Consider the following 72,089-nt stretch of genomic DNA (forward strand, 5'->3'; position numbering starts at 1 on the left):
TTGTTTCTTTGCTAAAGTCTTGTGTGTGTTGTGTTTATCTCCGTGTTGGAAATACTTGAACATTCTAGAGAGTATTATATAATAAATGCATGTTTTTATAAATACTTGGTGTGGTTCTTTTCACTTCATCTATCATAATAATATAATAATAAAGATCTTTATTCGGCTTATTCACAATGGAAAAACCATAAAAGAGACAGATAATATCGTACATTACATAATTGCATGGTAAAAAAAAAAAACAAAAAAAAATACACACATTACATAACATTTCATATAAAATTCATTTTATCAGTTAAAAAGAAGTTCATTGAAATATGTAGGAAACCGCTCAAAGTGGGCTTGATGAGGACTTTTAGAGATTCTTTCTATGTTTCATAATGCATTTTAAAAAATTACTAACAAAATAACAGACATTTCCCGTTTCCAGCATTTGGCGTCTTAAGAGGGCAGGTCTGCATTGTCTCAACCCCCAAGTTCTAAGTATTGGTAGTAGCCAGATCTTTCTATGGGCTTGATGAAATTTACAGAGCATGATCACATGCAAGTTAGACTGTGTTGATAAGCCATCACACGGGCAGGGCGGGAGCGTAGCATTCCAACAGTTTTTTAGCGGAAAAGTGACCATTCTAAAAAAAGTGTTTAGCCTAAATCTTGTTATTAGCATTCTTTCGTAAGTTGATGTTTGCAGTGCCAGATACGGGTGAATGCCATAGGCTATTTGGATCATGTTCGAATGTATAACTGCCGTTTTTGATGAGTTGGATGCAAGTCTTAAAGATTCCAAATGTCTTAATGCTGCCTGTTTAAGGTCTTTTTTAGAAATGTCTGTAATGGATACTGGGTCCAAGTAATAGTTCTCGAATCCTAGGTCATAAAAAAAAATTCTAACGTAAAGGAGCCACTTTATTTTTGATGAATTGTCCAGGTTCATTGAATCAGCAATGATGGATTGAGTCAGTGCGTTTTTATCTGATTTCCAGATGCGACGCCACAACATCACTGGTTCTATTTTGATTAGGTCCTCTATTAGGGTATGCCTAGTTCTAGATGCATTGCATAAGTTGAGGTACCTTTGGGAGTGGCTAATAGGAATCTCAAGAAGGCATTTTCTGCCTTCTGGATAGAGCTGGTGTCAGTGTAGCCCCAGACTCCCACGCCATATGTTGCGATTGCCTGGCATTTAGCATTGTAGATCTTTAGTAGCTCCACTGGAGGCCTTTTTCCTAGTCTCTGAGAAAAGCTCGTTAGAGCAGCGATTGATCTCTTGAATAAATGTGCCCTTGTGTTCACTGCTGGCTTCCAAGTCAGTTGGTCATCTATCATAACCCCCAGATAGGGATATTGAGGGGTAGCTTCAAGCTTTTGGTTGTCAAGCTGAATGGGTTTTATTCTTTTCTGACCCCTACCAGCCGTCATTACGAACGTTTTCTTCACGTTCACCTTTAGATCAAGGTTGCCCATAAAGGTCGTGTACCTATTCAATGATTTCTGGAGCTCGCGGGGAGTTTGTGCAAGGATGATAGCGTCATCCGCATAGAGCAGGGCTGGAATCAGGCGTCGGTTTATGCGTGGGAGGTCCTGAGCCCCCCTCAACATCTCCCCCTCCAGACCATTAGTATAGAGTGAGAAGAGGAAGGGGGCCAGGACGCATCCCTGCCTGACTCCACGCCCTACGCTAAACGGGGACGTCAGCTCTCCGTTTAGGCCAAAACCCACTCTGGCCGATGCCCCGGTATAGAGCTCTCTTAGGAAGTCCAGAAGGGGGAGGTCTACTCCCAGTTGGGCTAGGACCTTCCACAGCTTTGCGTGCGAGACGCAGTCGAAAGCTGCGGATAGGTCGACAAAGACCATATAGATCTTAGTTGGTATGGCCTGGGTATATTTGCCCATTATTAGGGTAAGATTAAGGACCTGCTCTAATGTACCGAAGCCCTCGCGAAAGCCAAATTGAATGTCGGAGATAATACCTTGGTCCTCACTCCACTGCTGGAGACGCTCTAGGATGACTCTCCCCACTACTTTCCCAAGCGAATCCAGCAGTGAAATTGGCCGGTAACATTTTGCATCTTGGCGGTCCCCTTTTTTGAAAATGGGGACCATTATTGATTTAGTCCAAGAGCTTAGGATTCCCTCATTTGCGGCCGCTGTACAGACTCTCGTTAGAATGGGGGCCCAGAGGTCTAGGTTACTTTTAAAGAAGTCCACTGGGACCCCATCGGGACCTGGGGCCTTGCCTAGTTTACTGTTCTGCAAATCCCCCAAGAGGTCGGGGATGTCAAAGGGAAGCAGGATGGGGTACTGGGCTTTTAAGGGCAATGGGTCTGTAGGTGAAGTGTTTTTAAAGATCTCCGCGAAATGTGTAACCCAAGTGTTTTCATCAATGGCGACTTCTATTTTTGGGATGCCAGTTTCTGAGAGATATGGCGTTCTAACTGTGCCCCAAAAAAGCTCACTATTTTTTGAGACGGCGCCCTTATGGAGGTCGTCCCAAAGTTTTTGCTTAAGTTGGGCGGTTCTCAATTTTCGTTCCCCTATATATTGACGCCTTAAGAGTTGAATTTGGGCTGCGTCACGCGGTTTGTTGTGGAGTGCTGATTTTAATTTTGTTAATGCAACTGTGCAATTATGATTAAACCATTTCTGTTTTGCGGTGCGGTTTACTTTAGGTTTTGTGGTAAGTAAGTCCTTTGTGGAATCTAAAATTTGTTTAAAGTTTATTAGGACTTCCTTGTGACTTGATGCAAGGTCTAGACATTTTACAATATTTGGATAGGTCCGAGTTATTACTTTTTTTGTTATTTCAGTAGGATTAATTTTTGCCCATTTAATTGTAAATCCATTGTGTTTACCGACCTCTATTTTGTTCTGTGCAAGGGTGGTTGCTATGTCTGATTTGTGGAAGGTGTTTACTGGCATATATAGCTTGATCGTTAAGGCTGAGTGATCACTAAGAGGATTAACAATGACCCCGAAATCCTTAACTATGTTCATCAGGCCAGGGGAAAAAAATATAAAATCAACTGTTGTTTGATGGCCTCTGTCCACGTAGGTCGGACTGAATTTGTTAGGGTCTGCATCGTGATGATTAACAATATGCAGATCCAAATCCGAAAGGACAGCATTAAGGGTGTTTCCCAATTTGTTATGTACAAAGTGCGCTAACGGGGCACCAAATTCGTCCACCATCCCACAACACAGTGGGTTAGTCATTGAACAGGGATGGAGGTTGAAATCTCCTCCCCAGATTAAGTGGGTTGCCTCTTTGCCAGATCTCCATTGATAAAATTGTTTTAATTTCTCATGTAGGCTTGTGAGGAGAGTTATGAAGTTTTCTTCCGATAAATTATTATATACATTGGTCAAGATGATGGTTTCTTTATTCACAAAGGTTAATGAGAGAATTTGGTGGTTGGAATCCTGAGAAAGTGTGACCACTTTGTTGAGGGTTAGGGTATTTGCTATGTAGATCATTAACCCACCTTTGGATCTTCCCATTAGGCTAGTTAATTCTGGTACAAAATGGGTTTTATAACCTTGTAAATGTAGTTCTTCTGATAACCATGTCTCTTGGAGACAGATTATTTGGTATGGTTTTAGGAAATTTTGCGCAGATCCATCCTCGATTTTACATCGAAGGCCTGCGATGTTCCAATAAAGTATAGTGATTGGGGAGAGCTCGTCATTTGGTTGTTCTATTGAAGTTATGGCTTCAGCATTTCTAGGACCTGAGGGGATATTCGAGGTCTGTGGAGAAGGGGAAACGTGGTGGTTGTTGGGTAGGGTTTCTGTTAGTGGTCAGTCGACCATTTCTAGGCCACTATACCTGTTGTATAACGGGATATTGTGCCAAGGATCCCACCGGGATTGGTCTCTAGTTAACGGCCATTGTGTGTGGGGCCTTCTATCTTCCCATCGTCCACCCTGATGGCGTTGTCTTACTGTGTGCCAGGAGAAATCTAGGTCATAGATCCTGGGGGGGCCATGGTATCTAGGATTTGGTAAATCGTCCTGCCTGGGGAATGGAACGGTCCAGGGTGGCTCTTGCTCCTGGATAAATCCGTCCACTTGCCTAAAGGGATAGAAAAAGGAAAGTGACTTGATCTTAATACCTCCATTTGAGGCAATATCTTCCCATGCGCAGACATAGTCTGCTATGCGTGGGTCCTCAAAAGTAATCGCTATACAGTCCCCGGGGATCGTCTTTCTGGTACTACCCACCCATGGAACTCTAGCAACAGATCTAATCCTTCCACGCCAGGTGGATGGAATCGGGCGATTGGTCTGGAGCCAATGCTGGGCCTTATTTTTTAGAGACCAAACGGGTTCCGAACTAAGATCAGTTAATTCGGGGACGCCAGCCATGACCACCACATACGGTGAAGCCTCAGGAGGGAAATCTGCTGGGAGTCTTGGGGGACCAAAATTCTTTGCAGTATTTCTCTTGGGCCTATCCGAGGGGGTTTTTGGAGCTGGGGCCTGAGGGGCCGGTGTTTTAGTTAATGGTTTATTTGTGTTTTTACCAAGGGTTTTGTTCACAGAACTTTTAGGTGCCACTGGAGTTGGGGCAGATGTAAGTGCCGCACCTGGGGAGGTCAGTATGATTGTCTGTTGTGAATTGTTAGTGATACTCGGGGCAGTGGCAATTTCTGATGTTTTTGCTAAATTTGGTGTATTGTTGTTAATGGGCACGTTGGGCGTTATTATCCGAAGAGTCTTTTGTTGGGGATTGAGCGAGGGTGGATTTGCGTTGGCAGTTTTAGTGATAGCTGGTTTTTTAATATTAGTTCCTCCTACTTTTTGTGGGCCTGGTAAGAGGGTTGAGTGTTGGGTTTTTATAAGTTTAGAGATTTGTGACTCCAAGTGTGCTAATCGCTGTTCTAGGGGTTGTAGTGCTTGTTTAAAAATGCTGGCTATGTTGGTCAGTGTTAGTTCAGGGACCTCCATATCTTCAAGTCCACATGGGCTTGTGTGAAAGAGGGAGGGTCCGGAACTCTCGGGCTCGATGTTTCCTTCTCTGATTGATGAACTGACGCTGAGATCTCTATTTGATTTAGTCTATCCTGTCGATCTTGTGGGACGCTAGGTGGCTGCGTCGGGTTATTTAGTGTATTAAGATTAGTGGACACCCTTTTCTTACTTATAGCTCCCTCCCTCCTACCCCTTTCTATTCTTTTGTCTGTGGAGGAGATTTGTGGGGATGTTTGCGGGAGTAGATCCGGTGTTTTTTCTAAGTCAAAGCTAAGCTGTGAGTCTGCAAGCTGGGATACTGATAAATCTACTGTGTTTGGTAAGCTACGTCTCTCTCGTGTTGGGGCTACCTCAGCATTTGACGCACCTATGGCTGGGGATCTGGCTTCCGCCAGGATACCTAATGAGGATCTTTTGGCGAATGCCAGGTCCAGGGAGACCCTTTCTTCCATCATTGAAATGCTTTGGTCTATGAACGTGTTAGCCTTCGTTAGGAAGTCGTCCATAGGGCCAAGCAGTTTACCCACCGAGCTCGGGGCTTTAGTTTTAGTTTTGGATCCTCTTGTAAGAACCATTATTGTTAGGCTGTGATTCGGATGGTGTTACTAGAAAAAGAATGAGGTGTATCCAGATGGAAATGACAGAGTGGTGGCCCAGTCCAGTCTCTTACGTCCTCGAACGGCCCTCTCTTTGCCCGGTCTTCGCCCCGGGCTCCGACCCGCGCGCGACCCGCGTCGCGTTGGAGGTTATTTGCTTAAATGGGAGAGTTAATAGGCGTGGCCGCCGGGGGAAGAGGCGCCAGCTGCAAGGTGCGGTGGTTTCTGGCCCTCGCAGTCCCCCGGTAGGCTTTTCCAGGAGACAGCCTTTCAAGTGCACTACAACCTGGGCGGGTCGCGCTGAGAGCGGATAGTCTTACCGCCGAATGCGGTAGCGCTCCCACCAGCCGACCTCTGCCTCAGGGAATGCGCTGCAAGTCGAGGGCAAGAAGCAGATCCTCAGGTGATTTGGAAACCGGGTCAGTGAGCGGCACCCGCGCAGCGGGTGTCGCGAAAAGTTATAGCAAAGGGCCAATTAGATGGCCGTGGCCGCCGGGGGAAGAGGCGCCAGCTGCAAGGTGCGGTGGTTTCTGGGCCTCGCAGTCCCCCGGTAGGCTTTTCCAGGAGACAGCCTTTCAAGTGCACTACAACCTGGGCGGGTCGCGCTGAGAGCGGATAGTCTTACCGCCGAATGCGGTAGCGCTCCCACCAGCCGACCTCTGCCTCAGGGAATACGCTGCAAGTCGAAGGCAAGAAGCAGATCCTCAGGTGATTTGGAAACCGGGTCATCTATACTATAAGATTGCTTTCTGGTAAAACAAGCTGCTTAAAACTCCTTATGGACTAAGCCTATAGGCTGCTCCCCACAGCTGCCACTTGGAGAGCATTCTAAGGTTGTCTAAGACCTCTTAAATCACCATAAGGGTTGTCTGGACTGGTGCAAGGTGCTCACTTACATTAGCGGACATCATATACCAGGCCAGCCTCTCACAACCACACACTATGAACGCAAGCAGAATACATCAGACACTATGGGAGAAAACAAAGAACAGCATGCATTACGAGAAAACAGAACACATCAGACACTGTGGGAGAAAACAAAGTACACCATACGCTACGAAAAAAAATAGAAGACACCATACACTGAGAAAATAACTAGGCTTCAGCAAAATTTTAATTACACCAGAGGTAAACGGAGTAATTTCAATAAATAGGCATTACTCTTGTGATGTGAAATTACAGATATTATGTGATTACTCCCGCTTGAGCATTTAAATGTAATTTGTGGCAAATCCTGCAGCAGGAGCACAGGAAGAATAAACCAAGGGGCATATTTACTAGCACATGGTGCAGCGGAGTGCTGCAAGCCATCCTGCTGCGCTGAGCTGCATCCTTAGGAAAGTGCAGGGATGTATCATATTTACAGCAATACGACGCGTCCCTGTGCTTTCCTCTGTGCTGGCGCACAATTGGCTGCCTAGTGCCAACGCAGGTACCCTCGCACCATAGTTCAAGGGGGCCTGTGTTGCGGGGCTGATGGGTTTTGATAGAGGAACAGGTAAAGCCTCTCGGTGTGCCTCACTGTGAGCAAGAGAGCCCTTCCTGCACAAAACAATAATGTATAATAATGTATGGCTTGTTCCTCCTTCTCTGTGTGCTGCAGAATCCAGCACCCATAGAAAGAGCAAAAATCATGGAGGAAGTGATGTATTTCCCCTTGTTGCACCATTTAACGCCTCCCCTGGGGAGAAATTAGAATTTTACGCAATGCCAGGTTTACGAAACCTTGTACATCTGTGAATGCGTCAGAAGCTGTGGGTGTCGCGCCGAAACATCCCCAGCAACACCCACGGAACGCACCTTGCGCTCAGAGTAATGCGTGAAAGGGGACCATATTTACAAGGCCATAAAAGCCAGGCTATGTGGCTTTACATGGCCTTGTAAATATGTGCCGCATACTGCGCCTCCGGAGTGGCCCAAAAGTGACGCTCCAGTGGCGTAAAAGTGCTGCCACGGCATTTTACATATATCCCTAAGAGAGAGAGAGAGCAGCTCCTGGTTACTGCTGTTCATGTCCTGTAGCATTTAGTGCTATATTCTTAGTGCAAAATGCATCCTCGAGCCCATTTTGGACACAAAGGTGCATTTTGCACCAAGAAAATATCACTAAATGCAGGTTTACGCTTGTCATGTATTTACGCATAATTAGGAGTCATTTTGCAGAAGTTACGAGTAATTACGCTAGCGAGAATTACACCAGCTACACCTACTCCTAAAAAAACAAAAGTCAGCATGCTCTATGAAGGAAAACAAATGGTTGGAGGTTGAAAGGAGGGTCTTATTGGTGAAAAGGTGGCGGGCTCTCAAATCTGAGATTGAGATATGAATACAGGAAGGGGCACCATGTTCCCGTCATGATGGCGTAAGGTCTAGTGTCTCTGGCGCCGCTATCCTTACACCCTTCCTTCCATCATTTTACTCTTTTACCCCTCATTCGACCCATAGCGGCCTTTTACATTTTGTACGTCCATGCATCCTTCCACAATTCTTTTCCTCGCTCCGCCCTTCCTTTCATCCCCCCACTTTGCCTTTCATCCTACTACTCTCTGCCTTTCATCCCAAAACACTGCCTTTTGTCCACCAACTCTGCCTTTCATCCACCAGCTCTTCCTTTCATCCTCCCACGCTGCCTTCCTTCTACAACTATTTAACTCTGATCCATCTAAAAAAGCTAGATAACTTTGCAAGTCCATGTCAGATGCACTTTCTGCGTTTCCTGAGATTTTCTCCAATCCGGGTCTTTCGGTGCCTCGAGGACTTTTGTTGTTGTTTGAGGAGCCAAACCCTGGGAGGTGCGCCTGTGTCCAATCACAAATTCACCCTCTTACAGAAAGGAGAGTGAAAGATTTTCAAACGATAATATATCTCGGTGCAGGGTCTGTCACAAACCAAATTTGCCACACTTAAAAGCTGCTTATTATCTTGGTTATGGCACCTCAGAGGCGATCCCAGGGCCTCCTCTCCAGGACAGACACACCTTGTGACCTGTGCAGAAAGAGGGGTCATCCTTGATGCTGAACGCTGATTGGAGGATGCGCAGCCTCTGACAGGTACATAAAGGACAGGTCTGGGGTCAGCAAAGCATCTCCCAGAAGGAAGAAACACTGTCCGGTGGTGACCTGAGCACTGTCCTAGAACCCGAGGATGGATAGCAGAGGATGGGCCCTGGTCGCAGTGTGTCTGCTGAGCACCTGCTGGTGCTTACCTGTACAGGTGAGACCCCCTTTAACAATGATATATATAGATGAGAGCAGGTACAGGTGAGAGCCGCAGTAACCGTGTTATATATGGTTCTGTGTAGGTGTAGACTCTCAGGTATACATCACTGTAAGTACACCTGTGCAGCTGAGAGCCGCAGTAACCGTGTTATATATGGTTCTACGTTGTTGTAGACTTGTCAGGTATACATCACCGTAAGTACACCTGTGCAGGTGAGAGCCGCAGTAACCGTGTTATATATGGTTCTGTGTAGGTGTAGACTCTCAGGTATACATCACCGTAAGTACACCTGTGCAGGTGAGAGCCGCAGTAACCGTGTTATATATGGTTCTGTGTAGGTGTAGACTCTTAGGTATACATCACTGTAAGTACACCTGTGCAGGTGAGAGCCGCAGTAACCCTGTTATATATGGTTCTGTGTAGGTGTAGACTCTCAGGTATACATCACTGTAAGTACACCTGTGCAGGTGAGAGCCGCAGTAACAGTGTTATATATGGTTCTGTGTAGGTGTAGACTCTCAGGTGTGATTCACAGAGCGCACACATGTGTAGGGGAGCATGTCAGTGACAGTATCTCATGGCCCTGTGTGCATGTAATGCTTCTCAGGTGAGCTTCACAGGAGCGCACCTGTACAGCAGAGTGTATGAGTGATAGCATTACATAGGTGAGGCCTTCAGTCTCCTGCAGTGGAGCTGACATGGCGGGCGCCCCTCCTGGCGCAGCTGAAGGAGCCTCTGGGGTGAGAGGCCATCACAACCAATGTTTCAGGGTACAGTTTTACAGCGCTTAGAGTCCACGAGACAGGCACTAGAATGTCAGCGGCATAACAAGAGTGCCACAGCCCTAATGAAAGCAAGAAGAATGGCCCCTCCTGTGCACATGGTCCGCAGTATAAGACAGGCGTAATATACCGCCCCAGTAGGAGTAAAGTAGGGCTGTCACCTGTGGGCCCTGTGGCCGCAGCACCGTTGTAAACCACGCCCCTGCGCAGAGTGTCTAGACACCGAGAGTATCTCTTCGAGGCACATGACAGGCACAGGAGGGTCTTCGAGTAGCATTTGTGAGGCATCGGTCCAGGAGGACGAGGGCACCGTAAGGATCGAGCTGTGATTAGAGCTCAGCTCACCTGGACAGGTGTACGTGTCAATCAAGTTTGAAGTGACTTTGAAAGTATGATTTCCACCGGGGCTTATTTTACAGATCCTATAAGAGGTGAGACTTTGGGAGGGGGGGGGTTGTAGTGAACTTCCCAGGACACTTTCGAGGGCCGAGGCCCTCATTCTGAGCCTGCATCCCACCGAGGTGTTCACGCCTCTGATTGGCCCATGTGATTCCTGCATCAAACTGAGCTCATGGCCAGCAGTGGTCTGTGTGGGAGGGTATTGAGTGCAGTGTTTACACGGTGGGTGTGTGGCTATTGGATAATGTGCTCAGTTTGCTGCATTTGGGGTCTCGGAATGGGGGGCGGTGCGGAGGGGGGAGTGAGGCCTAAGTCACACTCGCCAGTAGGCGTAAATATGTCGGAAACTCAACCATGGGTTTTGTGGAGTGTGCCCGCAGGATTTCATTTTAGCGGGAAACAAATCTTGCCAAAAACGTGTGGGTATTAGCACACAGGTTGGAGTTTATTTAGGCACAAAGGTGAGTTTGCACCCTCATCAGCATTAGTGCGACCATCAGTTGGTTCTATAGAGGTACCTCAGGGACAGGGCACAAGTCCTAAAAAAAGAAGTGGGGGGACTCTCCAAGTTAGGCGTGGTCACAGGAAGTGACATCACGACAGGAAGTGACATCACAGCAGGAAGTGACATCACGAAAGTGACATCACGACAGGAAGTGACATCACGACAGGAAGTGACATCACAACAGGGAGTGACATCATGACAGGTGTGAGCAGGACAAATGCAAGGCAGGGAGATCTGTTGAATAGGATGGCTCCCATCTCTCCCTCTGTCCGCACCATCTCTCCCTCCGCCTGCACCATCTCTCCCTCCGCCTGCACCATCTCTCCCTCTGCCTGCACCATCTCTCCCTCTGCCTGCACCATCTCTCCATCTGCCTGCACCATCTCCCCCTCCCACTCCGCCTGCACCAGCTCTCCCTCTGCCTGCACCAGCTCTCCCTCTGCCTGCACCATCTCTCCCTCTGCCTGCACCATCTCTCCCTCTGCCTGCACCATTTCCACTCTACCTGCACCATTTCCACTCTGCCTGCACCATCTCTCCCTCTGTCTGCACCATCTCTCCCTCTGTCTGCACCATCTCTCCCTCTGCCTGCACCATCTCTCCCTCTGCCTGCACCATCTCTCCCTCTGCCTGCACCATCTCCCCCTCCCACTCCGCCTGCACCAGCTCTCCCTCTGCCTGCACCAGCTCTCCCTCTGCCTGCACCAGCTCTCCCTCTGCCTGCACCAGCTCTTCCTCTGCCTGCACCATCTCTCCCTCTGCCTGCACCATTTCCACTCTGCCTGCACCATCTCTCCCTCTGTCTGCACCATCTCTCCCTCTGTCCACACCATCTCCCCTCTGCCTGCACCATCTCCCCTCTGCCTGCACCATCTCCCCTCTGCCTGCAACATCTGCCCTCTGCCTACAACATCTGCCCTCTGCCTGTTCCGTCTCCCCTCCGCCTGCACCGTCTCACCCCCTGCCTGCACCATCTCATCCCATGCCTGCACCATCTCATCCCATGCCTGCACCATCTCTCCCTCTGCCTGCACCATCTCTCCCTCTGCCCGCACCATTTCCACTCTGCCTGCACCATCTCTCCCTCTGTCTGCACCATCTCTCCCTCTGTCCGCACCATCTCCCCTCTGCCTGCACCATCTCCCCTCTGCCTGCAACATCTCTGCCCTCTGCCTGCTCCGTCTCCCCTCTGCCTGCACTGTCTCACCCCCTGCCTGCACCATCTCATCCCATGCCTGCACCATCTCATCCCCTGCCTGCACCATCTCTCCCTCTGGCTGCACCGTCTCCCTCTCAGCCTGCATCATCTCCTTCTCTGCTTGCACCATCCACCCCCTTCGCCTGCACCTCCCTCCCCTGCCTGCTGCTCTTTTAACCCTTTCTTCGTCACCTTCTCCCCCGCCATGGTTTTTCCCAGTTTTTGGCTCTTCTCAAAGTGACTGAAATAAACTCATGAAATGCGCTTTGAATTTGTGCACGCAAATTTGCGCCTACCCCGCTTCGATGTGCTGAGTATCGGAGCCTTTTTTTAATACTTTTGTATGATTCAACTGAACCTCCATTGTCTAGGGCAGGCGTGGCAAACAGGGTGAGGCCTTTTTTCGTTCCTCCTGCCATCCTGCACACTCTGTGACCTACCTGCGTTTGGCCCATCATAGCGCTGTCCAAAGAAATCAAATGGTCTTTTCAGTGCTTCTCATATTAACATCTGCAATAATGCAGGACAAGCCTCGCAACATATATACACGGATGATTCAAAAGGTTCCAAAAATTAACTGCAAAAGTGACTTTTTACGAAACTCTGAAAGTTCTTACCATTAGAGATTGGGCCAATCTTGACTTTGTGTTCACTGAATGTGGTGTTCCCCAAACGCCCACATGCACTCGGAACATGAACACGACCAAGATCGCATCTCTGAGCAAAAAGAATAGCGAGCAGAAGGCCAAGGGCGGAGCTCATTTTATACTCAAGCCCCTCCCGACAAAGCCGCTGCCCTCGCAGAACTGGGAAAAGGAAGATTCTGGCATCCGTCCATTTCCCTGCACTATAAACAGCATGGGACAATACGGACGGTGTTACATGAACAGTAAATAAATAGCGAGGAGTTCATTTTGGTGTCAGCCCTCTGCAGGTGACACCCGGTGCGGCCCGCACCTCCCGCACCCCCCTTGTGACGCCACTGATCACAACCATCCCCAGAAGAGCTCTCTTGTCCAATGATCTAACCATTCATCCTTCCATCAAACCCCTGATATCCACCATTCCAAATGTACATTGTCATCTATTAATTCTTTTATCCATCATGCAGTCTTTCAACATTCATTCTGTCCTTCCATCTGTGTGCCCATCCATATCCAAACCTTTTCAACTATTTGAAAACCTATCCATCGTCTATCTTTCCATCCATCCTTTCAGTCATCCATCCCTTCATCCATCCATTCACTCACTCATCCATCCAACCGTGTACCATTTCACCCAAGCATCCTTTCACTCATCCATCCACTCTTCCACCCACCCATCCATTCACTCATCCATCCAACCATTTACCCTTTCACCCATCCAGCCTGTAAGACAATAAGAAATGTACATTTGTCAGGTGTCATACCTGATATGTATTGTTAGACAAATTAATTATCATAATGTTATCGATCTAGGGAAGATGGAAGGCTAATACAGCAGCATGAGATTAGGGAACCCAACCCTTTTACACTCGTTCACTGAAAAACGATTGCATCATATTATGGTGAATATTGTGTTGAATATACAGAAGTGCACAAACATGTTTAAAAAAAGAAGTCACAAAAGAAACATTTCCGGGGTGTCTGTGGATTCTTGTGCAAGGGCTATGAATCTCAAAAGTTACAGTGGAGTGGTGCATGCTTCCTCACCTTTCCAGTAATTAAGCGGGTGGTTCTTGCCTTTTATGCACAGCCAGTTGCGGGGAGTTCGCCTCTGATTTGAGCAAGCAGGCTGGAGGGAAGGGACTAACATACCTCTTGGGAACTCGACTCACCGATTAACAGCCCTGCAAGAGCGTTCGCTGCTCAGATTTTTTTTATTTTAGACAATACTGTGTGAAAAAACAGTCTTAAAATAATCGAACTTTTATTTGAAACACATTACACCCTCCGTTCATTTTCAAATGTTGCACATCGTGTTAGCTTTCAACATATGCCAAAAGAAGAGAGAGAGAGACTCCTGACCCTGTGGCAAGCAGCATACTTCTGGTGAGATTTTTGGGAATGCCCTTGACCAGCTGTTAATGTTGCCGGCGGCGCTACCCGCAGGAAGCGGCTCACCACATGCTGTAACACCCCAAACTGGCCCATTGACATTCTGTATGTGGCAATCAGCCCCATACAAAGTGACAATGGGCGGGGTGGGGCTGCTCTTGCGCTTCTAGCAGCATGTGATTGCAGGAAGGCAGGAGGCGGGCAGGCAGCAGGCGAGGCCGGGGACGAAGGAAAGTCTGGAGCGGGACGGCGTTTTGATTGAGCAGGGTGGACGGCGTCCACCCTGGAAAACCCTGGAAAATAAGTGGGGGGATGCCGTCCACCCGCGTGGTACCCCGACTCGTGCCCTGCTCAGGGACCGCTCCATAGAGTCTTCTGTTACATTATACAGAACTCTGTTCATCTTCGGAGCCTCTGTGCTGCTGAAGGCCATCTGTTCTTGTGACACTTTTTCCGAAACGTTTCTTCAGCAGTTGTCAGTATCCAAATAGGTGCAGGAACCACAGACTTCACCCTTGACACCTGGGTAACCCTGAGGGCGTGAAACAAGGGCCCAAACCAGGCCAGGGGCCACAGTGTTTACCACAGTATAGACGCTTGAATATCGATCCGCAGCAATACTGACAGCAAGATATCAGCTGCACAGTATCGACAAGGAAAGTCAACGAGGGGGCATCGGAACAGGAAATCTCCACTCCCCAATATACTCTTACCTTGATGATACTGTGCGAGGGGATGTCCTGCAGCCCACATCGTTTCAGGTCGAGGTTTGTGGTTTCGATATTTTGACATACAGCCCAACCTACATCTTATGTCATCTTTCAAGACATGGCTTTAGGATTCCCTAAAGTTCTAAGATCCTCATACTTACATTAGGTGATTAAAATGTAATTTTTCTCTTTTGCAGATTTTCTATGAACTGGAGAAAAATCGTAAGTACATTTTTTGTCTGGATTTCTTTGAACTTAGCTCCTGCATATAACGCAGCGCTATACTCCTGGGAGGGTGGCGGCTGCATTGTGTACTATGTACTGAATCCCTTTTAATTAGATTTTGTGTATTTACAAAGGGAAAGAGAGTAAGATGGGCCACGGTGAATGTTGTGCGACCTGTGCATGAACAGAATGCTGCCATCAGTCACAACTTAGGCGTGAGGATGAAAGGAGGAGCATTTACACCACTGTCTGCATGCGCAACATGAAGGTGTCAACATCAGGAAGTGAGAACTAGAGAAAAGCCCACAGAGAATCAAAACCCAAAGCACCCTTGACTGGCTCCCGGAAATGGAGAGGTTTATTGACGGCCCAGTGTGGGTTTGGAACGGGTGTTGGGGAAAGGATTTATAAAGTCAGGAATTTTAAGAGCATCCGGCCCATAAGGAAGATGGGCTGCACACGTATCCTTGTTTGCACCTGCAGGGCTCTGCGCAGTCCCCCCTCCCACACCAGCTGCATGAACATCTTTGCCAGTTGGCAGAAATACACATTTGGGGCCCGATTCACAAAGGTAAATAAATTAGACCAAAAATCTAAGTTTACTACTTTCGAGATTGACAAAGGTAAGTTACGAGTAGTATCTTTACATCCGCACTCGGTGCAGAGTTTTGCACTCGAGCTGAACCTTCGCACCCGTGGCCGCATCTCCGGCCCGAGTGCGGAGATTCCACTCCGGGTTCACAGACTCCAGTCCATGTGTGGAGTAACGTCTCTGCATTCGGGGAAGAAATTCCGCCCCCAGTGCAGAGATTGCAGCGCGAATGCAGAAACTCCGCCCTGAGTGCAGACGTGAAGATACTACTCGTAACTTACCTTTGTGAATACCGAAAGTTGTTAGCTTGGATATTTGATCTAAGATTACCTTTGTGACTACTGAAAGTCGTAAACTTGGACCTTTGTGATTCGGGACCATGGTGTATGGACACAGATGTACCTTTGGGCTCAGTGAATAATGCATCTTCTATAATTGATTTCTGAATCCGCCTATTCCTGTGCACGAGCAGCTGATGTAAAGCTGGGAATGTGCCTTCTCTTTCAGACACCCGGCATTCAGAGGAGGCCCTGAGACCAGACGTCTTCGAGATCATCACCAAAGAGAACCAAGGTAAGAGAAAAGCTCGGGGCTTCTAAGCGCTACACTTTGTTACACGAGATTCAACTGTGACTCTGATCCCAGGCGCCTTTGAGATCAAAATGGAACCAAAATAAGATCACACCTCAGGGTCTCTGGGCGCTACACTCTGTCAATCAGGAGTCAACTGAGACCCTGAGCCCAGGTGTCTTCCAGATCATCACCAAAGAGAACCAAGGTGAGAGCAAACCTCAGGGTGTCTGGGCGCTATACTCTGTTACAAGATAGTAAGCTGTGAGCCTAAGGCCTGGTGTCTTCCAGATCATCACCAAAAATAACCAAGGTAAGAGAAATCCTCAGGCCTCTGGGCACTACACTCTGTTAAACTATAGTCCGCAGTGACTTTGGGGCATATTACCAAGAATAAGCGATAATTATCGCTAAGCTTGGTTAGCGGCTATAATTTTATCGCAGTGCTTCGCCTATTTTTATCGCTTAGAAACCTTGCTATTATCAAGGTTTATCTCCTAAGCCATAAAAATCGGCCGAAATGCATGAATATCGCTGAAAAGTCCGCGATATTCATGCATTACCGAGCTAATGCTCTTAGCCATGTTATCCACCTACCATTCGATAACATGGCTAAGAACTGCTCGGGCAGGCGTTAGCTTTTGGAGATATTCTCGCTTAGCGCGAATATTTCCAAAAGTAGGTATTAGGAGATAGCGATGTTAGGGACTGTTTCCAGTCGCTAACATCTTGGCACGCCCACTTTGCATGTCATTAGCGATAATTTTCGCTGAGATGCAAATTGGGCCCCAAGATGATCGCTATCTCCTACTAGCTGTCGCTAACTGGTGTTAGCGACAGCTAGGTAATAGGGCGATATAATTATCGCCTCTTTAGCGGGAAAAATTCCCGCTAAAGCGTCGATAAGGCCCTTGGTAATATGCCCCTCTGTTCCCAGAAATGTTCGAAACGTCACCAAACAGAGCCAAAGTAAGAGAAAACTTCAGGCTTCTGGGCACTAGACCTTGTTATGCGATAGTCAACTGTGACGCTAAAACCAGACATCCTCAAGATCACCAAAGAGAACCAAGGTACAAGCAAGCCTCAGGGCCTCTGGGTACTGGACTCTGTTACACAATAGTCAGCCGTGAGCCTGAGCCAAGGTGTCTTCACAATCATCACCAAAGACTACCAAGGTGCTAGACGTGGCCCTTTCTGCAGGGTCACCCCAGATCTGTGCCATCCTCTGCCGTCCTTTTGTGAACTCGTTCTTGCTGGCTTTTAGGACCCTGTGCACTCTTTCCCTGCTGACCAGTGGTAAAGTGCTGCTACTCGCCACCTTATAGATAATGGGGTAACCCAGTTAAATGTCAAATCGATCAGTAAGGAAAACAGTTGGTCCCTGATATACTAGAACATACTTCTATTAGTGAGTATGTTGTATGGAATTCAGTATAACTTTTTCACATATAAGCACATATAAACACATCAAATAAACCATTCAAAAGTCACCAAAGAAAGATAAGTTAGCAAACATCAATTTATTCTTTTTACCCAAAACATGAATAACGTACATGGGACATGAATTATTGCAGGATTACTTCCAAGGAGAAAGGGCGAAGGGGTGAAAGATAAGTGCTCATGTGTGAGATAGCAAGAGAAACCGACCGTTGCGGTTTCATCCCCAATTCAAGAACCCAGCGCCCAACCCACGTAGGCCTCACTCTGTGTCAGTGCCACTATTCACCGACACCTGTGGCTCGAGTGGCCCAACACCACGCGAAGGTCCCCTTAGCAAATCTGACCTGGTATCTGGTGCTCCCTGACCTACTTCAAGCCTCTTCATGACACCTGCAGCCTCTCCCTCAAGGGTCCCCGGCCGCGACTAGAGCTGGTAAGGAAACCTGAAACCTAAAGACACCCCTGCACTCGACTCCCCATGGCCTTGGGTAGACCAACCAACAGTCTCCAGGCATCTTCCTGCATCCAAATCACCTTTCCAACTGGAAGTCACCTCCAGGAAGCCCCTCTGCCCGAACCTGTAGTCTTTGTTCCGACCGGAAATCTTCAATTGAAAACAACAGGGAACCCGACAGCAACTCAGCACCCAGCAACTGGCTGTCCCTGTGCCCTTGTGGGTGCACCTTCTATACTAACTCGGATCGCCCTTTGGCCTGAACTTAACCCTTGGAACTTTGCTCCTTCAACCCTGTGGCTTGCCCGAGAGCAGCCACCAACCGATGGCCCCCTAACGCCATACGCTAACATTGGGCCTCAGCACTCTGCACCCGGCTGCCCTAGTGCCACTGATATTCCTGCACTCAGGTAGAAATTGTAGCCGAGCTGCATCTAGCGCTCGCCAACATACCGTTGGCGTGCACGACCGGAGATAAAACTCCACTCCGAGATTTAAGCACTTTGCAAGCTCCGCGGAGCACGGAGTGCAGAAAACTCAGAAAACGCACCAAACGGAGCGGAGTTCACTGCCCAGGACTATTGCTTACCTGTACACCGATAATCAGATTTTCTTCCAAAGGCTTGCATTGACTGCTTTTCATCAGAAAAAGTGTGGTGCTGTGTTTGTATGAAAACCCAAGCAACTATGTTTTAAAGCAAAAGTGTTTTACTTACCGTTGTCTAGGAAATGTCCCAGTGTGATATCTAGGCATACCACACTTTGCAAAAAAAGTAATCTCAAATGTACTCTAAAAAAGTAATCACAAATATCACCTGTCTTTAACTCTTTTCCAAACCGGTAACAAAGTCAATTTCCTCCAGTTTGCATACTCTTATCTACCTGTTTTAAAAAGTACCATTTTACTTATCTGTACCAGGTCCTGCTTGGTTCTAAAAATAAAATACAACTAAAGAAATATTTTTTTATACAAACAATTGGTCTGAGTTCAGTCTTTGAGTGGGTGACATCATTTCTTACCTAAGGGTGTACAATAAAAGCTTAACACTAACCTACAATAAAGCATTACTGCTCGCCCACACTACCACACATAGAGAGTAAGGTGGCATCTACTATGACCTCTGTAAGCCTTTGGGGATCCCCTGGACTCTGTGCACACTATCCCTTACTTTGGTATAGTATATATAGAGCTAGATTCCGACATAATGACATCACCACAGATCTATTATTATTAATCAAAGCTTGTGATTGGCCCACACTAGTATATATTTTGAAGGATTGTGTTAATACAATCATATCAGTGGAAATTAGAACTAACCTTTGTATGCTACAAATTGTGTCAATCGAACCTGCTGGTTGGTCTAGTTCAGTTAGTGAATATTAAAAGAAATCTGCATAGTAGTTCTTACTTGTGTGTAACACAGATAATGACAGGTACAATCCTAACTTAGATTTAAAGACTTAAACAATACAAAAGTGTGGACAAAGAATTACACGGAATCTAGGGTGGTGACAGGGTGAAATGGCTGCCTCTGACAACACGTGTGATGTTACTGCTGGTGTTTGCTGCTCGAAGACATAAAGCACTTAGAAGGTATATAGCGAATGCAGTTGTTAATCTGATTTTTCTGTCTTCATATGCTTGATGTTATGGCAAGCCAGTAAAATGTTTTTAGTGGTGCCATAATTAACTCCTGATATGACAAGATGACAACACAATAGGAATATAAGACACTGGAAACCATTCTCAGTAAACATTACCAGCTGTAATCACTCACTGTCCATGCCTGTGTGCTGAGGCCTTTTTTCAGTCATTAGGGTAATTTGTTTTCTTAAGTAGATGCTTAGGCCGAGGTTTCTGAATACTAACACTGTGCTTTACTGTTGTAGGCAGCTCACAGCTGGTCCACGAGGGAGACATTGCCATCCTACCAGGCCGCAGTGCCAGGATATGTCCAAACAACAGCTGCTTCTGGCCTAAATCCAGCGATGGGACCGTCTATGTGCCCTATACCCTCAGTACCACTTACAGTGAGTTCACCTTTACACCAAGGATCAAGATTTCCTTTCATAGATACCTTTCCAGGTTGCTACACCTTACAGCATCCTCTCCTTTCCTCTGTTGTCCCTCAGGTGCCCAAGATCTGTCTGCCATTGTAAATGCAATGAGTGAGTTTGCAACATTGACCTGCATCCGCTTTGTGACCCGCACGGCAGAACCAAATTACCTCCAGATCCTTCCTACAAGTGGGTAAGAGCACAGGACACCCAAGGACTGACCCTACATTCAGCATCATACCAGATAGGGCTCCATTAGATAGACTCATTACCTCCAGATCCACCATTGCGATGGGTAAGAGCACAAGGTACCCTCAATCAATCAATCAATCATGGGCATTTGTTTAGCGTGCTACTCACCCAGGAGGGTCTCAAGGCGCTGGGGGGGGAGGGGTCCATTACTGCTCGAAGAGCCAAGTCTTGAGGAGCTTCCTGAAGGAGAGATGATCCTGGGTCAGCCGGAGGTGGATCGGGAGGGAGTTCCATGTCTTGGCTGCCAGGTAGGAGAAGGATCTTCCCCCGGCGGTGGCTTTGCGGATGCTTGGTATGGCGGCGAGGGCGAGGCTGGACGATCGTAGCTGGCGGGTGGGTGCGTAGAAGGTCAGGCGGTTGTTGAGGTTCTTGGGGCCCAGGTCATGGAGGGCCTTGTGTGCGTGGGTGAGGAGTCTGAACATGATCCTCTTGCTGACGGGGAGCCAGTGCAGGTCTCTCAGGTGGCCGGAGATGTGGCTGTGTCGGAGGATGTCCAGGACGAGTCGTGCAGAGGCGTTCTGGATGCGCTGGAGTCTTTTCTTTTCTTTCTTTTCTTTTCTGAAGTTTGGCTGTGGTTCCGGCGTAGAGGGTGTTTCAGTCCAGCCGACTGGTGACGAGTGCCTGGGTGATTGTCTTCCTGGTTTCGGTGGGGATCCAACGAAAGATCTTGCGGAGTATGCACAGAGTGTTGAAGCATGATGATGAGACGGTGTTGACTTGTCTGGTTATCGAGAGGAAGGAGTCCAGATGAAGCCCAGGTTGCGTGCGTGGTCCGTTGCTTTGGGAGTGGTGCCCAGGGCAGGGGGCCACCAGGAGTCGTCCCAGGCGAAGGGCGATGGTCCCTGGATGAGGATTTCCGTCTTGTCTGAGTTCAGTTTCAAGCGCCTGTTCTTCATCCATTCGGCGACGTCTTTCATCCCTTCGTGTAGGCTGGTTCTGGCAGTGACGGGGTCGTTGGTGAGGGAGAGGATCAGCTGGGTGTCATCGGCGTTGACGGACTTCTCGATTACTTTGGCAGGAAAAGGGAGGAGCGAGATGGGGCGGTAGTTCTCGAAGTCGGTGGGGTCCGCTGTTGGTTTCTTCAGGAGGGCGCTGAGCTCGGCATGCTTTCAGATCTCCGAGAAGGTGGCGGTGTTGAAGGAGGTGTTGATGATGTCCCGGAGATGGGGTGCGATGATGGAGTCGGCCTTGTTGAAGACGTGGTGGGGGCAGGGGTCGGTTGGTGATCCGGAGTGGATGGTGTTCATCATGCGGGTGGTGTCTTCAGTGCTGACCGGGGTCCAGGCACAGATGGTGGTGGTGGAGGGCGTTGGTTCAGTGGTTGGGTGCGTGGTTGGTGCGCCGAAGCTGTTGTGTATATCGGCGATCTTGCGGTGAAAGAATGAGGTGAGTGAGTCACAGAGGTCTTGCGAGGGAGTGATGTCGCTGGGGTTGGAGAACTCTTTGACGATGCTGAAGAGTTCCTTGCTGTTGTGGGCGTTGTTGTACAGTTGTTCTTGGTGGTGCCGATCAGTTGGTGGTGTTTGCGGGTTGCGTGCTTGAGGGCCGTCATGTTGTCTGTGGTCTGGTCGTGGCGCCAGGCTTTCTCAAGGGTGCAGCAGTTCTTCTTGGAGATCTTGAGTTTGTCGGTGAACCAGGGGGCTTTCTTGCTGCCGGGTCTGCTGGGAGGGTTCTTCAGTGGTGCGAGGTCATCTGCGCAGTTGGTGAGCCACTGTGTGAGGTTTTTGGCTGCTTCGTTGGGGTCCTTTGTGCTGGTGGGAGGGTTCTGGCGGAGGGAGGTGGCGAGCTGCTCGGTGGTGATCTTGCTCCAGCTCCTGCGAGGAATCTGTTGCGGGTGGTGGTGGGTTGTGGTTTTTCTGAAGCTGAAGTGGATGCAGCTGTGGTCAGTCCAATGGAGTCCGGTGGAGTGACTGAAGGAGATGTGTTTGCTGGAGGAGAAGATGGGGTCAGGCGTGTGGCCGGCGTAGTGGGTGGGGGTGTTCACCAGTTGCTTGAGTCCGAGGTTAGCGAGGTTGTCCAGCAGAAGTGATCCTAAATTGAGTCTCACACCAGACTGGACTCAATCACTTAAACTTACTGTTAACTGCCATGTTCCCCAATTGAAACAGATCAAGCTGAATTATCATTCATAATCTCCAGCTCGTTTAGGACGCAAGTTAGAACAATATATCCGCACACCGCATTGTTAAGATGCATAGAATGGGGCAAAAGGTAGTGCAGTGAAAATATTTACATTCACCAGTGTGTTTGTTGACACTAGAAAAAATTGTCCTCTTGATATGAAATATGGTTGTTCAGCTTCATGTCCCATTGTGCTTACGCTAAACTTTGGGGCAGATTCACAACCCCTTGCACCTCTTTTACGCCGCCGTTACGTCACTTTTGTGATGCAGCGGCAGCGCAAAGCCAGCACCATGCTGCTGGGTATTTACAACGTGACGCATCTGGGAGATGTGTCATGTTGTAAAGCCCTGCTCCACATGTGGGCGTTCTGGTGCAGGGGGAGGGCGTTCCGGCACAGGAACGCCTCCTAAAAGTATCTGAGTGAAATCTACAAGATTTCACTCAGTCACTTTAAGGGCCATGCTGCATCAAAACCCTGCGCCTGCTTGAAGCAGGCGTAAGGATTGACGCAGCATGTTAGAGATAGTTCACCCACCGAGCCTTGCTGGAGCTCCGTCCCGCTTGCGACGCAACTCCAGCAATGTGACGCATTTCCGATGGGGATGCGTCACGCATCTGCCCATCCGAGCGCCGGTGCGCCGCGTTGTAAATGCGGTGCATCAATGGATGTGCATGGGTGGGCAGATGTGTTGCAACTCTTCTGGCGCATCTCTGCTGATTAGCAGAGATGCACCAGAAGTCGTAAATCTGCCCCTAAATGTGCCGTGGAACAGATCGCTTCAGGGAATCTCTTTATTACTTGATTCCTTGGGGCTGCTGTTCCTGAATGAGAACTACCACTAAAACTGAGACCTTCAGATTGGTAAACCAGATGTGTGACCCTCTCCCTGGTGGCCTAGCCCTTTTGATCCCACTTAAAATTTAACTGAATCAGATCGCAATCTGGGAGTGATTTTTGATTTAAATTTTTCTTTTTGTTTTCAAATTTCCAAACTCATATGCACTTGCTATTTTATGTTGAAAGTACTCCGGAAACATTGCCCCTTTCTGCCTTTTGACTCCCAGAAGATCTTGGCCCAGTCCTTGACATTAAGTAGACTGGATTGTTGTAACTCGGTCTGTACTGGTCTTCCTGCGCTTCTGATCTACAAATTACAACATGTACAAAATGCAGCACCACGATTGATTCACACTGCACTCAAATGGGACTATATATTGGCATGCATATCTTTAAGGGATATAGAGGTTTTGTTTACAATATTAAATCTATACAGTATATCATTTTAGGTTAATCTAAAAAAAACTTGATAATTAGTTACATGGGCTGAAAGCCCCCAGTATGTGATTGCCACTGGGCTGCTCTGCTGACCACCACTTAGAGTCCCTGCATGTTTTTTTGTGCCTCAGTGAATGGTCATTCATGTACTGTGAGCTCTCACTGGTGTAGCCACAGGGGCTGTGCCCTCTAATTTACAGGCACACCATGGGTTCAACTGTCCATGATGACCCTCTATGGGTTGTGGATTCACAGTGAAAGACCTTACATGCGCTGTGGATTTTAAATTATATACTTTCCATTGACTGTGGGTTCTCAGTGGGCTGCGAGCATCCATTAAAGAGGTGTCACTGGTTTGCGGAGACTTAGTGACATAGCCTATTACGAGTTGTGACCCTCAATGTCTGGAAAGTATGTGCAGAACATTCCCTTCCCTGGGCAGAGAACACTCAGTGAAAGACTTTCCATTGGCAGAGGGCTCTCAGTGAAACACTCTCCATTGGCAGAGGGCTCTCAGTGAAAGACTGTCCATTGGCAGAGGGCTCTCAGTGAAAGACTGTACATTGGCAGAGGGCTGTCAGTGAAAAGCTTTCCATGGGCAGAGGACTCTCAGTGAAAGACTTTCCATGGGCAGAGGGCTCTCAGTGAAAGACTTTCCATGGGCAGAGGGCTCTCAGTGAAAGACTCTCCATTGGCAGAGGGCTCTCAGTGAAAGACTTTCCATTGGCAGAGGGCTCTCAGTGAAAGACGACTTTCCATTGGCAGAGGGCTCTCAGTGAAAGACTTTCCATTGGCAGAGGGCTCTCAGTGAAACACTCTCCATTGGCAGAGGGCTCTCAGTGAAAGACTTTCCATTGGCAGAGGGCTCTCAGTGAAAAGCTTTCCATTGGCAGAGGGCTCTCAGTGAAACACTCTCCATTGGCAGAGGGCTCTCAGTGAAAGATCCTCCATTGGCAGAGGGCTCTCAGTGAAAGACTCTCCATTGGTAGAGGGCTCTCAGTGAAAGACTCTCCATTGGCAGAGGGCTCTCAGTGAAAGACTTTCCATTGGCAGAGGGCTCTCAGTGAAAGACTCTCCATTGGCAGAGGGCTCTCAGTGAAAGACTTTCCATGGGCAGGGGGCTCTCAGTGAAAGACTTTCCATGGGCAGAGGGCTCTTGGTGAAAGACTATCAATGTGATGTGGATTTAGAGGTGTACCTTCCATGGAGAATCACCCCTTTGAGTGAAATAATACCAAATGTCCTTTGACCTCTTGGTGACAGTATACCATAAGGGTCTGTCGACTCTGTATAACAGATCTGCAGTTCCATACAATCCCACCGAATGTTTTAGGCCCTCAATGTCGGGACCTCTGGACTATAAATAGCTAAGACGTTCTGACGGTTGGATCCTGTATGATTTGTTCAGTCCTTAGTGTTGTGTTGGATGGATCCTGCATACTTTGTTTATTCCCTAGAGGTTCTGATGGCTGAATCCTGCATGCTTTGTACTTTCTCTTGTGTTCTGATAGTTGGACCCTGTATTCTTTTTTCATTCGTTAATGTTGTGATTGCTGGATCCCGTATGCTTTGTTCATTCCCTAGTGTTGTGATTGCTGGATCCCGTATGCTTTGTTCATTCCCTAGTGTTGTGATTGCTGGATTCTGCAGCTTTATTTATTCCCTAGTGTTGTGGATGCTGGATCTTGTGTACTTTGTTCATTCCCTTGTGTTCTAATGGCTGGATCCTGTATGCTTTGTTCATTTCTCAGTATTGTGGTGGCTGGATTCTGTATGCTTTGTTCATTTCTCAGTATTGTGGTGGCTGGATTCTGTATGCTTTGTTCATTCCCTAGTGTGAATGACAGTGCAATACCACATCATGCTTTAGTAATATATTAATGAAAAGTGAGTTTTTAAACATGAACTGGGAAATATTCATGCCCAGATAGCAATGCTATTAGTGAAATAGGAGGCAAACCTGGGATCATGTGTACCCTATATGTGGGCTTGATTCTTATTATACACGGAGCAAATGGTTAGTCTTTTGTACAGCAGCAGTAGAGAACTTGAAGATGTGATAATGAAGAAAAAGGTGGCTCATTAAAACAAAATATTTTACTATGATCACACAATTTAAGACCAGCAAGTATGGGTCAAGTATATTACAGTTAGGTTGAGTAGATTATTCTACCTACTAGACCAGCAGGTCTACTTACTTTTTTATGATTTTTAGAGCTTATGCTTTGTTTATTCCCTTGTGTTGTGATGGCAGATCCTGTCTGCTTTGTTTATTCCCTTGTGTTGTGATGGCTGGATACTGTATGCTTTGTTTATTCCCTAGTGGTGTGGGTGTCGGATCGTGTATGCTTTGTTTATTCCCTAGTGGTGTGGGTGTTCGATCGTGTATGCTTTGTTTATTCCCTAGTGGAGAGGTGGTGAGGTGGCTTGTTCCTGTAGGCCTGTTAATTTCCTAATGTTCTGATCGCTGGATCCTGTATGCTTTGTTCAATCCCGTGTGTTGTGTAGAGACCCCCATCACTGGGTCCTCTTTATGTCTGTCTACCCTTTCTCTCAATCTTGTAGCATGGGGTGTATTTCTGTCTGAGAATCACATGTCCCTCAAATTTAATCAGTAGTGGATGTGTTCCATTTGCTGAAGCTTGCATTCCCTAGCTGAAAGAAGCCACCCCTGCAGTGCTGAGGGTGGCCACTGAGGTCTGGATATGAAACTCTTCTTACAGTTGTTCTCAATAAACTGTTAAGAGTTTATTAAGGTTTCTGGGGCTGTCAGTGGTTACTGAGCGGTATCAGTGGGTGGTGCGTACTGTGCCACATCGTTTCCCACTTGTATCCCAGGGACACAGGTTCCATTGAACCACAACTGAATTACTTCTGTTGTGCTTGTGACTTCTTAAGAGCAGCAAGGCTGAGTAGCCAAGGCTTGCTCCAGGAGGTGGTTGAGGGTTTGGAACTCACAGTACAATAACAATGATTGCACACAATTAACAACAAAAAAATCCAGTAGAAAGGATCTTTTGTTATTTTTTTATGTGAATTGCACCAACACAGAGGAAAGCAGAGGAGTTAATATAGAGAACACCTAAAACACAGAAGGTCTAAGGTGCTCATGTGGCCTCAATACAACCTCAGGCAATACCCTAGCAGGCCAGAAATGAATCACACTAGTTCAGGATGGCACAGCTTTCCTTTGCATGCAAGGTCTTTTATCACAACCTAGACTGCACATTGTCACTGTCCTAGAATCCGTACTCCCTTGCAGATCACTACAATTAGAGAGGAGATGCACAGGCCGATGCCTTGAATGGACTAAAATTGTGATATTCGTACTCCGAGAATGCTATTGCAGTGATTTATGGATCTCTCTGGTTCATCTTCTCCCCTAGGTGCTGGTCTTACGTTGGGAAGACAGGGGGAGGACAGCAGGTATCTCTCTCCGGGGGATGTATGTCCAGAGGAACCATCCAGCATGAGTTGAACCACGCCCTGGGCTTCTACCACGAGCAGAGCCGCAGCGACCGCGACAATTATGTGACCATCATGACGGAGAACATCGCGCCTGGTCAGTGACACCCCTGGGCTCCACTTAACCCCGAGAGGGAAAACTGAGTACAACTCAGATTCCTGATGGGCTCACCAGGGCATTGATTTGGATATCTGATTTGCTCAGCTTATGTTTGATCAAAGGTACCCACCAACACATCCTTTCTACAAGCAGTGTGGTGTCCTTTTTGCAAAAGTTACCACTGCTGAGGTCATTAACTAAAGCAAACCATTTGCTGTTAGCCTACATAAAAATGTTTGGCACAGGCTAAATTTAGACCCATGTTTAAAATGCATTTTCTTGAAATTGATCATGAAGATCAGTGACTGCTAACTGCAGTGCCGCGCTACAGAGACACGGGGTACAGAGAGACACAGAAGTCATGCATTGTCCTCACAGCACATCATGTTAAGTTGCTGCGCTGCAGTGTGTGAATGCAACACTAAGATGTGCTCTTCTGCTCTCTCCCAGTGCTGTTGGCAGTCTTTAGGCAGACATTCACCACCACAGAGACCTTTGCGCCATGGTGCTAGAGTGTCTGCGTTGTCTGAACCATCGTTTTTGTGCTGGGACTGGTCCCTTTGAATATAAAAGCTATGCTTTAAGACTTTTCACACATTATATGTGTGCTGTGCAATGCAGCTCACATGCAAAGTGGGAAGAAAGAGAAATACAAGATTTTCACCCTGTTGCACTTTCCTTGACGAGGCGCAGAATTTTGGCCCAAATTCCTGTCGACAGTTTTTTGTAGATAGGGATTTATGTCAAAACCCATGGGTTGTTGCATATTAAGACCTGTGCACCACTCCTGAAAATCTCCCCTCTCCTTTCCTTCGAATGCACGTCTCCTCTCTCTGCGCACAACCTACTTTTAGTCGCAGGCATGTTTTCCCTAATCTTTATAATTGCATTTTTGCTAATGTCCTCATTTTATTCCAAATTATCAGAAAAATCACCTCTGCTTGGAAAGTCATTCCTGCAAACTAACAATACCTAATCTCCTCTTTCATGATTTAATCCCACAAGGCATCAATTACAACTCACATACCCCCTCCACTTCCGAAATGAGCACCACTAACTCCTAATAGTTTTCAGTTCCTCAACGAAGCTGGAGTAAATGCATTGTACAGTTTTCTTGAGAGCACAAGACTACTCCCAGTAACCAACAACCACTGGATGAACCACTGAACCGTGGGTGACTAGAGCAGTGCGCTCCCTGGCATAAAGTGCTTCAGTGCGTTGTCAAGGATAGTAAAATCCAAACAAAAGCAACTATGATACAATACCGTACAATGTAAGGCGCAGGGTGCACCCTGGAGATTATCAAAGGGGTTGGATCACTCATTGAGGCAAAAAAGTTTCATAAGGAAAACAAATGATGATTTTCCCTTCAAAAAGACATTGGGAGTTATCTTTAAGATTGGTCGAAACTCCAGTGCATCACTCCAGGAGGTATGTAGGCACTGGCTTTTATTTTGTGTGAACCTCACTTGAGGCAATATGGTGATCTTCATCAAATAGGATTTATATTTTGAGTTTTACAGCTGCAGGTCACGTGCTAAAGCGATGAAGTGATTTACCTCATATCTCATGCCTTTCGATCTGGTGCTGAGGCTCAGATATGAACCACCCCCACATGCTCCCAGTTTCACAGCTCTGCCATTGGACCACTTCTAACCCTAGCAAGGGCACAAGGGAGCACCACCCCCAGTGAGCTGGGACCTTCTCATCATTGAAATGTGCCCTGTCAGGCTCAGTCGTCACTAACTCATTTTTACTCTTTGCTCTTCTTAACAGAAAACATCGGCAACTTTAACAAAGAGAACACCAACAACCTTGGCCTGGAGTACGACTACTCCTCCGTGATGCATTATGGGATGTAAGTATCCAATGCTCAGCTAAGAAGAGATCTTCTATTTAAACCACTCATTAAAGGCTTTCACATATAGAAAATGAACAAGATTAAGATTTTGGTGGACAGGGTACTCCTTTGCAAACATGACAGATTTCCCTCCCGCCAAACCCTAGGAACACCCGCTTCATTTAACCCTTTCCCTGCTGCCGTCGGCCAATGGCCGACGGCCGCACTACCTCCCCAGTGCTGCCGTTGGCCATTGGCCGACGGCGCCCCACCCGCGCACGAAAACGCCCGCACCGTGGCGGAATTACCGCCGCGGTTAAAAGGTTAAAGATGGGCGAACACTAAGTACCTCGTCTACAGAGCCCCTGTTTGTTCTGTTGATGAAATACTTCCTCTGACAGCCCGATGGAGTAGCGGCAATGTGAGGAATGGCATGACAATGCCTGCCCTATTTAGGGTGGACGGTGTAATATCTTTTTTCCCTGTCCATCACCAAACCTAGCATTGAGGGACAGGGAGAAAACAATAACGACCCCCGCAACCTGGGTTAAATCTTTTAGTAATTGGAAGGAACCGCAGTGATGGTGGTTTGTTTTATTGTGTAGAGATGACAGATGAGCTGGCGGTCCTGTCTAAATTTGGCAGATGGAGTACAGTTAGAGTGGCATAGCTAATGTCCACTGACACCCCCCCTAACCCTCCATCCATCAAACTCTAACTCACACCCAGTGATTTTGATCACATATTAATTGAATCTTTTTAATCATTACTGAGATTGCTGAACCTGGGAAGTGGAGGGCAGTGTGTATTTCACCTTTGATGGTGGGAGAGGGGACAAGGAAGCAGAGCCTGGTGCATATTGGAAGTTCTATATGTAAAGAAAACCACCAGAGTTTTGACTCTGTCTATTAGAAGGGAAGACGAGCAACGGAAAGATGGCTGCGTTGGTGTTCGTGAGCACCCAGAATGTAGATGCGTCTTAGGAGGATGAAAGTGAAACAGGGCAGTATATTCACGGCTTTGTCAGTGAACGAGTTCCAACTGAGTGGAATGTCCATGGAGGAGGAAGATTAGTGCCAGCATGGCTGCGTTGGTGAACATGATTGGTCAGGATTAACACTCTGTATGTGAAGCAGGGTATGGAACGATGGCTGGGTTGGTGAACATGGGTGCTACAGTATGGAACTGCCGTAGATGAGGAGGGTAAGAACGTGAAGGCGAGTCATGGCTGTGTCAGCACATGTTACCATAGAGTGGAAAGTCCATGGGTAAAGAAGGGCAGGTAAATGCTGTCTCAGTTGGTGAACATGCTCGGTTTAGAGTGGTAGTGCCTTTATTTATGAATGACAGGAGGATGATACCTAAATGCTAAAGTCATCCTCTGTTGAAAGCAGAAATGTTGTGAGACTTGACAGGAGGAATTGTTCAAATCAGTGCTTTTGAAGATCTGAGGCTCTGAGTGAGGGTGAAGGTGCTAAGGTGGATGTATTCTGTCCTCCATGCCTTGGAGGCTCAATAAATGGAAAGCTCTGAAGTTCTAGACAGGATAGGGAAGGATCTGCAGGGGTTAGTTCAGGAAATTCTTTGAGACTAAATTTAGACATTCAACGTTTTAAGTAATCTCCAAATATTTGACCCACAGCTAGACTTTCTGTAGATTTCTATGGGTGAATAATGAACTATAATGGCACAAACATGATAGGCTTTAACTGTAAGGTCTTCCTTACCCCAGGTATTCTTTCAGTAACAAATTTGGACAGCCGAGCATCATCCCCAAGCCAAATCCTGACAGACCCATTGGACAGAGAAATGGGCTTAGCAACCTGGATGTTTCCAAACTCAACACCCTGTATCAGTGCGGTAAGGAGTGCATGTATGCATGAATAGTCTGAAATTCCACAGCAGTCTCAGCATATTTTAATTCTAGCTGGTTCTATTATGTTTTTTTATTATTGTAGTTCAACTTCAACTAAAATGGGACTTTTATTTTTAGTTTATTTTTAGAGCTCACTCTATGGAATAAATTATTGTGTTTAGGCGCCAGGCTCCGTAAATAATAGCATAAAATACTATATACATGTAAGTGCTCCAGAAAAGAACACACATGAATGTTTCAAGGCTTTCCTAAAGGTAAGCAGAGTATGTCTATTCTTAATATCCAGTGGCACTACATTCTAAAGCTATGGGCCAACTTGCAAGAATCTGCCGTCTCTCTTCCACTGAATATCAGTACTTGCATTGTGAAGAAGATATAAGCCACAAGATCCTGAGTTGCAGGAGGGAAGATGTCTAGTGGTTTTACCCCATAAACAGTCTTGGGCCGTTTCCTTGATGCACTTAAAAACAAGGAATGCTGTGTTGAAGATGATGACTTTTTGGATAGGGCTTTTGGATGGGTACCAATGAAGTCTAGCCTGCTGATCAAATGACAATGTATCTCTTGTTTTAAAACATGTGATGTGACCATGTCCTGTACATGTTGCTTCTTAGTAATTAGATTTTTGGAATCCCACTCATAAAGGAATTGGTTTAATCCATATGTGAAACAGTCAGTGAACCCGACATGATTTTGTGATGTTTGTTTTGGATGTAGGGCAATGTCTGTTGCAGTTGTCTTAAGCTGAATAAACCTAAATCACTACAGAGCTGATGTGAGCCTCAACGTTCAATTCTGTTTCTCAGATGACCCCCATCCTTTTAGATGTCTTAGTGAAGGTGCGTAGGATCTCAAATAAAGTCCGGGGGAAAAGTGAGGTTATTCAGGAGCCTGTGACATGATCCTATGCAGAGCATCTCAGATTTTGCTCCACTTAACTTGGGCCCACTTTTGTTTATTCACCTGGCCACATTATTTAGGCCTTGTTTAAGGACAATGACCCTGTCCTTCAGGCCCCACACATATGCTGATAGATTAGTATGTCATCATCAAACAAACAATATTCAGATCTCCGGTCCTAATGATAGATAAAGTGCCTTGAAGGACAGGGGAGGGAAATAGTGAGAGAGAAGGGTGAACCCTGGGGCACCCCACCTTCAAACCTCTACTCTGATGACTTGAACGGCCCACTCCTGACACTTAGTGTCTGACCTGTCAGGAAATTATCAAAACCATTCTAGAGCTGCATCCAACACAGTGGGCGCCGTTGTTTAGCTGGTCAAGCAGTAGGTCGTACTCCACTGTGTAGAATGAGGGTGATAAATCTGTCAGTCTCAGCCAAAATAAAGAACTTTCACCATCATCATCTAAGGCAGGCAACTAAAACTGTCCTATTGTCTTGCTGAGAGGTTAAAATCTGCTCCAATCGCCACTCTCTGTTCTTCCTGCTGATAGGATGAAATCTCAGCATTTATCCGGCTGCATTCCAGGCTTTGTTCCCTCCTCCAGCAATTCTAGCATTTCTCCTCTGATCAGATCTCAGCATTTGTCCTCAAATGGGACACCAGCACATATTCCCAGAGTGTATCCCAGCACTTACCCCTTGATAGGATTCCAGGATTTATTCCCTGATGGGATCCCAATATTTATTCCCTGATAGGATCCCAGAATGTATCACTTGATTTGATCTCATCAAATAGTGCCCATTGGGATCCCAAATTGTATTGTCTGATTGAGTTCCCACATGTATCCCAAGATTGGATCACAGCATTTACCCCTTGGTTGGATCCCAGCATTTATCCACTGGTTGGATCCCAGCATTTATCCTTTGATTGGATCCCAGCATTTATCCCCTGATTGGATCCCAGCATTTATCCTTTGATTGGATCCCAGCATTTACCCTTTGATTGGATCCCAGCATTTATCCTTTGATTGGATCCCAGAATTTAACCCCTGGTTGGATCCCAGCATTTATCCCCTGGTTGGATCCCAGCATTTATCCTGTGATTGGATCCCAGCATTTATCCCCTGGTTGGATCCCAGCATTTATCCTTTGATTGGATCCCAGCATTTATCCCCTGGTTGGATCCCAGCATTTATCCCCTGGTTGGATCCCAGAATTTATCCTCTGGTTGGATCCCAGTATTTATCCTTTGATTGGATCCCAGCATTTATCCTTTGATTGGATCCCAGCATTTATCCTTTGATTGGATCCCAGCATTTATCCCCTAGTTGGATCCCAGCATTTATCCCCTGGTTGGATCCCAGCATTTATCCTTTGATTGGATCCCAGCATTTATCTCCTGATTGGATCCCAGCATTTATCCCCTTGTTGGATTTCAGCATTTATTGCTTGATTGGATCCCAACACTTATCCCCTGATTGGATCCCATCATTTATCCCCTGATTGTTTCTCAGCATTTATCCTTTGATTGAATTCCAGCACTTATCCATTGACTGGGTTCCAGCAATTATTCCTTGAAAAGATCTCAGCATTTACTCCTTGGTTGGATCCCAGCATTTATCCCCTGATGGGATCCCAATATTTATTCCCTGATAGGATCCCAGAATGTATCACTTGATTTGATCTCATCAAATAGTGCCCATTGGGATCCCAAATTGTATTGTCTGATTGAGTTCCCACATGTATCCCAAGATTGGATCACAGCATTTACCCCTTGGTTGGATCCCAGCATTTATCCACTGGTTGGATCCCAGCATTTATCCTTTGATTGGATCCCAGCATTTATCCCCTGATTGGATCCCAGCATTTATCCTTTGATTGGATCCCAGCATTTACCCTTTGATTGGATCCCAGCATTTATCCTTTGATTGGATCCCAGAATTTAACCCCTGGTTGGATCCCAGCATTTATCCCCTGGTTGGATCCCAGCATTTATCCTGTGATTGGATCCCAGCATTTATCCCCTGGTTGGATCCCAGCATTTATCCTTTGATTGGATCCCAGCATTTATCCCCTGGTTGGATCCCAGCATTTATCCCCTGGTTGGATCCCAGAATTTATCCTCTGGTTGGATCCCAGTATTTATCCTTTGATTGGATCCCAGCATTTATCCTTTGATTGGATCCCAGCATTTATCCTTTGATTGGATCCCAGCATTTATCCCCTAGTTGGATCCCAGCATTTATCCCCTGGTTGGATCCCAGCATTTATCCTTTGATTGGATCCCAGCATTTATCTCCTGATTGGATCCCAGCATTTATCCCCTTGTTGGATTTCAGCATTTATTGCTTGATTGGATCCCAACACTTATCCCCTGATTGGATCCCATCATTTATCCCCTGATTGTTTCTCAGCATTTATCCTTTGATTGAATTCCAGCACTTATCCATTGACTGGGTTCCAGCAATTATTCCTTGAAAAGATCTCAGCATTTACTCCTTGGTTGGATCCCAGCATTTATCCCCTGGTTGGTTTCAATCATTTAATCCTCAATTGGATCCCAGCATTTATCCTTTGAGTGGATCCCAGCATGTATTACTTGTTTGGATCCCAGCATTTATCCCCTGATTGGATCCCAGCATTTATCACTGGTGAGCTGTCTGCATTCAATTCATGATTGCCTCCCAGCATTTATTTTGTAAGGTTATCTCAGCATTTAACTCCCAGCATACATTCAGTGGACCCTGGAATTCGCAAGCACAAATTACTTCTTTATGGAACCATCTTCCTCTTATAAGGGAGTTCCAGGCTTAATGTTAGAGTTCTGCTATGGCCCTGTTTGTTCCCTTTATGGTGTTTGACATTTGGATTCCTAGGTTTGAAAATGTCCCTGCCGTTGAGTGTTATGTCTTTTTATCATTAGAAGTTAAGTGGCTTTATAGCTTTACACCATGTATATTTCTTTGACCTGGATACATGTCACTGAAGACCAGAAAAGGGAAAGTGGAGAGATAGAAATATTCTATTTTTGATCCTATCTCCACTGCAAATGTATCTGCACCAGGGCAGTTGGTGTCAACACTGAATGTAGTTTTCGGTGCCTACCTATGTTCTTGTGTGAGTACAGATCATTGCTAATACTTGCTAAAACTTGCACTGAGTGCTGATTGTCCACAGAGATCATTGTATCGGTCAAGGGGCTTCTTCTTGGAGGAGGTATAAGATACCTGCTTAAATACTGGTGAGCCCAACTGAGAAATTCCATGTAGGAGCTGGTAGATTGTGGAACCTGTCACAGTCATTGTAAAGTTTCAAAACATCACTTTTTAAAGAATTTTCATTTTCATATTTGGTTTCAGATAAGTGCAGCACTCTTCTCTCTGACCCGACCGGCACTGTGAAGTCATCAAATAACCCCTCCTCGTACCCAAACAACATTAACTGTGTCTACCTGATCCGAGTGCCTTCTGATAAGGTAATGTAGCCAGTCACGCTTTCCTCCTGCCAGAGTCCTAGCTGACTGGGGGGGTCAAGCTTAGAGTAGTGCACTGGGTTAGGACCTGCCTGATTGACAGGTGGCAGAGGAAGCTGCTGAGGCAGGTCACTATGGTTAGAGTGGTAATTCAGCAAGGAGCAGGATCTGTCCTAGAAATGTTCTGTCTAATGATGACAGCACCATTGCCACAGAACTTCTGAGACAACCGATTAGTGGTTGTTATTTAAACCTATAGTAGTACTGTCACAGCAGAGAAGACGGAATAAGGGTTAAAGCGTGGGTCTGCATGGTGCAAGTAAGCTAGACCCTGAGCAAGTTCAAATTTCACTTCAAAGAAATGCCACAAGGGGGCAGTAAACAAAGGTGAGAGAGAATGCCATTGTAGTTCCCCAGAGGATATGGATATGTAAGGGTAAATCTATTGATGAACAGTGTAGCAGGAGAGAATACTGGGTTGCGGTATTATCCTCTGAGTGTATGGGACAAGAATATTGGGTTTGGAATATAGTGCTACAAAAAAATCATAGCCAAAATATCAGCAACTAAAATATGGTTATGGTCAATATATGTATAGATAAGTATAGACTTACTAATCTAAATTTCACATTTTTCTTGACAGTATATAGATATATGGCTTCAAGTTAAGGTGATGCGGAGAGTAGTTAATCTTTACTTAGCTATACATACTGTGGATGCTGTATTGTTGATATTCTGGCTACACTGTTTTTGTGTGTGATATTTCTCTGCTCGATATTCTAATGTATAACCCTTGCATTAAGCTTAAGCTTCTCTTCCCAATGTGGAAACCCAACATGAGATTTCATCTGTAGGGTGGCAGCCATCTTCGTTTAATTGGTCTTCTGTTGGGCATCACTCACACTCAAAGGTAGGACAGAGGGTATTGATAATCCAGAGGCAGTGCCACAGAGGTATAGGACCTTCACTATGAGCCCAGTGAGGAACCATCTGTGCCAGGCGTCTTGAAGCTTACACCAGCCTAGCTATCTCTGTTACTCCTTTAACTTGACTGACAGCCTCAGCTTAGCACAAGCAATCAAGTATCCAGTGTATACCTTCTTCACAAGAGGTACCTGAGCATCATCAGAGGTTTGGTTCCAAGTAGAGGCACCAAGAGAGAAAACACGAAGATCAAGGACAGCATAAGGGTGTCCTGTCTCTTTGAACACACAGTTAAAGTGGAGGGATTGTGGTGAAGGATGCCAAAGATGGAAGCAGTCACTGAATTAAAGAGTCGAGGTACAGGGATGCATGCATTGGCCGATAGTCAATGCAAAATTACCAACTGAGTCTAGTCTGGGATAACTTTAAAAAACTGAAAAACATCCCTTTTTAAACAAATGGAGGCTAGAAAGTTCAAGGAACTCTAGAAATTGTGTGTCTAATTCACTGCTCTTTCTTCTAGATTCTTCTGCAGTTTGATGCCTTCGATCTCCAGTCATCCCCAAACTGCGCCTCTGACTACCTCACAATTTACGATGGCAACAACAAGGCAGCCCCAGTCTTACTCAGCAAAGCATGTGGGACCGGAGAGCTCCAGCCATTCACCTCTTCCGGAAATGAGATGTTGCTGGAGTTTGTGACGGACGGCTCCATCACGGCCAGTGGGTTCAAGGCCTCCTACAGCAATGGTACGATCCTTGGTGTCCGGCCACTCTTAAACATGGAGAAGAAATGCTATTCTGGATTTCTTTCTGTGATCTCGATGTCATTGCGATGTGTTTTTCCCCTATCCTGCTAATGTACTACGTAGCTCTGAATGGTGCTGTGTGTTGTCAAATTCAAATTCAAAACTCAAAAAAATTGATTGTCAAAAAAAAAAACAGGGAGAAGGACTCGGAGGCCTCCTATGGCAATGGCACAGTCCTTGGTGTCGGGCGCTGTCAGACAGGGGAGGGAGGACTCCGTTGCCTTCTACAGCAATGGTACGGTCCTTGGCGTCAAGCCGCTCTCAGACAGGGAGAAGGACCCAGAGGCCTCCTACAGCAATGGTACAGTCCTTGGTGTCAAGGGGCTCTCAGACAGGGAGAAGGATCTAGAGGCCTCCTACAGCAATGGTACAGTCCTTGGTGTCAAGGGGCTCTCAGACAGGGAGAAGGATCTAGAGGCCTCCTACAGCAATGGTACGGTCCTTGGTGTCAGGCCACTTTTAAACAGGGAGAAGGACTCGAAGGCCTCCTATGGCATTGGCACTGTCCTTGGTGTCGGGCGCTGTCAGACAGGGGAGGGAGGACTCCGTTGCCTTCCACAGCAATGGTACGGTCCTTTGCGCAAAGCCGCTCTAAGACAGTGAAGGGAGGACTCAGAGGCCTCCTACAGCAATGGAATGGTCCTTGATTTTAGGGTGCTCTCAGTAAAGGAAATGGGTTCTAAAAACCTCCTACAACAATGGTATGGCCCTAGTTGTCAGCGCGCTATTACCCAGGGGACGGAGGAGGACAAAAAGACCTCCTAGAGCATAGAGGGCGAGGGGACGCAAAGGCCTTTTGTTTGGACCCTTGTGGCGTGTTGGCATTCGGTTTACTTCAGGACATACGTGTTTCTCAGAGTCAATAGATGTCTCACTATGGAATACAAGATGACATGGGCTAGCACACTGACATAATCCCCTTGAGTCTGGGGGAGGGGTGGTGGTCGGTGAGTTGAAATGGATTACTGGTGTTTTGTTTCTGATTTCTCTGCCTGTAGAATCTTGCCCACTGATGATTGTGGGTTGGCAAAGATCACACTTGGTGCAAAATATATGGCGACAGCTATGATTAGTGATGTGGGAGAGTACTGGCTAGGATCTCTGATAGTGGGTCCTCTATTGGCAGAACATCTCCCTTGACATGAGCTGTTTTATTTACCACCCTGACAGTAAAGTTGTACTGACTGAGACCCCATGCCATGTTTTAAATGTATTGCAATGGACCACTATATTTGGGGACATGTGAGCTGAGGCACAAGCAGCATGCAGGGGGCATCAGGCAGAACCGTACTCCTGGCTCCGGTTTGGCACATAGTTGTTGAAGGGCTGAAGCTGAGCTGTTCTGTGCATGTGGACATTGTGCACTGATGACCATTACTCTCTGCTGCAGAGTAATTAACATGATTTTTAATTCTGTCTGACAGTAAAATGTGGCGGCACATTCACCAGCTCTCCTGGCACCATCTCATCCCCCTACTTCCCCAACATTTACTATTCCAACTTGGACTGCAGCTACTACATCATCGCTCCAGCTGGACACAAGGTAAGTGCCGGAGCTCCCCAATGTCACTCTAGTACTGGGAATAAGAGTGGAAGCCTTGTAGGCCCTGGAATCAGGAAGAACTGTCTAGACTGTCTGCCAGAGAGGGCGGTATGGCATCATGACTTTCCAGAACAGGGCAAGCATTGCTAATTTTATTTCATTTATTTATTTAGTGTGTTATAGAGCACAAACATGACCAGTTAGGGTATCAGAGCGCTTTAGAGAGTTAAACAAGATGTTTACAAGATAATTCAAGACAGCCGAAATCATGAGAGCGTTTTGCCATCAGAAGCGGGGTAATGCACTGAGAGGGAACAAGCAACATGGGTACAATGTAACAGGGAAAAACAAACATTAGCGTGAGCAGAGACGGATTGTACAGCACTAGACTCTGCCCCATAAAGTGAACAGTGAGGTACGAATGAGGTCGAAGGAAATAGTAACAGCCATGGTACAAGATATTGCACAGGTACATCAAGGAAGTCCAGATTGGCATACATATGTAGAGGTCAAGAAGAGATGCATGTCGGCAGGCAACAAGCTGTATAAGCGCTGAGAATGTCAAGGTAGGAATTTGCCCATTAGGAAGGTCTTTGATTCCTGTTTTTAATCTATATTTCAAAATAAAGACCCAGTCCAATCGCGTGCTGCTATAACAGTGACAAACAGGGGAGTATTTTTGGAAACCTTCTCCCCACTATACTCTTTTAAACATTATAAGGAGGTAATGCACTGTGCTCCGCTCATATTAAAACACCTGTTCTCTCTGGTAACACCACAGAACACCCACTCACAATGAGCCAACCCAGAATTGGTCACACACGTCCACCACAGACATTAGACGTTCCTCATAATAGAGAGGAAATATGTGCGAGAAGCAAATGACCCCTCACGGAAACACCACCATTGGGGTAACTGGTATGAAATTTCCAGACAGGCCCCTGTCTCATCATCGGTGGTCACTTGCTTCTCAAAGAAAAGGGAGAGGAAAGAAAAGATGTGTCCAAAACAAACAACATTTAAGGTGACAAATAGTGAAGTGCAGAAACATCTGCTGGTGACAAACAAACACAAATATAACAGAGTGCTTAAAAACACACACAGCACACCAGTCCCTTAACCAATTTTATTCATAGGGCGGTGATCGTGGTATGCATGATTAGCTACCAGCCTTTTTAGCATTCAATAGCACACGATCACCGCCCTATGAATAAAATTGGTTAAGGGACTGGTGTGCTGTGTGTGTTTTTAAGCACTCTGTTATATTTATGTTTGTTTGTCACCAGCAGATTTTTCTGCACTTCACTATTTGTCACTTTAAATGTTGTTTGTTTTGGACACATCTTTTCTTTCCTCTCACTTTTCTTTGAGAAGCAAGTGACCACCGATGATGAGACAGGGGCCTGTCTGGAAATTTCATACCAGTTACCCCGATGGTGGTGTTTCCGTGAGGGGTCATTTGCTTCTCGCACATATTTCCTCTCTATTATGAGGAACGTCTAATGTCTGTGGTGGACGTGTGTGACCAATTCTGGGTTGGCTCATTGTGAGTGGGTGTTCTGTGGTGTTACCAGAGAGAACAGGTGTTTTTATATGAGCGAAGCACAGTGCATTACCTCCTTATAATGTTTATAAGAGTATAGCGGGGAGAAGGTTTCCAAAAATACTCCCCTTTTTGTCACTGTTATAGTTGCACGCGATTGGACTGGGTCTTTATTTTGAAACTAGCAGCCCGCCCCAGCGTTGCCTGGGGCAGAAGGGGGCTGGGGGCTGCATTTTTACCCCGGGGCAGAAGGTGGCTGGGGCAGCATGTTCTCGAGCGGTGCACCCGCCGACTCCCTCCCGCTCCCCCCCCCCCAAGAGGAGGATGCTTTGGTGTGGAGTGGAATGCAACAGAGTTAGTGGGAAGGCCGCTATAGATGCAATTGCTGCCTTCAAGACAGATGATTATACAGCAATGATAATGCAAATGTCTGAGTCAAGAAGAGGATAGAAAAAATTTACCAGGGCAGAAAAATGTGTTGAAAGGCAGATTTAGTGATGGTAATTATCTATTGAACAGATATTACTATGAACCAAAACTCCGAAGCTGCAGCCTTTGGGCACAGGTTGTAGAGGGAGTCCAAGGAACTCTGTCCAAGTGAAGGGAAATTGTTTAAGATTGACAACGCAAATTAGGAGGATTTCAGTTTCCCCGTTCAAACAAACCCAATTTTCTTCTATTCAAAGATGAAATTGGGAGAGGCAATATAGTTTGAGGATTCGTTGCGAGAGTTGCCATCAATTTTAAGATACTGTTACCTGTCATACATGTACATATGATAGATATAATAACTAAGGCTCTTTGAAAAAGGAAACCTGTAAATATTGAAAAGTGTTAGCGATGACACAGAGCTGTAAGGGACACTGCACGTGATGCCAATTGACCTGGATACGAAAGGGGGCCACTTGGACTTAGTAGTAGTGAATAGATAGGAAAGAGGTGAAACGGGCGCGTGCAGATCCACTGTTGACTGCACAAAGTTGAAGTTGTTTTAGAAAGATAGATTGTTGGATGGTGCTGAATGCTGTTGAGAAGTTAGAGTATTAGGCATAAAGATAGCGACAGTCCACAGAACTGAGCATCTCTTTTCAGATATTTTGGAACATGGTTTCAATACACGGTTGTGAACGTTAACGAAAGGTAAATGTTTCCAGCACCTTGGCAACGCTGGGTAGTCCCGAGGTGGATTATAGTTTGCAAAATTCTGTGGGTCAGTAGTAAGGTTATAAAGGATGGGTGTGATGATAGCATATTATGAGACTGAGGAATTATGAGTCTGCTGGTGAGCAATAAATTAATTACCTGTGTGATGAGTGGCAGCAATACTTGGATGCCCTATTTTAATCACTTTAGTGATGTAGGTTACCAAGTGGAGAAGGATTTATTAAAGGACTGCGGTATATTACTCATTTCCACCTCCAATTCTGGAGTGAACAATGACACTCTGAGTGGGTAGCAGAAAGTTTTCGGCCAATCTGTTGCTATCTCTAAAGCAGAGATTTAATTGGTGAAATAGGAAATTAAACTATTGCAACTTTTTTTTTAAAAAGGCACTAAGGGGTTTAGCAAAATGCTGGGAGTCTGCCTCCTTTTGAAGATGCAAAATAACTCTTTGGTTGAAAGGTCACTCAAGCAAGATTGAAACTGTGCCATTTTGGTTAAATGCAGGCTAACTTGTACCTCCTTGATTTGACTCTGCATCCGTCCAATCTGCAGGGAAGTTTTAATGTATCCCATCATCTTCCTAGAGGCCTCCCTCTACTACGTTTCCATGTAAGAGACTGTCACGAAATTCGGACTTCATGTAGGCCCCTTCCGTGTGGAGACTGTGGCGTGACCTACAGTGCAAGGTTTACTCTCAGTGAGATCGCATAACAGTGTCTTGTAAATGCAGTTTTGGAGCCTGTATCCGTTTGTTGCAAAGAGCATGCATTTTCCCCGAGAGCTGTGATTGTTTTCAGGATAGCATCAGCCCGCGTGGAAAACTCTGAAGTTAAACGAGGCCCAGATTACTGGAACGGTATTAACGAGGCCAGGGGATGGCTCTCCAGGAAGCGCCGAGTTCTGCTGAAAAGCAAAAATCTGAAACGGGGCCAGCAGAAAGAAATTCCCATCAAATAAGAAGCATGACGTGCTCTTCCAGGGCTTGTTTTTTTAGGCACCAGCTCTTGGCGCTCTCTTATTCTAGAGCCCGCACTTGCAGGATTTAACGTGAAACATCAAGTCCCACAATGCACTGGGCTGGTGGCATACAGGCGGAAGGCAATGCTCAACACTTCAGACACTTTGGCGGCTGTGCTGGCTCAATGTCGAAAAACAGTCACGGCCACGTTTTTCCGGCATCACCCTTTAGAGCACACATCGAGGTGAATATACCCTCAGCGTAATTTCATATTCAAAATTGGAACAGGGCGGTCGCCTTCCGTGGTCATGTTTTCCTTTCTTTTTGTGGACACAGATCAGCTTCCTTGTGTGCAGTAGGCAGGGACTGGGTGCAAGAAGTAACAGATGAGATACTGCTATATAGGCTCTGTGTGCAGCCCGAGGATAATGCAGCGTCGTAGGGACGTAGTGCTACAGGTTAAATCAATAATTAGGATGGGCATGCGCGTTACGACAATTATGTGCCTGCCTGGCACAAGACCATGCTAGGGGCATGTATTTGCATTTGTGTAAGGTACGGGAGGCTAAACATTGCCTTTCTTGTCCACGAACGGAGCGTGGTGCTGTGCGCTGTTGTCCTCCGCTCTTCCTGGTTCTGGTGAACGCGGCTCCTCCCCTCACGCAGACGTCGCGGCCGGCGCTAGTTGCAAGGGACTACTTTTTTTAATTTATTAATATTTTAAACAACGTTTTATTTTTATTTTTATGAAGCCTATGTCCTTCTGCTTGCCCTGAGGTTTTCTAAGATGTCTTGGGTGTTCAGATTGGTGGTGTAGTTTTCGAGTTTACCTTGCCAAAAGGTGCAAGTTCTCTCTTTATAATAGTAGTATAGATATAGTTTATGAGTGGAGGGCGATCCTTTCCATTTTCCCTCTTAGCTCCTGTGTGGTTTGAATCCTTTTTTAATCTAGCCAAGCACGGTATTCTTCAGATGAGCATTATGTTTAGGTTTCGCCAATGAGATTATTAATAAGTTAAAAGGTGTGGGAGCAGTGGGTGAGTGCAGGGATAATGGTGTGAGTGCTCTGTGTGCAGGGTGAGTGGTGCATGAATGAAGGTTGATAAGTGTCTGAGTGCAGCGTGAAAGTGCCTCAATTTATTTATTTATTTTTGAGATATATAAAGCGCGTACGTATGCCCAGGGCGTCTTGGCGCTGAAAACTCAACTCATGCCTCAAACAATGTAATTCCAGACTGATTTACTGAGTGAATAACCAAGTCTTTAGACCTTTACGAAAAGAATATAGGGAGTGATTTAATCTGATTGAGAGCGGAAGAGAATTCCACAATCTGGCAGCTGTAACTGAAAAACGTCTGTCACCCCAGGAAACAGTCTTAGTTCGGGGCACAATTAATTGGTGCAAAGTCAACGATCTTAGTTGCCTGGCTGGGAAATATGGTTTAAGCTGGTTTCTCAGGAACTGGGGGCCAAGATGATGCAGTGCTTTAAACACCAGGCAGAGTGTTTTGAATTGTATACGCTTTTTTATGGGTAACTAATGGTACTTCCGGATAGCGTGACCAATGGGCTTGAATTTATTGATGACCCGAACTTGAGCATTTGCCAGAATGCCATTGCAATAGTCGAGAAAAGATAAAACAAGTGTACTAACCAAGGTTTTGCCTGCACTGTCAGGCAAAAACTGAAGGATTTTTTTGATGAGTTTTAGCTTATGAAAAGCTGATGCTGCTGTCTGATTAGCATGCGCAGAGAAGTTGAGATGGTCATCAAACACTACTCCAAGATTCTTGACCTTTAAAACAGGCTTGCGCAAGGTTCCAAATGAAGATGGCCACCAAATAGATGACCAAAGTGGTGAGATCTTGCCGAAAATGACCACCTCGGTCTTCTCGGAATGCATAGAGATAGTATGTGTTTAGTGCAGAATGCGAATTGTGTGAGTGTACAGGGTGAGTCATGTTTTCCTGTACAAGGTAAGAGGTGTGCGAGTGTAGGATTAGAGGTGTGCCAATAGTATAAGTGCAGGATGAGTGATTTGAGTTCAGGGTGAGAGGTGTGGGTGGAAGGTGAGAGGTGTGGGTGGAGGGTGAGAGGTGTGGGTGGAGGGTGAGAGGGGTGGGTGGAGGGTGAGAGGTGTGGGTGGAGGGTGAGAGGTGAGAGGTGTGGGTGGAGGGTGAGAGGTGTGGGTGGAGGGTGAGAGGTGTGGGTGGAGGGTGAGAAGGGTGGGTGGAGGATGCGAGGTGTGGGTGGAGGGTGAGAGGGGTGGGTGGAGGGTGAGAGGTGTGGGTGGAGGGTGAGAGGGGTGGGTGGAGGGTGAGAGGTGTGGGTGGAGGGTGAGAGGTATGCCCATGGTGTGTGAGTGCATCTTGCCTGCTCAGACTACTTGACCGTGAAAAGTCTGTTAATAACTTCCTCAGGGGAGGTTATACTTGGTTCGGAAGACTTTGAACAATACTTGTATTCTACAGGTTTTTGGTTGATTGTCTTGATCTTATTCTCTCCATTTTACCCACTTGGACACTGCCTTGCATATCTATACATGTGTGCATTATCCTGGGCTCCCCATTTCAAAGTGTTTTCTTTGCTAACTACCTGAAATGTCTTGTGAGCTAGAGGTACACTCTTCTTCATTTCTTAGTTTTGTCAACCATGCTAGCTTAAAATGCCAGATCCCTCTGTTTTCATTCAAAAAATGCAGTCACTCTCGAATCCTTGGAATTAAATCTACACCAACCACTGGTATACTTCCAATCAATGTCAATTTTTAAACCAGGTTTGCAAACCACTTCAAGGTATATAAAAATAGATTTTCATTATTGCCCTGGAATGGCTGAGAAATTCCTCTGGACTGAATGGATGAATCGGGGTTCGATTTTAATGAAGCAGCTCCTGGGGGGAGGGGCGGTTAGTAGGGTGTTGACAGGGTAGAGGGCAGAGGAAGAGGTGGAAACTTCGAATTCCAGACTCCAGCCCCCATTCCACCGCACAAGTGTCTGTATCAGGACAGCTCCATACTTGTACACCAGAATATGGCAAGCATAGGCGGACTCTATGCCTGACCTATGCCTGACCTCTCAGAATTAATTTGACTCAAAGTTTTAAAATATGCTGACTCAGGAGTCAAAATGTCTACAGCACAAGCAGCATCTACAGTATCAACAAAGTAATTCTGTCAAATGAAAAAACACAAAACATACTTCAATGAAGCATCTCAACACAGAACGAACAACATTAAACCAAGCAATTGTTATATTCAATTAAAAAATAAACAGTACATGGCAGTGCTGTCCAGTTCTTCCAATATGGAGAGAGCAACAGGGATGAAACAACAGTGACACTTCCATCGCACAGCTGGGGGCATCATTTATGGGTTTTTGGTCATTGGGAAGCGAAGCCAGCCGGGCTGAAGACGGCTGGAGGGCCAGAAACCGGTCCTCGGAAGCTTGTTTCCGGTCCAGGGAAGACATGGCTTGGCAGTTCGGGCTGGACTGTTCCCATGAGGCACAGGGTCAGACTGATTTGCATATAGCCATGTCTCAACTGGGGTGGCAGAGTGGGCTAAAGAACAGTGATGGATTAAACCCAGATCTTTTGACTGGGGGTGAGTGTTTGATTGATTCAGATGCTCCGTCCATCACCACCCCCTTTTGTACCGCAGCGCTGCCCAACGGCACAAGAAAAGGGCAGGAATGCCCTGTATCTTTGAGATAAGGCACATTCCTGTCCTTTTCCCCTGCACCGGCACACAATGGGCTGCCTGCGCCAACGCAGGCACCTTTGCACAATGGTGCACGGGTGCCTGCGTTGTCTGGATGATTACCTTCCTGCACAAAAACAATTACAAGAGGCTTTTTCCTCTACATATGCTGCAGAATGCAGCACACATAGAAAGAGTTAAAACAAAGGAGCAAAAAAGAGATTTTTCCTCGGGGCAGTGTCAAAAAGTCATGGGAACCCCCCCAGCACCATCCATGAAACGTCCTTTTCACGCAGTACTCTGCGTGAAAGGGGCACATATTTATAAGGCAATGAAAAGCCATGTAACATTGCGTTACGTGGCCTTATAAATATGCCAGTGGCACATTGCACCACAAAAATGTAAGATTAGTGATGTTCTGACGGCACAATAGTGTCAGTAGGGCCTGAATTCTTAAAGTCATTAACCCCTTCCACGTTCATGACGAGCTGGGCTCGTCATGGCGTAGCCTCCTCGCACGCTGATGCCAAGCCCAGCTCGTCATGAAGCATGGGATTTTGAAAATCTGAGCGTGCGAGCAGAATTCTCTGAGCGCGGATGCGGTTAAATTGAGTTTAAGATCTTGAGCCCACATAAAATATACAGTGAGCTTAAATGAGTACTCCTCGGTGGCGTCACGGTTAAGAGATCAGGAATGTAACACTGCTGCTTTAATGCGTGCAGCCAGGGAAAGGAAAAAACAAAAAGTCCCACACAAATGCATGTTAACACAGTACTTCAGCAATGGGAAATGAAAAGAGCCTACTTTTAAGATATATTTAAATACAAGCACAGTTCAAGCGCTGTGCGTGTGAAACCTAGGAATGGTCTTGCCTGACAATCCACTCAGAGGATCATATGTCACTTCTGGGTGGCAAAGGTGTCTAGGCACTGCACAGTAGATATAAAAGCTCAAGAGACCCCCTGGTCACACTGCCTCCTGCTGGCAGGACAATGATGGTAAATAAGGGACAATGCGTATTTCTCCTTCCTTATCTCACACTGCCACCTACTGGCAGGAAAGTGACGGTAAATAAGGGACAACACATCTTTCTCCTTCCTTATCTCATACTGCCCCCTGCTCGCAGGACGGTGATGGTAAATAAGACCCAACGCATACATCTCCTTCCTTATCTCACACTGCCCCCTACTGGCATGAAAGTGACGGTAAATAAGGGACAACACATATTTCTCCTTCCTTATCTCATACTGCCCCCTGCTGGCAGGACGGTGATGGTAAATAAGACCCAACGCATACATCTCCTTCCTTATCTCACACTGCCCCCTACTGGCATGTTAGTGGTGGTTAGGACCGGCTGTCACATTGTTTTCTTCCTTATATCACACTGCTTTCCGCTGGAAGGACAGAGGTCCTCTTTAAGGACTAACACATACTTCTTTTACACCCTGCAGGTCTCAATGACAATCACATCTTTTTCCATCGAACCTGATTCAAAGTGCGCTGCTGACTCCTTGTCTATTTTCGATGGTGCCAAGACCACCTCCCCGCTTATTGGCAAATACTGCGGATCCAAGCTCGTCCCACCAGTGACCTCCACCGGGAGCTCCCTCCTGCTCCATTTCCACAGTGATGAGATATTGAACATGAAGGGATTCCAGGGCTCCTACACTTTCGGTAAGTTTATCTGCGGTAAAGTGACCCACTGGCTCTTCATGACTGAGGTTCTTATCTGAGAAGAAGTGTCAGAAGGCCTGTGAGGCACCAAGGCATGTGCTCTAATCTACTCTGCTTGGGGTTAACCTGTACCCTCTGGAGCCTCATCTCCCACCATCTAACTCTGGTAGTAGTGACATGTGTCATTGCCCTTCCAGTGGAAGACAAAGGGGGACATTTAGCTGTTGGTGGGGTGGCAGTACTGCTGATAGTTGGCAATTCAGGGCCTGCCACGTCTTTTGTAGTTGGCCTATAAAGACGGGCTCTCGTGCCAGTTGATAAATAGCCTCCTCTCCCATTTAACTTTGGTAGTAGTGACGTGTCATGGGGCACTAGTGTCAGTTAATACATTTCATCCTCTCCCAAAAATTGGTAATATGGAAGTCAAAGGCCATAAGCGTTTTACTGGGGGGGGGGGGGGGGGGGTCCTATTGTAAAGTAGAGGGAAACTGTTCTAAGAAACTCTCAGTCCCCCCCCCCCCCCCTTATTTGGAGGTGGAAACTGCTGATTGACTGCAGGTGCAGCCTCCACTGGCAGTAAGCCATCTGCCACAGGGCTCTGATGCATCACTAAACCCACTCTCTTTTGGGAGGGGCTCCGAAAGCACACCTGCCTTGCCTGTGTCTACCTTGGGAAACATGGGGAAACCGGGCAGGGACAAACAACTGTGTCTCCATGGGCTGGGGAAACTCCCTGCAAGTCAGTGACATTGGTTTTGTTTGTTTGTATTGGAAATAAATCTCCGTTTGGGATGTTTGTTTGTGTGAAGCAAAAAATTATTCTGCTACAACTAATTAGGATGGGTGGTCTGCAAAGACATAGTTGGAGATAGCACCTCTGCAGCCCCAGCAGCCCCCATGCACTGACTGCTGGGGTCTGAATGACCCCAAAGTGCTGCTGACTATCTCTATGATGAGGCTGGGCTCGACTGTTCACCAAAACGGCAAAACCAACTCATATTTTAGAATGATCAAATAATATGCAAATAATCGCCACAGTAAAATTGATTGTACATATTCCTTGGGTATTATGAAAACTTAAGTGAATGTTCCTATATTTACTTGCAGTGAATGCCTAATCCAGGAGAAGCTGACAAGCCACAGATTCACAAAGGTCATGATTCCGGAAGTACAACTGTCCCACATGAAGAATAGGTGGACTTCATAAGTGCTGCATTTGTATCTCTCCGAGTCTCAGTTTGTGGTCGTCATTCGTTCCGTTGTGTGACCTCTGGCTCCGAGCTCGCCATTGATGCATCTGATGATGAATTACACTGAGTGTGAAATGTTCTGCTGATGTGAAGTAAAGTAAAGATATAAAATAAAGTGTTGACTCTTTTGCAGATCATGTAGCAGTTTTATATTGGTACAGTGGGCCCTGCCCTTCTGATTGCTAGGAGGTGTGTGTGTGTGCGGGCACATGTATGTGTGAACGTGCACATGTGTATGTGCTCGCCGTCTCTGTCGGTTGGAAGTGGTACAGAAGATGAATGGATGCTGTCAATCAGGGCTTGGCCACCAACTATAGAACTTAGGTGGGGTTTCTTTGATAATATCATTCATTTTTTTACAGAGGTCGTTGCGGGGATTCCGCTCAAAAACATAACTATGCCTGGGATCATAGAACATCGGCATGCAGGGACTGAGTCACCATACCACATCAGTACCTATGAGCCCAAATCCGACTCGCTTATAGGGCCGCCCCTGCATTCCTAACGTTTCTAAGGAGACAAGTGATTTAGCATCCCAGAACACAACACCCGAGGCCCTCTCAGGGATCGCAGTAGCAGTGATTTAGCACCCCAGAACACAACACTCTAGGCCCTCTCAGGGATCGCAGTAGCAGTGATTTAGCACCCCAGAACACAACACTTGAGGCCCTCTCAGGGATCGCAGTGGCAGTGATTTAGCACCCCAGAACACAACACTCTAGGCCCTCTCAGGGATCGCAGTGGCAGTGATTTAGCACCCCAGAACACAACACTCGAGGCCCTCTCAGGGATCGCAGTGGCAGTGATTTAGCACCCCAGAACACAACACTCGAGGCCCTCTCAGGGATCGCAGTAGCAGTGATTTAGCACCCCAGAACACAACACTCTAGGCCCTCTCAGGGATCGCAGTAGCAGTGATTTAGCACCCCAGAACACAACACTCGAGGCCCTCTCAGGGATCGCAGTGGCAGTGATTTAGCACCCCAGAACACAACACTCTAGGCCCTCTCAGGGATCGCAGTGGCAGTGATTTAGCACCCCAGAACACAACACTCGAGGCCCTCTCAGGGATCGCAGTAGCAGTGATTTAGCACCCCAGAACACAACACTCTAGACCCTCTCAGGGATCGCAGTAGCAGTGATTTAGCACCCCAGAACACAACACTCTAGACCCTCTCAGGGATCGCCGTAGCAGTGATTTAGCACCCCAGAACACAACACTCGAGGCCCTCTCAGGGATCGCCGTAGCAGTGATTTAGCACCCCAGAACACAACACTCGAGGCCCTCTCAGGGATCGCCGTAGCAGTGATTTAGCACCCCAGAACACAACACTCTAGGCCCTCTCAGGGATCGCCGTAGCAGTGATTTAGCACCCCAGAACACAACACTCGAGGCCCTCTCAGGGATCGCAGTAGCAGTGATTTAGCACCCCAGAACACAACACTCGAGGCCCTCTCAGGGATCGCAGTAGCAGTGATTTAGCACCCCAGAACACAACACTCGAGGCCCTCTCAGGGATCGCCGTAGCAGTGATTTAGCACCCCAGAACACAACACTCTAGGCCCTCTCAGGGATCGCAGTAGCAGTGATTTAGCACCCCAGAACACAACACTCGAGGCCCTCTCAGGGATCGCCGTAGCAGTGATTTAGCACCCCAGAACACAACACTCTAGGCCCTCTCAGGGATCGCAGTAGCAGTGATTTAGCACCCCAGAACACAACACTCTAGGCCCTCTCAGGGATCGCAGTAGCAGTGATTTAGCACCCCAGAACACAACACTCTAGGCCCTCTCAGGGATCGCCGTAGCAGTGATTTAGCACCCCAGAACACAACACTCTAGGCCCTCTCAGGGATCGCCGTAGCAGCGATTTAGCACCCCAGAACACAACACTCTAGGCCCTCTCAGGGATCGCCGTAGCAGCGATTTAGCACCCCAGAACACAACACTCTAGACCCTCTCAGGGATCGCAGTAGCAGTGATTTAGCACCCCAGAACACAACACTCTAGGCCCTCTCAGGGATCGCAGTAGCAGCGATTTAGCACCCCAGAACACAACACTCGAGGCCCTCTCAGGGATCGCCGTAGCAGTGATTTAGCACCCCAGAACACAACACTCGAGGCCCTCTCAGGGATCGCAGTAGCAGCGATTTAGCACCCCAGAACACAACACTCGAGGCCCTCTCAGGGATCGCAGTGGCAGTGATTTAGCACCCCAGAACACAACACTCGAGTCCCTCTCAGAGATCGCAGTAGCAGTGATTTAGCACCCCAGAACACAACACTCGAGGCCCTCTCAGGGATCGCAGTAGCAGTGATTTAGCACCCCAGAACACAACACTAGAGGCCCTCTCAGGGATCGCAGTAGCAGTGATTTAGCACCCCAGAACACAACACTCTAGACCCTCCCAGGGATCGCCGTAGCAGTGATTTAGCACCCCAGAACACAACACTCTAGGCCCTCTCAGGGATCGCCGTAGCAGTGATTTAGCACCCCAGAACACAACACTCGAGGACCTCTCAGGGATCGCAGTAGCAGTGATTTAGCACCCCATAACACAACACTCGAGGCCCTCTCAGGGATCGCCGTAGCAGTGATTTAGCACCTCAGAACACAACACTCGAGGCCCTCTCAGGGATCGCAGTAGCAGCGATTTAGCACCCCAGAACACAACACTCGAGGCCCTCTCAGGGATCGCAGTGGCAGTGATTTAGCACCCCAGAACACAACACTCGAGTCCCTCTCAGAGATCGCAGTAGCAGTGATTTAGCACCCCAGAACACAACACTCGAGGCCCTCTCAGGGATCGCAGTAGCAGTGATTTAGCACCCCAGAACACAACACTAGAGGCCCTCTCAGGGATCGCAGTAGCAGTGATTTAGCACCCCAGAACACAACACTCTAGACCCTCCCAGGGATCGCCGTAGCAGTGATTTAGCACCCCAGAACACAACACTCTAGGCCCTCTCAGGGATCGCCGTGGCAGTGATTTAGCACCCCAGAACACAACACTCGAGGACCTCTCAGGGATCGCCGTAGCAGTGATTTAGCACCCCAGAACACAACACTCGAGGCCCTCTCAGGGATCGCCGTAGCAGTGATTTAGCACCCCAGAACACAACACTCTAGACCCTCTCAGGGATCGCAGTAGCAGTGATTTAGCACCCCAGAACACAACACTATAGGCCCTCTCAGGGATCGCAGTAGCAGTGATTTAGCACCCCAGAACACAACACTCGAGGCCCTCTCAGGGATCGCAGTAGCAGTGATTTAGCACCCCAGAACACAACACTCTAGACCCTCTCAGGGATCGCAGTGGCAGTGATTTAGCACCCCAGAACACAACACTCCAGACCCTCTCAGGGATCGCAGTGGCAGTGATTTAGCACCCCAGAACACAACACTCTAGACCCTCTCAGGGATCACAGTAGCAGTGATTTAGCACCCCAGAACACAACACTATAGGCCCTCTCAGGGATCGCAGTAGCAGTGATTTAGCACCCCAGAACACAACACTCGAGGCCCTCTCAGGGATCGCAGTAGCAGCGATTTAGCACCCCAGAACACAACACTCTAGGCCCTCTCAGGGATCGCCGTAGCAGCGATTTAGCACCCCAGAACACAACACTCTAGACCCTCTCAGGGATCGCAGTAGCAGTGATTTAGCACCCCAGAACACAACACTCTAGGCCCTCTCAGGGATCGCAGTAGCAGCGATTTAGCATCCCAGAACACAACACTCGAGGCCCTCTCAGGGATCGCCGTAGCAGTGATTTAGCACCCCAGAACACAACACTCGAGGCCCTCTCAGGGATCGCAGTAGCAGCGATTTAGCACCCCAGAACACAACACTCGAGGCCCTCTCAGGGATCGCAGTGGCAGTGATTTAGCACCCCAGAACACAACACTCGAGTCCCTCTCAGAGATCGCAGTAGCAGTGATTTAGCACCCCAGAACACAACACTCGAGGCCCTCTCAGGGATCGCAGTAGCAGTGATTTAGCACCCCAGAACACAACACTAGAGGCCCTCTCAGGGATCGCAGTAGCAGTGATTTAGCACCCCAGAACACAACACTCTAGACCCTCCCAGGGATCGCCGTAGCAGTGATTTAGCACCCCAGAACACAACACTCTAGGCCCTCTCAGGGATCGCCGTAGCAGTGATTTAGCACCCCAGAACACAACACTCGAGGACCTCTCAGGGATCGCAGTAGCAGTGATTTAGCACCCCATAACACAACACTCGAGGCCCTCTCAGGGATCGCCGTAGCAGTGATTTAGCACCCCAGAACACAACACTCGAGGCCCTCTCAGGGATCGCAGTAGCAGCGATTTAGCACCCCAGAACACAACACTCGAGGCCCTCTCAGAGATCGCAGTAGCAGTGATTTAGCACCCCAGAACACAACACTCGAGGCCCTCTCAGGGATCGCAGTAGCAGTGATTTAGCACCCCAGAACACAACACTAGAGGCCCTCTCAGGGATCGCAGTAGCAGTGATTTAGCACCCCAGAACACAACACTCTAGACCCTCCCAGGGATCGCCGTAGCAGTGATTTAGCACCCCAGAACACAACACTCTAGGCCCTCTCAGGGATCGCCGTGGCAGTGATTTAGCACCCCAGAACACAACACTCGAGGACCTCTCAGGGATCGCCGTAGCAGTGATTTAGCACCCCAGAACACAACACTCGAGGCCCTCTCAGGGATCGCCGTAGCAGTGATTTAGCACCCCAGAACACAACACTCTAGACCCTCTCAGGGATCACAGTAGCAGTGATTTAGCACCCCAGAACACAACACTATAGGCCCTCTCAGGGATCGCAGTAGCAGTGATTTAGCACCCCAGAACACAACACTCGAGGCCCTCTCAGGGATCGCAGTAGCAGTGATTTAGCACCCCAGAACACAACACTCTAGACCCTCTCAGGGATCGCAGTAGCAGTGATTTAGCACCCCAGAACACAACACTCCAGACCCTCTCAGGGATCGCAGTGGCAGTGATTTAGCACCCCAGAACACAACACTCTAGGCCCTCTCAGGGATCGCAGTAGCAGTGATTTAGCACCCCAGAACACAACACTCTAGACCCTCTCAGGGATCGCCGTAGCGGGTCATCACCTTTCCTTCCTTCACTCATACATGTCCACAATAAATGGAAAAGAGACACGAAGAAAGCTTATCATATGTATTGAAACTATTCTGCATTTATATTATGAAGCAACTGTGCTGCTATCAGAAATCCTATGCAGGTCAACAATGTGAACAGCATGACTAGAAAACCATACACAATAAAAAGCTCTGTCATGCTAGCTGAGGAATTTGCCGAAGCCGACCCTCACCAGGGGAAGCAATGATTATTATAGATCTCTGGGATTAGAGGTGAACCCCGTACCTGGCAGATATGGGCACCTGTTCTACATCTCAGCTCGAGCTGCCCTCTCGTCCCTGGGCCTTTGCTTTGCAATAATGTCTTCACTTTGTATGTTTTCAAAGAAAAAACACCTGGGTTATATGATAAAAATTGTGTGTTCAAAATCAGCAGCAGTATTTCTCTAATATGTCTGGTACTTCTGTCCGACCACAGAGAATAACAGGGAACAGTGTTGTTTGACCTTGCATGAGATGTTTCCGACTGAATCCCAGCAAAAAAGAGCAAGTACGAAATTATGTGCAGCCCATTAGCAAAATAACAATGTTGCACAAAAACAAGCGTGATATTTTGCGACATGTGCAACGCAAAAGTGCTAAACAATGTGCACAGTTAGGATAAACGACAATGTGCTCCATAGAGAACACACGACAAAGTGATCTGAAGATATCTGCAAGATCAGGAGAATGGGTGCTCACTCACAGCCCTCCTAAAGCGTGGAGCAGTCTCCCTCTCCACATTAAAGCCTATTCCTGTCTTCTAGAATTCCACAAGAAGCTAAAGCCCTGGCCTTGCAAGAAACCAACCTACAATAGGCAGGGCTAGACACAAACAACTACTCAACGTCAGGAGATCCTCGCAGGTGACAGTGTGCTTTACAAATGCACATCAATCAATCAAGTTGTATCTCTAAAGCGCTACTTGTCACCCAGGAGGATATCAGGGCACTAGTTTCTGGTCTTAGTTGAAAAGCGAGGCCTTGAGTCTTCTTCTTGAATTCGGTCAGCGATGGTGCAGTGAGGATGTGGAGGGGTACGGTGTTCCAGACTTTGGTGGCTCGGTGGGAGAAGGAGCGTCCTCCGGTGCACCTACGGCACATGCATGATATCTCAGTGAGAGTGAGTTGTGCTGAGCAGAGGTTCCTGTGTGTCTGGTGGAATTGAAGACGGTGGTTCATGCAGGCAGGTCATTGGTCATGGAGGGCTTTATAGGCGTGGGACTGGATCTTGAAGTGGCATCTCTTCTGAACAGGGAGCCATTGAAGGTCCTGCAGGTGATGTGGAATCTCCTGGGTAGGTTGAGGATTAGTATAGCTGCTGCATTCTGGATCGACTGTAGTCTTTGCATGAGTTTGGTGGTGGTGCCTGCATAGAGTACATTGCTATAGCCCAGTTCGCTGGTGATGAGAGCCTACATTACCAATATAATGGAATTGATGTGGAGCCACTTCAAGATCTTGCAGAGAATGCGTAGCATGTGCAAGAAGGCTGAGGGGAGATGGTGTTGACTTGGAAATTCATGGATAGTTCACTGTCGAGGATGCTAAAGTGATTTTGGGCATGGTTCTTTGGTGTGGGGCGGATCCGAGTTCTGATAGCCACCAGGAATCATTCCATAATGTGGAACTCCGTCTTGTCCATGTTGAGCTTAAGGCAGTTGTCCCTCATCCATGATGAGATAATCCTCATACATTTGTGGAAGTTGGACTTTGACGAGGTGGGGTTGGCTGCGGAGGCTAGGTTAGATATATCCTTCTGAGGATGCAGTATCAGTGGCTGGCTATATGGAAAGCTGGACCTACTACTGCTCCTTTCTAGTATGTGTAACTTACTCTACTAACTTTACAGCCAAATGTAGGAAAGTTACTCAAAAGTTGGTGAATCAGGAGTAGGGAATTATCAGTCACGTGTCAGGCAGTTACATGTCAGGCTGGAGACTCGGAGGGAGGATTTACTTACCATGTGCCCTGAAAACATGGAGGTCTGGCTTTTAAAGCCAGCAGCATAGACTAAAAAGGCCCAATGGGGGGTGGGGGAGAGGGTGACAGCAGAGGGCAGGACATGCACCAGGAATGAGATAAACCCCAAAACCCAGGTATAATCTTACTGCTCTTACCATGACTAATGCTACCAGCTACCCATATTACCCCTGTGCTCCAACTGATGGCTCTCACTAGTCTGCCAGGTGAGCGTTCTGCCTGTGCTCGGCACGGAACCTGCCTGCACTCTGGATTGATTTATCTTGTCAAAGGCTCTCTTCGTGTCAAAGATGGTACTTGCAAAGGTACATCGCGAGTGTCATGGTCATGCTCCTCAGAAGCACAGATGCAGCTGTTGGATAGGCCTTGTTGATGGTGTGAAGGACCTTGAAGGTGAGTCTCTTCTTTACAGGGAAAGAGATGTTCATACCAGGTTCCATTGTATCAATATATTATATCCTCAGTAAAGCCTAGCACTCCCCAATGTGACTAGATTTAGGAGTAGCTCAGGACCTGATTTAAGGTTTGGCGGGAAGACCACTGTAGGTCAGAATTGCAGAGGTCATCTCTTTATCCTTCCTGGCTGAACTGCCACCCACCAAAATATTAGATCACCACTGGAATTTTATCCTACAAATGAGGGGGGTTATGTAAGGACAAGGAGAATCAGCAGGTAAGTGGATTTAAGGAATTTGTTAAGTAGCAGTACAGAACGTCTGAACAGCTCAGCCGGTAGTTGATGATTGCTACAAATAGAACATAGAACATGGAACAGCAGAGAGAGCAGGGACACTCCATACATTCCATGTAGAACATATGAAAGCAGTGCACTGATGAAATCAGAATGTAACACATTTCACCCCATAACACAAATGGAAACAACAACAAAATAAAATAAACCAAAACAAGAAAACAAAAATAAAAAATATAACAGAAGAAAATGATAACATTAGGTACTGTACCTCTTTGGCACCTAAATGGTTCTATGTTAATTTAACCATTGAAGCAACAGACAAGCCTTCATCAGGAACAGGACGATTTCCCAAAGAAGTTTTAAAAACGGAGAACTTGGAGTCTTCACAAGACCTGCATTCGACAACACTTCTTACATTCTAGAACTTACCATCCTGAGTAACCACACTGTTTTTACACACCTTCACAACTTTAACAGGAGGAGCAAATCTGGAACGACCTTTGGCTAAAAAAACAGGTTTCTTGGTCCTGACAAAATCTCCAACAACAAAATCAGGAACTCTAACAGTCCATTTCTCATGAAAAGCTTCCTTCATTTTATCCTGCTTCCTCCTTACCTTACCAGCAATGACATCCAAATCAATATCATCCATCTACTTACATCATTTCTTTATCCACCAAGGGAAAATATCAGAGACAGGATCTCTCGCCTTAAGAAGCCTAACCAAACTCCCACCTGTAACAGAATGGGGAGTAATTTGGTACATCCATAAAATCCTCCTCAAAACATCTCCCAAGGCTCATGAGACACACACCCACAGACTCAATACTAACTTTAAGAACATGATTGAATTCGGACCATTTTCCCGAGGTTCATACAGGGAAGTGGTGATGTGCCTGATCCCATATTTGGTGAAAAACTCCTCCATTTCTTGAGAGACAAGTTGAACTCCATTGTCAGAAACTAGGACTTCTGAACAACCTTCCCTGGCAACATGAAATGAATGACAACCAGAGGAGTAGCACTAGCAACAAAATTTACCTCAGGCCATTTAGAATGGTAATACACCATAATTAGAGCAAAGAGAGCATCAGAAGGTAAACATTTGAAAGGATCTGAAATATCAAAAGCAAATTTTTGCTTAGGGGATTCGGGCCAAGTCACAGGTTTGAGAGGAGCAGAAAAAAACCCTAATCATCTTGTCACCATTATAATACAGAACGAACAGTCTCTGATAGTTCTAACCACCATCCTGTCGAGACCAGGCCACGAAAAATTGGCTCTAATAAGAGGCTTGATGGAAGACATTCTAAAATGTCCCTCATGGGCAAGCTGTAAACATTTATTCAGTAAAACAACGGGGGGATAATCTTGCCACTCTTAAAGAGTAAGCAACCCTCTTCCACAATTTCTTCAGCAACTTCACAGAAAGGACTTAACACCTTGTGACACACTTTTAAGCTTTCTCCAAATAGACCTTAAATAATTCAAAATGGAGAGATATATAAGATCATTATCCATTTCCTTTCTCCATTCAACTTCAGAAGCACCATACAATTCTGTAGAAACACAATCCTTAAGAAAAGCAGCCATATCCAAATAGTGATCAGCATGAAGACTGGTATCATCAGAGCAAGGCAACCCTGATAAGTAATCCGCTGTGACATTACTCTTACCAGGAACAAACTCAACCTCAACATTATATTCCTAAAGTCTAGAAGTAAGGCAAGCAATAGGTGCAGTGGAATCCCACCCACCACCTGGGGACAAAATCCCAACAAGAGGTTTAAGATCAGTTCTAAGTAAGAACCTGCTGCCCCACGTATAATTTCTGAAATGCTCAATAGCCCAAATGCACACTAAATGTTCTCTCTCAATAACGGCATAACTCCTTTCAGTTTCAGAGAGAGTTCTGGAAGCAAATGCTACAGACCGGGAAACATCACTTACAACGCATTTATTACAACGCACTACCATTACAACGCAACCATTACAACGCACACCATTACAACGCATTGCGCTGGGGGGCGCTCTAGGATAGGGAATATATTTAATTTACTATCCAACACCTTCCCTACTATCCACGGGGACTGGAGTTGGAATAGTAAATTAAATAAATCACTATCCAGCGCTTAAAAGCACTATGCGTTGTAGTGGTATGCGATGTAAAAACCACGTTGTAACAGCAGGCGTTGTAATAGCCTGCGTTGTAACGACACCAATCCTACAGACCACTCCTCTTTAGCACACCTTTGACTCAAGACAGCACCCAAGCCGTATAAACTCACATCAACTGTAATCACACACAATTTGTTAAGGCAAAATTATCTAAGAGTAGGAGCCTCCACAATCTCCCCCTTTATCAGTTGGAAAGCAGACTCTTGTCTTTCAGACCAGCAAAAATCAAAAATTTTCCTCTTCAATTCCCTGAGGGGTTACATCTTAGTAGCAAAATCTATACTACTATTATAAAGAGAGAACTTGCACCTTTTGGCAAGGTAAACTCGAAAACTACACCACCAATCTGAACACCCAAGACATCTTAGAAAACCTCAGGGCAAGCAGAAGGACATAGGCTTCATAAAAATAAAAATAAAACGTTGTTTAAAATATTAATAAATTAAAAAAAGTAGTCCCTTGCAACTAGCGCCGGCCGCGACGTCTGCGTGAGGGGAGGAGCCGCGTTCACCAGAACCAGGAAGAGCGGAGGACAACAGCGCACAGCACCACGCTCCGTTCGTGGACAAGAAAGGCAATGTTTAGCCTCCCGTACCTTACACAAATGCAAATACATGCCCCTAGCATGGTCTCGTGCCAGGCAGGCACATAATTGTCGTAACGCGCATGCCCATCCTAATTATTGATTTAACCTGTAGCACTACGTCCCTACGACGCTGCATTATCCTCGGGCTGCACACAGAGCCTATATAGCAGTATCTCATCTGTTACTTCTTGCACCCAGTCCCTGCCTACTGCACACAAGGAAGCTGATCTGTGTCCACAAAAAGAAAGGAAAACATGACCACGGAAGGCGACCGCCCTGTTCCAATTTTGAATATGAAATTACGCTGAGGGTATATTCACCTCGATGTGTGCTCTAAAGGGTGATGCCGGAAAAACGTGGCCGTGACTGTTTTTCGACATTGAGCCAGCACAGCCGCCAAAGTGTCTGAAGTGTTGAGCATTGCCTTCCGCCTGTATGCCACCAGCCCAGTGCATTGTGGGACTTGATGTTTCACGTTAAATCCTGCAAGTGCGGGCTCTAGAATAAGAGAGCGCCAAGAGCTGGTGCCTAAAAAAGCAAGCCCTGGAAGAGCACGTCATGCTTCTTATTTGATGGGAATTTCTTTCTGCTGGCCCCGTTTCAGATTTTTGCTTTTCAGCAGAACTCGGCGCTTCCTGGAGAGCCATCCCCTGGCCTCGTTAATACCGTTCCAGTAATCTGGGCCTCGTTTAACTTCAGAGTTTTCCACGCGGGCTGATGCTATCCTGAAAACAATCACAGCTCTCGGGGAAAATGCATGCTCTTTGCAACAAACGGATACAGGCTCCAAAACTGCATTTACAAGACACTGTTATGCGATCTCACTGAGAGTAAACCTTGCACTGTAGGTCACGCCACAGTCTCCACACGGAAGGGGCCTACATGAAGTCCGAATTTCGTGACAGTCTCTTACATGGAAACGTAGTAGAGGGAGGCCTCTAGGAAGATGATGGGATACATTAAAACTTCCCTGCAGATTGGACGGATGCAGAGTCAAATCAAGGAGGTACAAGTTAGCCTGCATTTAACCAAAATGGCACAGTTTCAATCTTGCTTGAGTGACCTTTCAACCAAAGAGTTATTTTGCATCTTCAAAAGGAGGCAGACTCCCAGCATTTTGCTAAACCCCTTAGTGCCTTTTTAAAAAAAAAGTTGCAATAGTTTAATTTCCTATTTCACCAATTAAATCTCTGCTTTAGAGATAGCAACAGATTGGCCGAAAACTTTCTGCTACCCACTCAGAGTGTCATTGTTCACTCCAGAATTGGAGGTGGAAATGAGTAATATACCGCAGTCCTTTAATAAATCCTTCTCCACTTGGTAACCTACATCACTAAAGTGATTAAAATAGGGCATCCAAGTATTGCTGCCACTCATCACACAGGTAATTAATTTATTGCTCACCAGCAGACTCATAATTCCTCAGTCTCATAATATGCTATCATCACACCCATCCTTTATAACCTTACTACTGACCCACAGAATTTTGCAAACTATAATCCACCTCGGGACTACCCAGCGTTGCCAAGGTGCTGGAAACATTTACCTTTCGTTAACGTTCACAACCGTGTATTGAAACCATGTTCCAAAATATCTGAAAAGAGATGCTCAGTTCTGTGGACTGTCGCTATCTTTATGCCTAATACTCTAACTTCTCAACAGCATTCAGCACCATCCAACAATCTATCTTTCTAAAACAACTTCAACTTTGTGCAGTCAACAGTGGATCTGCACGCGCCCGTTTCACCTCTTTCCTATCTATTCACTACTACTAAGTCCAAGTGGCCCCCTTTCGTATCCAGGTCAATTGGCATCACGTGCAGTGTCCCTTACAGCTCTGTGTTATCGCTAACACTTTTCAATATTTACAGGTTTCCTTTTTCAAAGAGCCTTAGTTATTATATCTATCATATGTACGTGTATGACAGGTAACAGTATCTTAAAATTGATGGCAACTCTCGCAACGAATCCTCAAACTATATTGCCTCTCCCAATTTCATCTTTGAATAGAAGAAAATTGGGTTTGTTTGAACGGGGAAACTGAAATCCTCCTAATTTGCGTTGTCAATCTTAAACAATTTCCCTTCACTTGGACAGAGTTCCTTGGACTCCCTCTACAACCTGTGTCCAAAGGCTGCAGCTTCGGAGTTTTGGTTCATAGTAATATCTGTTCAATAGATAATTACCATCACTAAATCTGCCTTTCAACACATTTTTCTGCCCTGGTAAATTTTTTCTATCCTCTTCTTGACTCAGACATTTGCATTATCATTGCTGTATAATCATCTGTCTTGAAGGCAGCAATTGCATCTATAGCGGCCTTCCCACTAACTCTGTTGCATTCCACTCCACACCAAAGCATCCTCCTCTTGGGGGGGGGGAGCGGGAGGGAGTCGGCGGGTGCACCGCTCGAGAACATGCTGCCCCAGCCACCTTCTGCCCCGGGGTAAAAATGCAGCCCCCAGCCCCCTTCTGCCCCAGGCAACGCTGGGGCGGGCTGCTAGTTAGGTATAAAGTTGCTGTAGTATTCACAAAGACCTGCAAAAGACAACAGCTTTTCTTTATTGTGAGGTGATGGAGCTTTGATAATAGTGTCAACCAGGGATTTTTTACACATAACTCCATTACCTGACAGAGAATGACCAAGATAAACAGCAGATTCACAAAAATATTTCCATTTTCCAGCCTTGAATCTCAAACCAAGATTTCTTAGTCTATCACATACCAGCTTGATATGACACAAATGATTTTCATTGTTCTTGGAAAAAAAGAGAATGTCAATTCAAAAGCATTTGACAAAGACACTAAGATCTTTGAGTACATGGCACATAGCTCTCCGAAACAGTGAGGCCACAGAGGCCAAACCAAAAGGCATCCATTTGAACTGGAAAAAACATGTGGTGTTATAAAGGCAGTTAATCTTCTGGAATCTTCCATAAGCTCAATCTGATGATACACCGAACGGAGATCCAACGTGGAAAAATGTGAGCCCCTTCTAGCATGCATACCATTTCATTGATGTTAGGAAGAGGATCACAATCAATGATCAAGTTAGAATTGAGAGCTCTTAAGCCCACACAAAGTCTCAAACTTTTGTCAGGTTTACAGGCTAAAACAATGAGAGAATCCCATTCTTAACACTCAACTCCTTCAATGATACCTACTTGAACCATCTCATCTAAAATGTTCTTCAATTCTTCTCTTACAATAATGGGCACACCTCTAAGTTTTTTTTTAACAGGTAAAGATCCCTCTTTGACTTTAATTTTATGGTTGAAACCAACCAAATTGCCAAGCTTTTCTGAAAATACAGTGGGATAACGTTTTGGAAAATCAACATCGGAAAAACAATCTGTTACAACAGAAACAGGATTTGTGCTCCTAGGGTTCAAAATGACACCCAATTTGACTTGATCACGCTACCACAACACATTGACGACACCTTTAACAGCATTGTATAATTTGATGCGGGCTGACCGTTCCTTAAATTCAATCTCAATCTCTTTAAACCCAACCATATCAATGTTGGCCCCATCAAAACATTGTGCAACAATATCTGGCTCCATGAGAGAAATGAAATCAATTAATTCACCAAAACATTTGATGCAATACTCTTTGGTGATGATAGTCCAGGGCGAGCCAGAATCTGCCATGAGTTCAAATTCTTTGCTCATAACATGTACCAGACACTTAGGAGGACCAATATTGAATGTTGAAGTATCAACAGGAACATTACGAATAGAAACAACAATACCAAATTCAGGATCAGCATGTGGTTCATTCTCCACCAGACATTCAACAGATACACAGAAAACTTTACTTTTAAATGAACTGCCTGAATAATAATTTTTTGTATCCTTGCACATTTTAGAGAAGTGTCCTAGATGCCCGCACTTACTACACTCTCTACCAATGGCAGGGCAACGTGGAAAAGAAGCCACATGACTTGGATTGCCACATCTAAAACAATGTAAACCTTTAAAATTGTTTTTCTTGTTGCTAAAGGTACTTTTGGAAGAACTTGGAGTAACACTGTTTACCTCGCCAAATGCAGAGGTTTTAACATCCTTATTGAGAGATTTTGTCCACTTCCTGATTGCTCAAGAGCTTTAGCAGTACTAACAACAGCTTCTAAATTAGGATCATCCAAAATCAATAGCTGCTCTTGTACTTTTTTGCTTTTAACATGTACAATAATTTGATCTCTTATCATCTCATCAGTAATCATACCAAAATTGCAATTAATAGACAAAGCATGTAAAGCCGCTAGAAATTCATCAACACTTTCCCCTTCTTATTGAGCTCTAGTATCACATTTTAATCTGTTACGTGCAACACTAGTGGTAGACTTAAAACGATTATCAATACATAACAAAGCCTCATCATAGACATTGTGATCACCACCAGATTTGACAGGAGGAAATGTTCTATACACAACTTGTCCTTCCAAACCTAAACAATGGAGAAAAATATTTGTTTTCCTTTCTGCTGACATCCTTTCCCCATCAATGGCTTTAAGATACGCTATAAACTTTTCTTTGAACCGAGTCCATGGAATAGGTGGCACACCCTTGTTCAGCAAAAATTTGCTTGGAGGGTCAAACTGCATTTTGTTGGATGACTAACACACAAAAGTATAAAAGCAAATGAAAATTCTTACTACATAAAGCACTGATGAATGAACAAATATAGGAGTGTAAGTCACTGTAGCACTATAGGCACAACAATAAGAAAAAGGCTATATGTATAATAATATATAGGTCTATCACTGCAATGCTAGCTAAAAACCAATTGGAAAATATGCACAAGAATTGCCCAAATATGTGATAATAATAAAAGATAAAGTAAAGGACCTGAGGTGTGTGTATCACCATATTAACATGCAAAATAAGGGTGTGGTGCCACAGTTGTAATCCACTATACTGTAGGAGTAATAGTGACACCGCTGAAGGTGTGTGCATCACTGTTATAATATAACTGTTGTAACACGCTACCATGCAAAGTGTGCGTATCACTTTCTTGAAAATCTTCAATTCCAAAATAATGAAATCAGTGCAGAAGGTGTGTGTGTCACCGTTGCGAGACATAGCGCCAAGCAAACAACCAACAGAATCGCTCAGCCGTGAATAGCGAAATCGATGCTGAAGGTGAGCGTGTCACATTGCGAGATGCACTAATGCCAAATGAAAGTAGCGCCAAGCAAACAACAAATAGCGCCCGGCGGTGTACTATTACTTGACAAGGCAGCAGTAAATATAAAGTGTCACAGTACACCGTTACCATGGAGCTGAAAGCCAAACAAAATGGCCGCCGTAGGCAGGTTACGTAAAACTTTTTGGGCAGAGGTAGGACCGAGCACAGAACGTCAAAGATGAGGTGTAATCACATACGTCACCATTGTCAGCAGAGGCTCAGAGGAGTGAAGAACAACAGGCATAACATAGATCAGTGCAGAAGAAGGTCGCCAACAACAAGTCAAAAAATGCCTCAGAATGGATCAGTAACTTGCAGGAAGGTGCAGTTTTCAGGAATCCTTAGAACACAGCACCATCATGGAAACAATATAGAGGATCTTCTAAACTGCCAAATTCTCTTGACACAGAAAGTCCAGAAGCTAGTACCGCACCAGTGCTGCAAAGGAAACGTAGTAGGGTGTCTTCTTCATAAATCGTCACCATTGGTAAGGATGAGGAGGACCAGCAGGTAAGTGGTTTTAAGAAATTTATTTAGTAGCAGCACAGTACTGATAGAGCGCGCAGGTCACCCGACTATAATTTTACCATACTCACCTGGGCCCATAATCAATAACTCATTTTACTTAATCAGGTAACCTTCGCTCTATTACCAGATATTTTACCTGCTAGGTCCTGCACCATTGACTTACCAATCCTTGTCGCTGGTACCTGCAATCTACTGGATCAGGGAGTTAGTTTTAAAGATAGTCCAACAAACAATAGCATTTGCACTCATACAATAACCACAGACTCTGGACGTTTTTAACTCTTTATCTAAATTTCATAAATGGTCATGATCCAGAGATTAAACACCAAAAGACTCTCAATAAACAAAATCAGAATTGAATAACTATGCAAAAGATATATTATACTAATCATTTATCAATAGGGGAAAGGTAGGAAAAATGGAACATGCTATATAATCAAACGATATGAGCTGTCAAATTTAAAGGGAGGGTAAGGAAAAGGAACACACTATGTAAAACAATGTTATCATTCAAATATAGGGAAGGCAAGAAAATGGAACACACTTTTAAATCGAAATGAAATGATCATTTACTAACAGGAGGGGTACGAAAAAAGGAACATGCTATTTAAGAATTTTTCACTTCTTCGTCAGTTTGATCAGCAATCAATTCTTCATCACTTTCGTGGCTTATTTCCAAGTTTTCAAAATCTTCCAACACTATGTAGGTCCATTCAGGGCCTTTGTGTTTATTATTCAGTCTCTTTAGTCGTGGACTTCTCCTTCTTGTTTGTATCACAGGTTGGTCAGCTTAACTTGTTATTTCATCCACTTGTTCAGGTGCTTCATCAATTGTTTTAAAACGTAGTCTCATTCTTTTGACAAACCTAGGCCACTTGTCTCCTTTTCTGAGTCTTTTCTCTGGCACTGTGCTTTGGCCTTCTTCCAACGCTCTTTTATTTTCATTCAGTTGTGGCACATCTATTTCAATGCTGTTTTCTGTATCCCTCTTTATCTGACTAGGCCCAGGTCTTATTTCAGTTTCTTCTGCCTGGTTAGTAATCTGGCTTTGTTCAGGTATGGGCTGAGTTTGACTTTTGTTTGATTCACCTTCTTTTTCCTGAACACAATTTTCTACCCCTGTCTGGTCCTGCTCAAGCACTTTGAATGCTTGATTTTCTTCTGCTTGAGCCTCCGCTCTGATTACTATTTGTCCTTTTCAAACTCTGGAGTTCTTGGAGGAATGTCGATTATCTGATCTTTCCCTATGTGCTCCTCCTCAGAATCACTTTTGACTTGTATTTCTATGATCTGAGTACCTTCTTCTAAACCTGTCTCGTCCTCACTGTCACTCTATCTATCTTGGTAGGTTTGACCTTTGGTTCTTACATATTCTGCAGGTATATCTATTATTGGAATCCAATCATCTTGACTGTTGCTCGGTTGTTCCTCTTCAGCTACTTCATAATCGATATTTTGAGACCCCTCAGCTGCACAACCTTCAGCTTCAGTTTCATCAGGTTCAGTCACTCATGCTTTCATCATCCCACTCTACTGGATCTTTTTCTCTTTTCTTTGTCATTTGTATCAAAGGCTTCGCTCGGACTACAAACCCCACAATCCATTGTCTGCAGTATCCTACAACTCCAAGAAACATTCTTATCTCTTTCTGGGTTTGAGGCAAATTCATGTTTTTAATTATTCTGATTCTTTCTGCGGTAATCCTTCTGACGCCTCTTTCTATCTGGTGCCCCAGATATTTCACTGACGTGGTGCAGAATGGTAATTTCTCTGGTGACACATTATGTCCTCCTTCACCTAAATGATTCAGTAAGGCAATGGTGTCAACACCACAGTCATTACGAGTTTTAGACGCCACCAATAGGTCATCTATATACTGGACCAGGTCTGACTGTCCAGGCAGTACCAAAGACTCAAGGCACTTTTTCAAAATCTGATTAAAAATCGAGGGTCTCTCTGTGTTCCCCTGAGGGACACGATTCCAGACATAAACATGACTGTCGAATTCAAATGAGAAAATAAATTTGCTATCTGGGTGTTTTGGAATTGAGAAAAATGCGTGACACAGGTCAATGACTGTAAACCATCCAGCCTCCCAGGGTATCTGATACAGAATCACCGCAGGATTGGGCACGACTGGACAGCATGGGACAATGATTTTATTGATTTTGCGGAGGTCCTGTGCAACCCTGTATTTGCCACTCGGTTTCTTTATACCAATTATGGGTGAATTACAATGACTGCTCATTATAATGGTACTGTCCCAAACTAAGAGACCAAGGAAGATCAATGTTGCGCTTAATGGATGTTCACTGGAGGAGGTTGATGCATTTCATTATCTGGGAGTCAGGGTGAACCGGAGAATGAAGTGGGACTCCCATCTAGCAAAAATGCCCCTGAATTTGAAAAGGGCTACGGGAGCCATCGCTAGAGAATACCGAGCCTCTGCAAGTAGGCCCAATGCCCCTGTCCTTGCCATCTATGAGGGGAAAGCATTAGCTGCAACAATATATGGGTCAGAACTATGGGGCTTCGACAACATCACAGAACTAACAAAAACTGAAAAAAAGTTCTTGAGAGACTTGGTGGGCCTCCCAGTCTCTACCCTCTTGAAACCACTGCTTCAAGGACCGTTATTATATTGGGTGCGACTAAGAAGGGCACCGAAATTGGTACACTATGCTGCAGCTCTGGACGAACTTATTACCCTGAACAAGATGACTAAGATTACATGGTTGGACAACCTAAGGGACTTGATCGCCAATTTGGGGCTAAGCGATACATGGTTGTCCCAATCACCACCCCCGACAGAAACATTTAAAAAAATATACTGGGAATGGGTCCAAGCCAAGGAGCTCGAAAAATCAAACTGGGGGGTTTTAACCGATCAATTCTTAGAGCACAAGCCGGTGAAGAAGTTTGAACCCTTTCTCAATGTTATTAAAGCACCTAGAGATAGAACCTTGTTTTTAAAGTTTCGATATGGAACACTTCCCCATAACACTTTTACCAGGCACTGGAAGTCATCTATGTCCAACCATTCTAGCTGCCCTGGATGTCCAAACCCTAATGAGTCCCTAGCACACTTTTTATTTGCCTGTAGAGCATACAGTGGACCCAGGAAAAGGTGGTTAAAGCCAGTATGCAGAGAACTGGGAGTCAGGCACCATGCGATGGCACTCCGTATACTGGTAACGGACACAACGTCTATGATGTTTTTTTGCGGAGTTGCCAAATTCTTGGGAAAGGCCTGGCAGATACGTTCTAGACTGATAAAATCAAGAACGGGGTAGGAAACTGTGTATAATAATGCATTAGGCCATCCCCGGTTCTCTGTTTTAGGACTTTATCTAATCTAGTTTTTAACTTACTGTGTCTCCACTTGCTTTAGAAAAGATCTTACCTTTTTTAAAGTTTTTATACATTTTTTAACTATGAATTGTATGTACTTTTATGATGAAGTTTTTTTTTATCGAAATAAAGTATTACAACAATTATTTCTTGTAAAAAATACCTGCTTCAACCAAACATTTTATTTCTGCTGCAACACCTGCTTTTATCTCTGGGCTCATTTTGTACTGTTTGGTATTTGGGTAAACTGCACCTTCTTTTACTGTCACTTTTATTAGATCGACATTTGCCATTAATCCTATATCTTTTCCAGTAAAATCCCATACATTAGGTTTAACAGTCTGTTGTAGTTCTTCTGGTAAGTCTTCTATTGTCAGCCTTTTAGTCTCTGTCTCTTGTTTTGCTAACATCAGTTTATAAACTCCATTTTGGTCTGGTTTGGATTTTAACGCCACTTGGGGTGCAGAAAATAGTGCAATTCATTTTGCACAACAAGTCTCGACCTAACAAGTTTACTGGACTTGAATCACATACGACAAATTTATGCATTTCTTTTAAATTCTCTATTCTAACTTCCATTGGTTCTGTAACTGGGGTACTAATTTGTTTATTAGAAATGGCCACTACTTGGATCGCTTCTCCTGAGAGAGGTAGGTTTGGAATGTCTGCTGTTCTCACAGTAGAACGGGTAGCACCAGTATTCAATAGAAAGGTGACATCATTTCCTTCAACCTTTCCTTCAATATATGGACCTAACTGGTCTACCGGCAAGGAGACACCAAGCACGCACTCCTCTTCTTCCCCTCTCAGGCACCGTCAGTAAGGATCTTCACTGAAAAATGTGTCATTCAAAAGAAATTGTGAAGTTGCTGTATCTCTTGTTTCACTTCCCCTCCCAATTTGTGGTATCTGCACTCTGTTGTGCTTTGCTCCTGTAATTTGGCATAGGTGCGGGGGGTAACAGGTTTTGTATTACCTGCTGCTGTGTCTTCCGTGTCACCTCATTCTGCGTCTCAGGATTCGAATCATTATTTTGCACATTACCATTTTGTACCGCCTTACACTCGTTTTTCCAGTGCCCCAACTTGCCACACCCATGACAGGGAATTTCCGTTTTGCCTCTTCTCTATTTAATTTTCCCCTTGGCTTTCCTCCATTTCCATCACCCTGATTCTGCTTACTATTTAATTGAGTTAACTGGAGTTCTTGTTGCTCTGTTAATTTTACTTGTGCCCACATAACTTTTTTTTTTAACTCTTTTCGTTTATTGTCAAGCTTATCTTCGCAATATTTAGCATATTTAAGGATCTCATCAATAGGTTTTGCCTGCCAACAAATTTTATGATCTTTAATCCATTGTGAAATTTTTGGTCTTAATCCTGACACAAATCGATAAATAAAGTGCGTCATATCCTTCATACCTATGTTATCCAATCCACTGTACTGTTTGAATACTTGCAATAAGCTTTCATAATATGCATGCACAAATTCATCTTTATTTTGGGTAATTCTATCTATTCTAGTCCAATATGTCTCTTTTGCGTGCACCTTCCCTTTGAAGTAGAGTATTACCTGGTTGTACTTCTTCATTACTTCCTGGGAAGGAGCCCCAGTCTTTGGGTCTTTAGGGTATTCATCACTAGGCCAATCATCAGCAATTTTGCATTCTGTCTACAAATCTACAGGTACAACAATGTCAAATAATCCATCTAAATCTTTCAAAAGACATTTTGAAAGCTTCACAAATCTCTCAACTTGTCTGTACCATTCTACAGGTTTTTCACAAAGTTTTGGGAAATCATTTGTAAATGACAATATATCCTTGGGATGTGCACATAACCTCCACCTTATACCTCTCTCATAGGACATACATTTTCCACCTTTTCTGTCTCTTTTAATATGTATTCAGAAGCAATTGTTCTTGCTCAAACCCATTCCCTTTTCTTTGCCCATCTAGTTTTCCATTTTTCTAGTTCTCCCCATTTTTGCAATAATGTCATCAGCTCTCTGATTTGTACCTTTTTACCTGACACATTCATATTTTCTAAATCTTTGTAGGAAAATTCAACTCGATATGGTTTTTGTAATACTTTAGATTTGCCTTGCCAATATCAATTCCCATACTAGCTGCTGTGTCCATTAACTTTTCATGAAACACTTTTGTATTTCTGGTAATACTTTTACATATAAATAATAATTCATCTTCAGAAAATGTATTTAACCTTTCCAATCCCACATTTCCAGCCATCATTTCCTCTAACTCAATTCTTAATTTATATATATCTAGTGGCTTTGGCTGTGATGTGGGGTTCTCTATTCCTCGCGATTAAGTGATCAGAGCGGGCTATTTAAACTGAGCAAAAATTAGACTCTTTTGCAAGCTGATACGGTTACGATGCCATGGATTTTGGGATCCTCACTCTCTACCAAGTAAGTGTAAGGGAAACACGTTACCGGCCGTTCTTAGCATTAGATGACCTCTTATCTGATCAGAGAGATATTTAAGATATGAGAAAGGACTCATAACTCTGATCCTTCTTATTTATTCTTATATATATTTACTGAAAAGGAATCTCTTAGCAAGTGATAATTCTGGGGACCTAACTAGTCTTTGGTCTAACCTTAAATATAGCATATATGGATTTTTCTTAAACAAATTAATAAAAATCCTGTATATTAAAATAATCTAATGGTGACTCTGCCAATTTATATAGGACACCTGTAGGGACATTCGAAGTAATACTGTGGCTTATAATTAATGATTTACAAATTAAACCAAATAAAGCAAAATGTCATTTTCTTTAAATAGTGAGTTGGACCTACTATAACCCGGCTCAGCTGTGATCTTTACCTAAGACATCACGAGACGCTTCTTAAAGACAAGGGATTCCCAATCAAAAGAAAATACTTTTTTATAAGGTAGGCTACATGCAGTGTGACAGGTGATGACTATATATGTAATAATAAACACTGTATGAGAATCTTTCACTTATGTGTGTGTCACCCTCTCTTAATTAATGAGGGACTCTTTCTAATAAGTTGTAACCATATCTCTCTTAGACACCTAACACAATGCTTGTGTAAGCCTGCTGAGAAAACAACTCGCAGATAACTACCTAGATGATACGGCAGATTGAATAAAGACAGTGAATTACCTGGTAAGACTGACTATAGATATTTCTTCAACTTGCTAGAAATAGAAATTCTAGGTATGTTCCAAATGTATGGAAAGAAAGATGCTCACAATGACATAGCATGTTGGAATTTTTCTGAAGACCTGAGAAAAATAATAAAAAAATGTTTTTTACTTTTTCTTCTGGGGAGACACTATACTATTTTAAAAGTGTATGCCTACCCAAAAGAAATAATACTTACTGAAATTGTGTGTTTTTTTGCAGCTATCTTGGTACAATCCTTGCCTAAATGTTGTTCTCCTTGCTTACTCTAGCCTTGACAATAAGTTTTGCTTCTCCCACCATCTTAAAAAATCTGTGATAAATGTCTATGTTTATATGGAAAGAACATGTGAAAGAAACGCTTTTAGTCCTAAATGAAAACCATGAGAAAACCATGAGAACTATTGAGAAATAATAAAAGAAAATTGATCTTCAGTGGAGTTTTTTGTCTGATCTTAAAAAGTAGGACAAATGTAATATGTGTAAATAGTGTAGATAAAAAAATTTTGTTTCTTCTTTTTTTAAAAAATAACGTGTGTGATAGCAAAAGTAGATTGTGTAATTATTATATGTATATATGTAAAAATGGTAATTAATTTGTATATATGTATTACTTGTAGCC

At 45.5% G+C, this 72,089-nt stretch overlaps 1 protein-coding gene across 1 annotated transcript; it reads left to right on the top strand.

Moving 5' to 3' along the window:
• Positions 1-13,845: 13,845 nt before the first annotated feature.
• Positions 13,846-48,765, top strand: LOC147729346 (embryonic protein UVS.2-like). Its single transcript, XM_086959624.1, has 13 exons — positions 13,846-14,473; positions 14,614-14,638; positions 15,741-15,806; positions 19,588-19,728; positions 19,831-19,948; positions 26,794-26,969; positions 28,749-28,830; positions 30,545-30,672; positions 34,952-35,067; positions 36,512-36,737; positions 38,221-38,339; positions 47,157-47,379; positions 48,487-48,765. Exons 5-13 carry the CDS (start codon positions 19,863-19,865, stop codon positions 48,495-48,497), a joined length of 1,167 nt encoding a protein of 388 aa, XP_086815750.1. The 5' UTR covers positions 13,846-14,473; positions 14,614-14,638; positions 15,741-15,806; positions 19,588-19,728; positions 19,831-19,862; the 3' UTR covers positions 48,498-48,765.
• Positions 48,766-72,089: the final 23,324 nt, after the last annotated feature.

Source organism: Lissotriton vulgaris, chromosome 2_2, assembly GCF_964263255.1.
Source record: "Lissotriton vulgaris chromosome 2_2, aLisVul1.2, whole genome shotgun sequence".
NCBI lineage: Eukaryota > Metazoa > Chordata > Amphibia > Caudata > Salamandridae > Lissotriton > Lissotriton vulgaris.

Bases quoted from the DNA above. Each gene is read 5' to 3' on its own strand.
- LOC147729346 (XM_086959624.1), top strand. From the start codon at position 19,863: ATGAGTGAGTTTGCAACATTGACCTGCATCCGCTTTGTGACCCGCACG. The intron at 28,831-30,544 runs GTAAGTATCCAA...TCCTTACCCCAG, and splicing joins TCCGTGATGCATTATGGGAT to GTATTCTTTCAGTAACAAAT. The intron at 30,673-34,951 runs GTAAGGAGTGCA...ATTTGGTTTCAG, and splicing joins CAACACCCTGTATCAGTGCG to ATAAGTGCAGCACTCTTCTC.